The 70,775-nt window shown below is 49.5% G+C and overlaps 2 protein-coding genes across 2 annotated transcripts; one reads left to right on the plus strand and one right to left on the minus strand.

The window, feature by feature from the left end:
- Window positions 1–3,137: 3,137 nt before the first annotated feature.
- Window positions 3,138–27,594, minus strand: FSTL3 (follistatin like 3). The gene is made up of 5 exons (XM_030540731.1): window positions 27,365–27,594; window positions 17,635–17,820; window positions 11,221–11,436; window positions 6,526–6,753; window positions 3,138–5,607 (listed from the first exon to the last, which is right to left on the minus strand). Exons 1-5 carry the CDS (start codon window positions 27,438–27,440, stop codon window positions 5,555–5,557), a joined length of 759 nt encoding a protein of 252 aa, XP_030396591.1. The 5' UTR covers window positions 27,441–27,594; the 3' UTR covers window positions 3,138–5,554.
- A 21,436-nt stretch (window positions 27,595–49,030) lies between these two features.
- RNF126 (ring finger protein 126) lies at window positions 49,031–66,112 on the plus strand. Its single transcript, XM_030540465.1, has 9 exons — window positions 49,031–49,160; window positions 56,653–56,711; window positions 58,876–58,939; window positions 60,095–60,339; window positions 61,101–61,169; window positions 61,260–61,329; window positions 62,416–62,509; window positions 64,562–64,677; window positions 64,911–66,112. The coding sequence occupies exons 1-9, from the start codon at window positions 49,086–49,088 to the stop codon at window positions 65,058–65,060; spliced, it is 942 nt and encodes a 313-aa protein (XP_030396325.1). The 5' UTR covers window positions 49,031–49,085; the 3' UTR covers window positions 65,061–66,112.
- The last annotated feature ends 4,663 nt before the right edge of the window (window positions 66,113–70,775 follow it).

Below are 70,775 nucleotides of genomic sequence, written 5' to 3' on the forward strand. Positions count from 1 at the left end.
GAACATATTTGAGGGTTTGGGTTTTATTTCTTTCTTTCTTCTGCATAGAGAGGAGACTTGGCCAGGCTGGAAAAACCCCAACACAAAGTCGAAACAGATGCTTGCCAGAGGCTTGACTCATTCCAGTCACAACTGTGCAGGAGCAAAGGCAGTGCCACAGTGCATTCTTCACCTGCTAGCCAGAGGGGCCCCTCCAAGCCCACTGGGGCTGGCTGGGGCGCATGAGGATATGTCTGCAGTAGGGGCAGTGTTGATGTTTTAGCCCGATTTATAAGAGAAATCTGAGTGGCCAGATTCCAAGCCGGATGTGTCTTCACTTAAGGAAGAAAGCTCCTTTAAAGGAACACGGGGCACTGTTCTACCCTGGAAGACCAATGTTCTCAGGCACTCACCTGATCAAGCTAATCTGTCTGGAAATCCTTTACTCAGCGTGTAAACATCTGCTCCTGGGGGAAGCGGTGTGGCTTAGTGGCTAGGGAGCGGGACAGGCATCAGCTCAGCCCCAGCCCTGCTGTAGGATGTTGGGCAAGTTGCTCTTTGGGGCATGGACTATGCCTCGGTCGTGTCAGTAATCTCAGTTCTATTGTGTTCCAAACAATAGTAAGAAAAAACACCTGTCACGGAAGTCATTGCTCACCCCTGGGAAGAAGAGGTTTGCCAGTGTGCCCTGCCTCTGCCTCGCTACCGTGTGGGCCAGGCTTTCAAACACCGGCTTCAAAGTTTCTGGGGCAGTTTTGCACCCCCCGTTATTGCAAGGGCATGTTAGGTGTAAGCCACTGGCTGCACCTGCATGTGTTTGATGGGGTGCAAAACCAGAGGCTTGGTTAATGCTGGAATTAAATCTGGCTCTATCCATGTGGCTGATCGTCTCAGCTACTGTAAATGCTTGTGCTGAGCAAGCTTAGAGACGGGGCTTCTCTGCACCTGCCCAGAGCTGTGGGAGTGGCCTGACTGCCGTGGGGTCTGCTCGCACATACGTAAAACAGGCACATACTAACACAGGCACACACCCATGCACTTAACAGAGACTTGTGTGTGGACTCAAAGACTCATAAATGCATAATCAGACACACAAGCACTCTGTACACACATTGTACACACACACTCTCTCAGGGCACACACGCACTTGCAGAGACTTGTGTGTACACACACACACACACCACACACACTCACTCACTCTCTCCTCTCTCTCTTTCTGGCTCAGCCTGCACCAGCCAGACTGATGCCTGTGCAAAGCCGCTAGGAATTTGCTTTTCTGTCCTGCTCTTTTAGCCAGTGTTATGTGCTGTTGTTGTTTTAAGTGAATCTGTGCTCCAATCTCAGCTAGGGGAGCAGAAACTGAGACAGCTTCATGCAGCTTATTTATTCTTTCTCCAAAAGTATCCTTACTTGTAACTGACCCCAGGATCTGGCCCCATACCCTGCTCTCAATCTCACTGAATTCAGCCAGGGGCATGAGAGAAAACCAGAGACAGGATCCAATCTGTCCATAGACGAAGTAAACATGCTCCCCCCACCTCCACAGACCAGCTCAAATATCATTAATGCGGTGATGTTTCCCAGCCATTTTTATGGGGAACTAAAGTGACTGTGGTCCAACTTTGCAGCAATACGGCTTGAATGTATAAAATTGCATTAGGGGCATTTGAACTGCACCGTGGGAAGTTGTGTGCCGTTCAGGGAGCCACCGGAGCGTGCTATCACGCTGGAGATCGCAAAGAGCTCAAAAGTTGGGCAGGTCTCACTATCCCTGTCTAATGGAGAAGGAAACCAAGAGAAAGTGACTTGCCCAAGGTCACACAACATGTCACTAGTGGAGCCAGGAACAGAACCAAGGCCTGGCACCCAGGCCAATGCCCAGTTTACAAATCCATACTGCCTCGAAAATGGGATGTACCAACACAGCCACCTTCAAATATGACCCAGGGGCAGTCGGTGCAGAAAGGACTGTCGGGCTCACCCAGTCTGATCAAATGCGTTTTGCATGATTAACTCCTGTGTAATTTCCCTGAATGGGTCATGCTACCTGCCCCTGAGTATCTGCAGTGATCTCATCTGAAGATCACTTCCTTAAGGACTCTGCCAAAATGCCCTGATTCAGTAACTACCAACTTTAATAAGCGGTGTGCTAACAAAGATAAGTGGACTGGATCGATTGGGAATGGAGTCTGAAATATTTCCACTCCAGGCTCTGATCCTAGTCGCATTAAGGGGGAGGAAGGAAGAAGGGGCCAGTGGTTAGGGTGCTAGCCTGGGACGCTACAGCCATGGATCCAGTTCCCCGTTCTGCGACAGCTCCCCTGCGTGCCCTCGGACTAGTCACCCAGTTGCTCCATGCCTCGGTTACCAATCTGTAAAATGGGCAACAGCACTGCCCCACCTCCCAGCAGTGTCGTGAGGCTAAATACGTTAAAGGCTGACACTGTGGTAATGAGGGCCAGAAAGGCTTCCCCTGATTTCAGTGGGCTCCGTTACAGCGAGAGGAACTCCATTTGGTGTTTAGGGCCGGATATAGCTCTGGTCAAGGATGCCCAGATGGCTTTACCACATGATGGCTGTTTGGCAGCCTATGTGAAATGAGTTTGGCAGGTCTCAATCAGCCCCCCAATCTAGAACAAATGACAAAAAAGCCACACCTCCATTGCTACTAACTGCTCCCCTTTGCTGTCAATCTCAGTGGCGAGGCAATGGTCAGGCTGAGATATATTGCTGGGGAAGTTGGTGCTGTTGCTACCCAGGATGCACCTGTTCTATGGATGACAGAAGACTCTTGTCTCCACTGCTGTCACTCAGACTGGAAAAAAGATGCACATTTTTAATAGCAATTACTCACTGGAATCGTTGAGCATTCGCCATCTTTCAATTAAATTAAATGTCTCTTTCCTAAGCATATACTCCAGCTCGACCACAAATTACCGGTCTTGCTGCAGGAATCACTGGTCGCAATTCTCTGCCCTGTGGTATGCAAGCAGCCAGACTAGACTAGTTCATCAGAATGGCCCCTTCTGGCCTTAGCTCTGTGAATCTGGGCACGGACTCCACTTTAGAAATTACTAAAAGAAAAGAACAACATGGAACTGGTTTTATTCCTTTTAATTATAACCCAAAATGTAACATAGCAGTAAAATGCCCCCAAACAATATGGAATAGGAAACATACATGTTACATGGCATACATAAAGGATGGGGACACAACCATACAAAAATAGACAAGAGGGGATTTTTTAATCTATATAATAATATGAAGGCAACGGTTTCCGAGCCGCGTGGTGTTGGAGACGATACGCTATTTACACAGGTCACAACACACACGATGTCGCCGGGGATGTGAAAAATAAATACCGGGGATGTGATCGGAGGAAGCTGAGCTGAGGATCCAGAGGGTATCAACCTGTTGGAGAGGGGGCAGCTGGGGTGGGTCACAAAGGAGCCAGGCACCACTTCCAGGACACCACAGGCCAACCCAATGTAATAGCAACTAGAGACTCCTGGTGCCATCAGGACCCCTGTGGGCTGACATAGGGGGAGAGAGCGGCAGGAGGCTGGAGGAGAGGCTAACTGACTAGACAGACAACAGAAGAACTACTGCCCCCATTTTTACAGGTGTGGAACGGGCACAGGGACCCCAAAGTCACACACAGAAGCTGTGGCAGGGCTGGGAATTAAACCCAGATCTCCTGAGCCTCAGGGCTTGACCACGCAGCCAACCTTCGTCTCGCAACGTTTCCCTATTTGCCAAGCACTCATCCCCTCTCTTCCCGCCTGCCCTCCTCACTTTCCAGTGAGCGACTGTCTTTGGGATTCCTCCCCCGTTTGGGCCCCAGCACTGGTGCTCAGTGTCAGCAGCCGGGGGAAGGGGGCCAGTCTGGAAACAGAGTTTGCAGTCAACCTGCAGCATGCACTGTAGCTAGCAGTGGCCTTTCAGCATGGGCCTGATGGCGACCGGGGGGTTAACTATCGAGGGATTGATTTGAAAACCCCAGAACGATATTTAAAACCCAAAAGGCACTGGGCCAGGTTCTCTTCTCACTTACCGCTGTCAATCAGAGCGACTCCCCTAAAGCCGGGGCAAAGATGATGTAGGCGGGATCAGGTTTGTAATGATGTTAGGAGAGGTCAGAGTCAGGACCAAAGCTGCCTGCCTGTCTCTTCAACGCACATCCCCTAGGGGCCCTGGTCTCAGATGCCTTGTCTCACAGCCTCTGAATGAGTGCAAAGTGCTGCCATGCATACTTATTTTGCACCGGCATCAGTGGCTCCGCAAAGGCAGGGTGACCAGATGTCTCGATTTTATAGGGATAGTCCCGATTTTGGGGTCTTTTTCTTATATAGGCTCCTATTACCTCCCACCCCGGCCCAATTTTTCACACTTGCTGTCTGGTCGCCCTACGCAAAGGTGCAGGACAATGAAAAAATGAACCCCAGAGGTATTACCAAGATGGGCCTGAACGAAGACCCCAGAGACCAACACCACTGAATTCTGGGTAAATTTGGCTCTGAATCCAGACTGGAGCCCTTTGCGGTTGCAATGATCTGGGCTGGTGTAACCCACTCATGTGGCACATTGTTCCTGTCTAGTAGGGAGCAGTCTGAGCTAGAGGTCAACGAGCCTGCCACAGCACTGGCTACCAGAGCTGATGCTTTTAGCTCCAGAGGTCTCAGGTTCTACTCCTGCTGCCAATGAGCCACCCAGGGGCATGGCGTTATAATGGCAAAAAGTTTGCCCCCCTTGCCCATTGTGTGAAACCCAGCCTTGAGGGCAGTGTGCGAGGTTGCGTTACCTCTGCGTCCTCACTGACATTGCTTATTACATGAGCTGGATTGGACAAGATCAGGAAAACAAAAGATGCAACCACCACAGCTTTGAACTGAGTTTCCTGCCGTCGGGAGCTGTTCATCCCCACAGCTGAGCCCCTAGGACAGAAAGTCTCTCAGGGGAAGGCTCAACCTCAGATTCCTGTGGACAGGTCCAGGAACTTCTGCAGATGGGGGCACCAAGAATTAAAACAAAACAATAAATACATCCGAGAGTGCTGTGGGGCTAGTATACAGCGTGGGCCCAATTCTCAGGGACACTTAGGCCCTCTGGCAGCATAAAGGGGCATTAAGAAAGGTGGAAATGGCCCCCAGAGAATTCTCCTGCATATGGGGGCCTCCCCAGTCAGTGTAGAGCTGCTGTAAAGATTGTACAATAGTCCTGCTCACAGCCCGAGGACAGACTGAAGACATGGTTGGAGTGCCCTGTGCTATGGCTAGTCACTTCCTCCTATGGGGAGCAGAGCATAAGTTAGAGCACCAGGCTGCTCTAACTTACACCAGGCTCTGAACCACCCATGACTATGCGGAGCAGAAAAGTGGTTTAAAGCCACCCTAATCTCCCTCCCGTGCCCCAGACGCAGGAACGGAGTAATGAGAATCAGGCCCTATGCGTCTGCATAACATAAACAGATATAAATAAGAATCTTTCATCTCAATAAATATCAGGTATATGGTTTGTACAATATACACATAATGCCCGTCTCCTGGGTTTGGCCTCTTGGCAAAGAAGGAGTATTTCACACATAGTTTTCTTCGGCATCACCCACATCGAGGGGGAACTTGGCCACAGCTGTAAATGGAGCCATAAAAGAAAATGAGCTGCAGGGAAATATTAAACACTACAGTCTGGAGGGCTCAGGGGACCGGGACTGGGCCATTTCATCTCCAGGTCACTGGTGTAACGTGCCCCATCGCAAGAGTGGTCAAAAGTCACCTCTGCTCTTGGGACAGTTCTCAGACCAATCCCCAGCAGGCAGGTCTCTAGATTGGAGAATCTGAGCACCTGGGATCTAGTCCCAGCTCCTCTCCAGGCTCAGCAGATGACCTTCAGCGAGTTGTTTACACCGCGGCCACACCATCTAAAGTAGCCCGGATAATCTGGGGTGCCTGAGTCTGGGGGTTCCACTTCTAATCCTCCAAAGGTCACACTCCCAAGCACTCAGCATCCAGAAAAAGGGCCAGATTTTTCAGAAGAGCTCACCCTACCCCCCCTTCAGGCCCCAGAACGAGGAATGGATTTTCCCTAATGCTCAGCACCCAACGCCAGGAGCCCATCTGAGAATCCGGCCCCCTTTTCCCAAGGCCTAATTGGGAGCTGAGCTCCCTTGACAATCTTAGGGCCTGAATTCCCAGAGGAGCTGAGCTCAGGCCGCCCCCATTGACCTCAGTTAGCATAGTGTGTGCCCGGTGCCATTGAAATGACGCCCATCTCTTGAAGCTGAGCGGTAACAGTCAGAAGCAGAAATTGGACGCTCACAAATGGAGGCACTAAAATTAGAGGGCACGGGACAGAGTGGACAGAGCTGTCAGCCTGGGGAATCCCTCTCCACTCTCAAAAGCCCCCTACAAGTGTTGTCTGTGTTGTTTCAACACATCTTTACACAAGGTCTGATTGTGTGTGTGGGGGGGACCTACCAGCCAACTCTGAACCACATCCCCGTCCACCATACCCAGGTGAACATTCTCCAGGTCAAGAAGTGAAACATACCTAAGCAGCTTCCGTAGTGCCGGACTCCAATAGATCTGCCCAAGAAGCAGGTTGCCCGCCGTAGATGGCAGGCAGACGGGTAGGTGACGTTGTTGTTGCCGCAGAGAGTGTGGTCCAGGGTGGAGGGATCAGGGCAGGGGGCCGTCCTGCACATCACACAGTGGGCACTGCCTGTCTGGTCCACGACGCAGGTGTGGGTCCCGGGGCACACCACGCTGGAGCAGGACTCTAATGGAAGCAGTCGCAAGCCGGAGAGTGAGCTTGGTCAGAGCACGTGTGTGTGAGGTTCAAACTCCAGCAACAGGAAATTCTAGAGCTGCTTTCCTACAGGGGGCAGCGTTCAAAGGATCATTGTGGACCAAATACTGCTCTCGGTTTCACCAGATTAACTCCGGAATAACCCCACTGGTTTCAGTGAGGTTTCTCCAGCTCTATGTTGAGGTAACGGGGAGCAGGATTTAGCAACAAGTTTCCCTGGAAATTGGGCTTCCCTTCTTTTATTCAGCACAAATCCAGACATTTGGCTACTGGCAAACATTTGCTTCTCTTCACCAGCAGAAGGAAGAAGCCAATGTGGTTTTAGACGGCGCTGTGCATCTGATGGCTACTTGTTTGTGCCTCTGTAGATCTGGGTACAGGAGCAAATCGGATCATAAGTGCAATGAATCTCATGGTCTCATCTGCCCCCGGCATGACACTTGCACACTTCCCCAGCTGATGTAAACCAGTGACCCTTCTTTGGCCCCTCACCACTGCCCAACTGATGGTCTGTGCTCAGAAGAGGGCAGAGGGATATGCAGGCCAGAATTTAGGTGCAACAGCAGAGCTGAGCAACACTGGGACCCCGGCTTAGACCAGCACAGGTGCTGGAAGTCAGAATAGAGGTGCACTGTGTATGGGATGCCCCTGTCTGCACTGTACCTAATGCCAGGGTCCCTTGACCTGGGTACTAATTCACTCCAAATTAAAACAAGAAGCAAATTGTGGCTTTACCATCCTAGGCACCGCCCAGCCAGAACCAAATGGAACTGGCAAACTGCTGGGTTCTTGACTGACTGAGCAGTCACAAGAGTGCTAACCCACACGCTAAGCTAGCCAGAACACATGGAGCAACGGCTGATTTCTGCTCTGACAGCCCGCCTGCGTCCCATCTCTGCTGTGCACACACATACGCTCACATACGCCAGCAGACAGGGCATTCCATGGCAGGCGTGCATCACTTACTGGAGATTATAAACACTCTTTCACAGGGGTTTAAAACTTCAGCTCTTTTTGAAGCTGGATCAGGCAGTGACTCGACAGCCCAGTTCCCCAGATTTGGCTTTTAAGATGATTTCGACAGGAAGGAATTTCAGAGAGGGGCTGGCAAAAATAATAGGCATAATAAAGCTGCCAGACCTTGGCAGGTTTGGGATATTTTTCTGGTCTGTTTTTTTTAAAACAATAGCTGGATGCATCTAAGTGACATGTTATGGGCCGCGGTTCTTTCGTCGGTGATGTATGTAAAACCACCATTAAATCCAGGGCTGTTTAAGCATCAGAAGATGCTACTCCAGTGTAGAATATACAGCGCATTCAATATCGGGCATCGTATTTCAGTGAGTACATAGGGCTTAAAAATCCCATGGGCTTAAAAATCCCTTGTGTAGTTATTGCCGAAGGAGGATCCCTTACGAAGGAGAAGGGCAGTGTTTTATGCTGCTGCGATTGCAAAATCCTTTAGAGTCATACACTTCCTATTGCAATTTGGAGAAAAATTAGGATATACGTTGCTGTGCACTGTTAAACATCTGCCACTTATCACCCAGAGGTGGCTGCATTTCAGTGATGGATAAAGTAACCCCCACAGCAGTAGATAGGTTGCAAATTTCTTTGGGATGGTCAGGTTACCTAATGAATAAAAGTAACACCCTCCATTTATCACCTTCACTCCTCAGCTTCCGTTGAGCCTTGTCAGCTTAGTACATACGGAGAAACATCCACAACTGGTGTAAATTGTCATTGTTCTATTTATGGCAGTTTGCAGCAGCTGAGAATCTGCCCTCTGGTACGTGAGGTTATGCACTTCTCAGAGGGTGTGTCTACACTGCACACTAGCCCAGGCTCTGATCCAGGTTTGAGCCCAAGCCCCACTTCTGTCCACACACAAAGGGTCAGCAAGCACTCAGGACCTGGGTCCCAGGACTCTGGGAGGAGGCTGGGTCAAGCGCTGTCATTTTGCAGTGTGGATGCAGCTGCGTAGTGCAGTATGGTGCATTAGCACAGCTGTGAGACTCTGGTCCAGCAAATGTAAACTCAGGTTTACAATGCAGTGGGACGCTCAAACGCAGACTTGGAAACACCAAGTCCACAAAGCCGGGTCCCCCAGATCCAGGTTTACAATGCAGTGGAGACATACCCAGAACCCTACAACTCTTAGATGCAACAGGGTGAGTTAGACACAGGGGGCCTAACCCTCATCTCACTTACACCAATGTACATCAGAGGAAAACCCAGGGAAGCCAGGGGAATTATACCAGTGTAAACAAGATCAGAAGCAGGAGTGACTTTCAACAGGTTCTTCATCAAAAGCTCAAAGACTTCAGGGTTCGATGCTGCCACCGGTACCCATGCTGAGTGGTACCTTGCTAGACAAGGCCCTCCCCGGGGACTTGCCATGCAAAGAGAGTGGCAGAATCGGGCTATTCAGTATTAGAAGATTCTGGTTCTTACTCATAAATTTGCTACATTTATCCTAGCTGCTGGACACAGGCAGACGCCCTGGTTCGCTGGCTCAGGTACCAGCCAGTGCTACACATTGTCCTCCCTAAGTCCTGGCCCCAACGCAGCTTTGCCCAGGAAAGCAGCCGAAGCAGGATCATAATGCAGACCTGGGGCTGGGGGTTTTACAGTGAGGAGTCTCATCCTGCTCAGGGCTGGCATTGCTGGCATGGATGGCACTGCACCAGGGCTAGACCAAGGGGGAAGAACAGCTGAGGTCTAGCCTCAGGGGACATGGGAGACAGTGTTGCCCAGTGGACAGAGCACTGGACGGGGATTCAGGATTTCTCAGTTCTATTCCGCCAATGACCTTTGGGTGACTGTGGGCAAGTCACTTCACTTCTCCGTGCCTCAGTTCCCTCATGGGTTATCATGACACTGGCCTCCTTTGTAAAGAGTCTGAAGCTCTACTGGCGAAAAGTGCGAGATAGGAGCTTGGTATTGTTATTTAGAAGGATGAAATAATGCAACATCTGCTCTCCTGCGGCATTTCCACTAGGGACAGAAACAGCCGGGAGAAAGACAGCTCTCCCATACTGGGCCCCCGTCACGTTAAAATAATCCATGAAAAGACATACAATAAAACTGGAGCTAGGCCCAAACCAGATAATAGATTGGCCCCACCTTGGCCCTTAGTAGGGTGACCAGATGTGCCAATTTTATAGGGACAGTCCCAATATTTGGGGCTTTGTCTTCTAAAGGTGCTATTAACCCCCCCCCCCCCCGTCCCGATTTTTCACACTTGCTGCCTGGTCACCCTAGCCCTTAGAGAAGCCCAGATTTGAACTCCATCTCTCTGGCCCAGCTCTGCTCCCAGACCCCCAGAGCACCTGATTGGCTGAACAGGTCAGAGGCCCTGCAGGAGACAGGAACCTGTGCTCCCACCACAGCCCTTGGCGTTGGAAACTGGGCTATGGAAAGTGAACGCTGGCCGGGATGCAGGGATGATCCAACGGAGCAGCAGGGATCTGCTGAGTGGGGCCCGCTCAGCCCTGGAACCAGCTGCCACGTCTCAGCCTGGGCATGGCCGAGGGGATTCACGTGTCTCCAGATTGGAAAGGGTTTGGAGATCCCGAGGGATGGATTAACCTCTCTCTCTCAATGGCCCCGGAACATGGTCAGGAGGGGCCTCGACTTAACAGCTCGGCTGGAAGACCATGCCTCAAACAGGGCAACCCCCTTTCGGGCCTTGGCTTGGAGCAGAGTCATGGCAGGGGGCTCTCTCGGACCCTAAAGCTTCTGGCTCAGAGGCAAGAGGTAAGAAGTGGGAGAAGGGCCTGTAGGTCAAACCCAGCTCCAGCCTGCCAGCCCATGTGCCAGTGAACCACACGCTGCCATCCAGAGCTTTCCTCCCAGCTCCACTCTTGCATTGAGGGGGCCAACTCTGACCAGGCATAAATGCGTGCGGCACCATTGGGGGTCATGGGTTTCCACCCACTATCAACCAACTCTAAATAGGACCCTGCCCTTCTACAGCGAATTCCCATTTCTGCTGCAGGCTGCACAGCGGGCATGCCAGGGGAACGGCCCCAGGCTCCTTGCCCGGTATAGAAATCTCCCACGCTAGAGGGATACTCCACGGGTACCTCAATAGGGGAATCGCTGCAAAGTCATCTCCAGGGGGCAGGAGTCTAAAACTGCCTCAGAGAGGCCAGACATGAGGAGCGGGGGAATGCTGGTACCAAGCCTTGAATGTGGTAGGGCTGCAAGTGCCAGCTACTGGGGAAGCTGCACTCGGTGGAAAGGGTGACCCGTGAGAACATCCAGCTTGGCAGCATCGGAGAAGCAAGGACAATTGAGCACCATTTCCTCCAATTACCAAGGGAACTTGAAACACACTCGCTTTGGGGGTTTTTAGGATAGCTCCACTAAAGCTGCCCAACGCGTGCAGGGAGAGGGCCAGGACACGGGAAGAGAAAGGGGGGCCCGACGTACTTTTGCATTTGCCCTGGTACATCACTTCCAGGTCGGGGTGGTCTCTGCACTTAGCTGTCAGCAGCTCACACTCGTCACGGTAGGTGTAGCCATCCGAGCCGCACACTTGCAGCTTCCTGGGCAGGCTGGAGCAATCCGGGGCGCAGGCGCAGTGGGGACGGCCGTGTTTCATCTTGCAGACTTTGCCAGGGCCGCACTCCACCCCCTCGCAGGTCTCTGGGGGGAAAGGAAAGAGGCGTTAGCACAAGAGAGCCCCCACTCGGTTTGCACCGGGGGCGTCCTCTCCCTCTGCAGAGGGATCGAAGGCAGCAAGGGGACCCAGAGACACAGGAGCAGACCAAGAACCAGCTGTGGTTCAAAACTTGCTCACCAGCCCCTTGGCGTGAGGCAAGATGAATTAACCCCTTAACGCCTACAGGGACTGAAATCCTTTCTTTAATCGCAGGACAGGCGCAAGCAGCCGAAGCTTTCCCACGGCACCTCCCGTTACGAGAGTGCTCCACCAACGAGAGCTGGCTGCGCATATCTAACAGAGGGTCCACAGTGACGGTGCCAGTAGGGGGCGCTCCAGACAATGCGGTATTGGTCCTGGGTTCGAACAGACCAATGACACCTCTTGCTGAGCCCTGTCAAAGGCTCCTTCTATGTTGTTCTTTATACGCCAGCTGCTCTTAACAGCCCCCAGCGGGGCCAGAGACTTGGGGGAGAGGATACAGCACCGTGGCCTGCTCAGTCCTTGGACTGCTGGGGCCACCATCGAGAGTGCTCGCTACCGTGCTGGCTTTAGGGCCTGCGGGCCCGTCTCCTAGGAACCACCACCCCCAAGACCCGCCCAGCTCGTTACACAAACGGATGGTAACAGCTACCGGTTCTCTCTGGGGTCAGCCCTGGGGGATTGGATGTGGAGAGCTCCCCGGGCTTTGTCTAGACGAGGGGTTGTTCCCTCCAGCTTGAATGCAATTTGCCCTCCATCCGGACGCAGAACTCCTTGATGAAGTGTTCAGTTTCAGACCATGCCCGGTAGCCTGGGCTTTACCCTGCGTCACCTCAATCCTGCTAGTACCTGTGCAACTACAGGGTAATGACACAAAGTCCTGAGCCACTCAGCCCCATAATGGTCCAGTCCCTGCCCAATGGGAGCCGTGGAGCCGGTGCTTGGGGTTGGGGCAGTGTGCGGAAGCCTCTGGCTGTCTCCACACGTAGGAGCCGGAGGGGGGACATGCTGCTGCTTCCGGGAGCCACACACCCCGTGGTAGACATGGCGCCTGCCTTAGCCCCGCTGTGCCGCCAACCAGACTTTTAACGGCCCAGCCAGCAGTGCTGATTGGAACTGCCAGGGTCTCTTTTCGACCAGGCATTCTGGTCAAAACCCAGACACCTGGCAACCCTAATAGCAGAGCAGACCTGCAGCTAGAAAAGTCGCTCCATTCATCAGCGGAGTCAGACTGGCTTACAGCAGTCAAGGGGCTGGCCCCTGTGTTCAACTGCCAGCTGATTTTTTTTTTGAGACATTTCTTTCTCTCATGCAACAGAGAACCCTGCCCTGTCGTGCACAGCACCCTCCAGAAAGCCCAGCCTGTGCATGCGGCTGTGTGATCAACAAGGTCTCTTTCCCAAACAATACCCAGCCCTGTTTCACTCCAGGCCTCCGTGACTGGAAAACGAGAATGGGCAACAGCGAGGGGGGAAATCTGTCTGGGACGCCTTTTTCCCTACAGGCAGGGGAGGAAGAAACAGATGGCTGCATTGTCGCACTGGGTCGCCTCCTAGCAAAAACAGTCTGCGCGGGTTCAACGGGGCCATTGAACTCATGTGCGGCAAGCTACGGAATTTCCCCTGAACCCGGGAGACATTTGGGGAGTGAGCAGCGCGAGCTGGGGGGGAGACGACATTGGCTCCTATGAGAGGCTAGTTATCACGTCTCCAGAGGTTGGAGGTGTGTGGCGGGGGTGGGTGGGAAATCAGGTTGCTCCAGTGGGAGTGTTTATGCCACGTTCCACAAGGGTGACTCGGACCCATTGCCCCGGCTTTGCAGGACCACTCCCTTCCCCAGTGCCCTCAGCATCTTCTCTAGCCTGTCGGCCGCGGGGTCAGCTTTCCTGCCCCCTTTGCATCAGAGGAACATAGACCCACCAGGGTATTATTTGGCAATGTGTCTCTTTGGACCTAGAGAATCCTCCCCCGTGGAGCTATTCCTTCACTGAAGTGGGAGGCGGGGGGGGGGAATGTTACCCCAGGAGCTCGGGGGGGGGGGGAAGAAGAAGTGACCCCATTCAGTAAGGGGAAGGGATTGACCGTGGGACATGGTGTGGTGCAGTTTCCCTGGAAGATGTAGGATGGAAGGTGGAATTCCCCCAGGAGTTTGTCCCCATTTTGCAGGGGGGAAAACCCCTGGCAGGGGACCAGCTCTTTTCCTGTTCGCCCCTGGAGCTCCATATCCAAGCAGTAGCCATTGACTGGAACAGGGCCTGTCCTGTGAGTCAGAGTCCCTAGATCTGCAGGGGCTGAGTGAATGAGCTACGTGAGGTTAGCTCCTGTGGGGAAGCAGCTCTTTCACATGGACGAGCCTCGGCTGAACTCGCCTGGCGTGGGCCATGCTCCAAACAGGCCATGCCCTTTGGCGAGCCGGGCTGGGCAAGTCCAGCACACGCAGGGCTCTTTCTTGGGCGTTGCAGTGGGGAGGGCTGCTAGACAGATAAAGCATGAGCCTGGAGGGGGGTGGCGGCAGTTGCCACTGCTCCATTCCCAGCAGCCTCGACCCTCACCCAGGTTAGCTCTGTGGTGCCCCGACTGAGGCTCAGTTCAATGGACCCAGAATGCTCCAGACGGAACATAACCTGCCTCTGGCATGGAAACCTGGCACCTTCCTCCATTCGGGAGCCCTGGGGGTGCTGCCAGGACCTTTCTGCCACTCTCCAGCTGACCTGGCTGCAGAGCAGGGGGAGACACGTACTAGGGGCAGAAGACACAGTTTCTCCTGGAGCAGAGCCAGGAGCTGGATCACAGATACAGGTCATCCCTCCTGCCCTTTTCCATGGCCTCCTGCTCATCGGCTAGCTCTGGGGGAGGTTCCTTTCCGGCACGCTGGGGAATGGGCAGGATCAGCCTGGACTTTATGGGGGTTTCTGCAGTGTGGGGTTTGTTCCTCCTCTTGCTTTGGGATCCTCTCGTCTCTGGGATCCTGAGGCTCTGATAAACTCCGCGCAGCAGATCAGTGCCTGACTATAGCAGCAGAGCTAAATGTAAGCAGAAGCTGAGCAGATCAAGGAGCTCTGTTACCTCCTCCTGGACGGGGTGAATGAGGAAGGCTGGTCCTGTGGCTAAGGTCTCAGCCTGTGATGCAGGAGAGCTGGGTTTAATTTCTGGCTCAGCCACTGATTCATCACGTGACCTTTAGCAAGTTGCTTAGAGTTTTCAGAAGGGCTCAGAAGCAGCCAGGTTGTCCAAAGCTCCTGGGCCCCACATCTCTCTGTGCCTCAGTTCCTCCACTGCAAAATTGGGAGAATAATCTTTCCTATGCCTGCCTTGTGCATGTCAATTGTAAGATCTCTGGGGGAAGGGCTGGCTCTTGCTCTGCGGTGTCCCTGGCACAATGGGGTCCCAATCTCAGTCTCGCGGTGTAGGCTGAGGTGCAGTGAACAGTAATCATTGACCTGGAGGCTGACTCTGCAAGGTGCTGACTTCCCTTAATGCCCATTAAATCAGGGCCTCTACCTCCGTTCCCTCCCAGTGCTGCCTGATACTCAGCGACGTCAGACATCAGAAGCAGACCTGATCCTCAGAATCATGAACTGGAGGAAGTTTCAAGTCTGAATCCTGCAGCCTGGTCTCTATAAGGAATCAAGGACCAGGAGGGCAGTTTCAGTTTTGCCTCCAACCTCTCTTACTACCCATCATGTCATTCCCCTTCTGGAGACCTCTCCAAGGCTGAATTAAGGGCAGGGAGGCAGCAGTGTCTGTGTTCAGGCAGGAGAGGGGTGCATAAGGCGGGGGAAGGCTGTTCCTTAATGGCCTTTGTAAAACAAATGACTCAATGAACCACGCGACCTTTCCAACCCACTCCCTTACTACTGCGGTCAGCAGGTCTTCTGGCCTGTCCTCACATGGCCGTGCAAGTGTGACGCGAGGATCCGTGCCTCTGGCTTGCTCCGAAACATCTGGAGGGCTTGGAACGCACAAACTGGAGTGTTTCAATTTTTTGAACTAGCTCGTTCTATAAAGACATTTGGAGATGTTGAAAGGGGAGAGCTGTAAATAAATAAATAAATAAACAGTCCCCCTCGGGGAAATCTGCGGCCGGCAGCTGGAAAGGGAGGATCTGGCAAGAGGAAACTGTTATTTCCCCGGGAATGAGCCACCGCAAGCTGGCTTAGCGCCCTCGGATCTCTGCTCCTCCCTGCCCCAGCAGCGGTGTCCAGGGCTGGAACTGCGTTCCAACAGGACTGGGAGGAATTGCACAGTGTGGGGCGGCAGTCAATTGCCCTACGCTGCCCCCTTGCAAGCCCCCATGCAGGGGGCGGGGCCAGCAGTGGGAGGAGGGGTCTCCGCAGTGCACATCATGGACACGCAAGGCTCCTCTGGAACGGCGGGGCAGCCCAGAGGCAGCTGAACACAGTGCACACCTGGGGTTATTCTGATCGACGTCAGGGGCCGTTCCAGTTCTCGGTGTCACTCAGGATCCTGAAGGGCATGATGCCAACTTCGCCCCCTTGAGCTCTTGCCTCCAGCTGGGGATCTTGCTGATTGTGCCCTGCTACCCGCTCCTGTTGCTCTAGGATTTGGCTGGGAGTGGCGAGGCAGGGAATATCCCCCCGTACCTCCTAATCCTGATGGAACGTATAACCATGGGCCACAACAGGGGGAAGGAACCTCCAGGTGGTCCCTCCCCACATGCAGGAGCCGGGAGAAACAGGTCACACACTTTGGGGCCTAACAGCCCACGTCATCATTTACACCAGTGCAAAGTGGGCACAAATGGCTTCCCCGTTCCATGGGGGTTCCGTTTACACCCCTCTGCGCTGGTGTGAACAACCGCGTGCCAGACATGGCAGTGACTTAGCTCAGAACCAACTCTGCTGGTTCCATGTCAGAGCCCAACCCAAAAAGGGGCCTGTTTGTCTAGGTCCGCTGTGGCCGGTCTCCTGAGCTACCAGGCCAAGATGGTGGAAATGCTGCAAGAACAGACAATGGCTGGAGATTTCTGCTTTGCAGGACCAAACTCCCCCAAGGGCGACGCCGGAGTTGATGCCATTTTAAATGTGAACCCAAAACCTCTGCTCCTAGTGGCTGTTTGTGATCTAGTGGCTATGACAACAGCCTGGGACTCAGGACACCTGTGTTCTTGTCCGAGCTCGGTCTCTGACCTGCCATGTCACTCTGGGCAAATCATTTCCCTTGTTTCACCTCCCATCCTTTACCTGCTCTATTTAAGCGAATATCTTTGGGACAGGGACAGTCTCACTCTCAGGATTGCTGCAGCTAGAGCGCCACAGCACAGACACATCCTATGTTGACGGTAGGGATTTTTCTATCCAGGTAGTTAATCCATCTCTCCAAGAGGCAGTGGCTAGGTCAGGGGTCGGCAACCTCTGGCAATGTGGCTCGCCAGGCTAAGCACCCTGGCGGGCCGGGCCAGTTAATTTACCTGCCGCGTCGGCTGGCTGCGGTTCGCCGTCCCAGGCCAATAGGGGCTGCGGGAAGCGGTGTGGGCCAAGGGATGTGCTGGCTGCGGCTTCCCACTCCCCTCATTGGCCTGGGACAGCGAACCGCGGCCAGTGGGCGCCACCATCGGCCGAACCTGCCGACGCGGCAGGTAAACAAACTGGCCCGGCCCACCAGGGTGCTTAGCCTGGCGAGCAGCGTGCCAGAGGTTGCTGACCCCTGGGCTAGGTTGATGTGAGAATTTGTCCGTCGACTAAGCCACGTCTACACCAGGTGTTACCTTGACCTAACCACACAGCACAAGGCCTGGTGTTTTTCACTGCCCTGAGCCATGTAGCTGGGTTGAGCTAATTTTTAAGTGTAGACCAGGCCTTTGTGGTTATCTCTGCACTGCAAAAAACCCAAACACCCACCCACGTCAGCGGGTCTCTGAGCCTAGGTCAGTTCACTCAGAGCCCAGGACCCAGCGAGGGGAGAGGATCTCAGGGCCCGGGGGGGAATGTTTACACTGCTATTTTTAGCCCTGTAGCACAAGCCCGAGTCAGTTAACCTGGGCTCAAAGACTTGCTGCCACAGGGTGTTTTTTTGCAGTGTAGACGTACTGTGTCTCTAGATGCTCCCATAACACTATGTGGTATTTATAATAAAACAAAACAGGCTTGGGCCTCCAACCCCTAGGCAGGCTTGGCTTCCTCGGGCACTTTGTCAACGTAAGGACAGTGGGGTGGCTGTATTGTCAGCAAGCACATCTACCTTTGCAAGGGTGGCACGGCACCAGCCCAAGGAACCCCAAGAGGCTGATCTTGTTCCCTGGCTGGGTGTAGTTGGACCAAGCGACGTCAACGTTGCTATTGCCGCAGCATTCCTCCCAGGTCACGTCGGCCTTTAGGATCATGGTGCATTTTGCTTCCTTGCCCTGCTGCAGCCAACAGATCCCGCCTGCCAGGAGAAAGCAGACCATGAGAACCACACTTGGGAGGCTGTGTCCTTAAGATGCGTTTATTGGGTAAAGCCACTCCCTGGACAGAGAGCCCGCCCGAAGCCTTTGCACTGCTAAAACAGTGAATAATATGTGAGAAGTAGTTCCCCACCTTCTGGTGCTTCTAGATACTTGAGATTCACAAGCTGGCTGTCGCCCCCCTTCAGAGACACAACAGAACTCAACCTCGGGTGGGAATAAACTAATATTTAGGGCTGGATTTGCAAAATGTGTGTCAGTCTGTTTTGGCATATGCAGTTGCCCAATATGCCTGGGCTTTGCACAGGTGGACACAGATATCTGTGCAGGTGTATGCATTGTGCCTGGCTTGGGAAATGCAGGGGGTCCTGAGTAGCATGGTCTGCAAATGGCAAACGGTCTGCAAATTGCTGTGTTTGAGACAGGCTGTCTCTCTCTTTCCCCTCACCCCCTTCCAGTGCCTTCTCTGAGCCAGACCTGACTGATCTTCCCCTATCTCTGGCATTAGACTCTGGAAAACGGACACGGGGTAGTTGTTAAAGAGAGCAGCACCAAGAACCTAAAGTGGCAGTTCCCAAACCCCTTCATTTTCATCTGTAGGGCTGGATACTCATGAATCTAGTTCTACAGATGGGGCCCAAGCTATAGTCCTGAGCTCCAGACAGCAAAGACCCCAAAATTGAAAGAGATTTGCAGTTCTGTCAACTCCACGCATTCAAAAGTCATGAGTTGGGCCCCAAAATTCCATCAGATGGCTTAAAAACCATGCGACTTTTCAAAAATAGCAACTTTGGGATGCTTTTCATTTGTCTTCCCGTATCATAGCCTCCAGTGGGTCACGTTTTCAAGCTTTTCTCAGTAACCACAAGGCCTAGAATCTTTTTTTTTTTAATGAAAGTAAAGATTATCTCTTATTCACATGAATCCAGGATCTGGGGCTTTAAGCAAGGCACTGAACAGCACGAGGCTTGCAATTCAATCGCAATTAAATCCTAACAGTGGATGTGCAAAAAGAGGTTTCGATCTGGGATTAGATTTCAAACCTCCCTCCAAGTGTCCAGGGACATTTAGCTCTGGAGATTGAGCCCCCCCCTCGTTACTTCCCCCTTTTTTAGGTTTTCACTGTTTACAGCCCCCCATTCAAAAAAAACCAAAAACCACAGAGGATTCAAGCAAGACTAGAACAGGCTGAAAAGACCTTGCACCTTACTGGCAGCACAATGAATTTCCCTGGCCTAAAACACCCCATGGACGCCCTGATGCCATGACCCAGGCTGGGCTAAGCTATGGGAGTACTGCCCTGTGTCCAGTGTGCAGCACTGCAAAACTACCGGCTGCAGCGGTGGAGCAGCCGTGTGGGACCATGAGTGGTTTGGCAATTAGGATCAATCCTTGTAGTATGCAGCCATGTCTTGACCATTGGGCGCTGCAGACAGCCCCTTGGGACACAGCCAGGCCACTGGCATCTGAGCTCACTGAGTCAAAAGCCTGTTTATTTCTTAATCTCATGAGCGAATCGTTTCTTTTTTCTCTCTCTCTTTTGTGAGTGATTTCTTTGCCATTTCCTTCCTTGTAAACCGGCCGCTGCTGACGCTGGTTGGTTTGTTTTCTCATTAGCTTGATTTGGGGTTTGTTAAACGGCTAAAGATGTGGGGGCTAGTTTCCGCCCTCAGATGTGCCGGGGTAAATCTGGAGTGACTCTCCGGTAACCAGTGGAGTTACTTGGGGAGTCACCCCAGTGCACGCTGTGATCAGAGTCTGCTCTGAGCTTCCCCAGCCAGCAATTAACCTGACTTCTGGTTGGGTTGCTGCAGCTCTTTGCCCTGGGCAGTTGGAAGCTCCCGAGGGAAGATTTCTCACTGCAGCCCAGCCTTCTCTGTTCTATTGAGGAGAAGATAATAACAGGCTCTGTGTCTGGACCCTCCCTGATTAAAAGCGCAGGACACCAGGCCCCTAACTGAGGAACAGAAGGTTCCTAGTCTCCCCCTTTCGCCCCTGGTCACTAGTCTAGACGGGTGGGGTGTCTGAGCAGGAACAATGGGAAGAGGGAGCCCGCTGTCTCATTCAGGAGGGTTTCTACCAACCTGGCCTGATGCAGGGTTAATCCTGAACAAACTAACTGAGTTCTGATCATTCTGTGTGACTAACTGCTGGGCCCCACTCCCTTGCTCCCAATCTCACAATGCTGCAGCCAAGTGTAAACCCAGAGATGACCTTGGGGCATCCTAACATTTGGAGTATATCCCCTCCATCCTCACCTCCCCACCCCCATTGGCCATGGACAGGGGCTGTCACTCCTCGTGCCAGCACAGTGTTTCTTTGCATACAAACTTTGGATTTCTGCTCTTAATCTTACCCATGTTAAAGGCATCCCAGAGGGTGTAACCCAGAGCAGGATTCAGCCCCGAACACTGACGTGGTCCTTTGTAAATAGCACTGCACACATATCAATGAGTTAATCCTCACAGCGCCCGCTGGGGGATGAGTGAGGATCACGCCTCTGATGGGAAACTGAGGCATGGAGTGATTTAATGGGTTGTCTACATGGATATAATGCCCCCTGTGGACATTCTTATTCCAGCATGAGTGGCTTTTTTTCAGTTTAGCACAATAAACTAACCCCCAAAAAGGTACTTTATATCTTTGTTTCCACGTGCAGCTATTCTAGAACAACGATTCCTGAGCAACTCCATATGTGGACGCTCTCGTTCAGCGTGTCTTGTTCTGGTTTAGCTTAATCCACTTGTGAATTAAGCTAAACAGGAACATTTTATTCTAGAACAGAGCATCCACACACGGAGTTACTCAGAAATGGCTATTCCACTTTAACTTCGCATCCCACCTTTATCCGAAATAACTTCCAAAACTAGACAAATCCTAGTGGCCATGCAAGGAACTGTAACCACGATACAACTGGTTTCAAATCACACCTTAGCTTATACCATGTAGACAAGCCCTACTACAAAGCTTGCCCAAGGTCAATAACAATGCCATGCCACAGCAGGAAACAGAATCCAGGAGTCCTGACTCCTAGTCCTCTGCTCTAACCTCCAGACCACACTGCCTCCTACAGGCAGGACTAGAAGGCTGAGTCCCAATGTCTGATCTAATCCAGGGTGGGCAAACTTTCTGGCCCGAGGGCCACATCGGGATTGTGCAACTGTATGGAGGGGCGGGCAGGAAAGGCTGTGCCTCCCCAAACAGCCTGGCCCCCACCCCCTGACGGTTCCCCTCAGAACACCCAACCCATCCAACCCTCCCTGCCCCTTGTCCCCTGACCACCCCCTCCCAGGAACCCCTGCCCCTAATGGCCCCCCAGGATTCCCACCCCCTTATCCACCCCCCTGCTTCCTGTCTCCTGACTGCCCTCCTGACCCCTATCCACATCCCTGCCCCCGACAGGCTCCCTGGGACTCCCACTCCCAACCCTCCCTGTTCCCCATCCCCTGACTGCCTCCTCAGAACCTCCGCCCCATACAACTGCCCTCTCCTCCCTGACTGCCCCCAGGATCCCCCGCTCTCCGCCCCCTTACCAGCAGCAGTAGCTCGCAGCCCCAACACCCGTCCCCACGCTGCCCAGCGGGAGTGATGGGCCAGAGTGCGGTCCATGTGGCAGCGTGGCTGTGGGGGAGGGGCCGGGGATTAGGCTCCCAGTCCAGGAGCTCAGGGGCCAGGCTGGATGGTCCCACCGGTCATAGTTTGCCCATGTCTGATCTAACCACTAGACAACACTGCCTCCTCGGAACTGTACATTGCGATGACATGGTTATAAATGAGCCTGGAATTTGGCCTTGAGCTGCTTATTCATCTGTTAATAGTATTAATTGGGCTAGACTCTGCTTTGTTACCTGGAACAAACCCTAGTGACAGCTATTCTAGAGTCACGCCATTTTCACACTGGTATAAGTCAAATCAGCCTCCGAGGGTTTGTCTACACGTAGAGCGCTGCCGGGGCAGCAGCGCTAGTGCAGACACTACCTACAAGAGCTTGTCCCGTCGGCGTAGGAACTCCACCACCCCAAGAGGCGGTAGCTATGTCGACACAGTGCTGTCTACACCAGGGGTTAGGTCAGTATAGCTACATCGCTTTTCCACACCCCCAAAGTCGGTTTGTAGTGTAAACTCACTCATGTAATCTGCATGTCACAACGTTAGCCCAGAGCCAGATCTTTGTCCCCTCTTGATAAAAAATGTTGGGTTTTTTTTAAGCAAACAAACATCCTCTGCAGATTTGCAACCCAAACATTGCAACATTCTGCTGGTGCAACTGACCGGAAATGGTGAAACTGACCAGCCTGTTGTCCTTGTCCAAGTTGAGAGCAATGTAAAAGGTAAACAGAGAGTAACAAGTGCAAGCCAGATCCCACTGTTACTACTGCGTGTAGTAATTACTATCCTGAGCAGTCCCATTGATCCTGAGGACAGGGACCTTGGTCTGAAGTGTTTGCAGGGTCAAATCCTCTACATTAGATTGTTACAATACTTTCAGTATCTGGGACATTATAGGGAGAGGAATGTGTTTGCTTTTAAAGTATGCCGTCAACCGGTGTAAATCCACATCACTGCACTGAATTCAACGGAGTTACAATGATTTATACCAGCTGAGGATCTGGCTCATTTTTTTTTAGCACATGATAAGGGGCTCAGAGCGAAATCCAAGTTCACCCCTCCAGCCCTCAAAAAAGTTGGAAAGTGTTTGGATCCATGATTTTTCACCCATCTCTAAGTCCAGATGCTAATTCTGGGCCTAACCCCAAGAGGTGCTGAGTTCCCATCGAAGTAAATGGGAGTGGCAGGCGCTGAGGCCCAGATCCCCAAAGGTATTTAGGTGCCTTACTCCCATGGGAGTCAGCCACCTAACTACCTTTGAGGATCTGGGCCTCTGCCCTTGTCCGCCATCTCTTCTTTCAGTCCTGTTTGCCAACGCCACAGCCCGTATGATTCCTTATTGTCTGCCGCAGAAACTGTGCTGGGAAATCTCAGTAACTGGCTGGGTACTAAGCTCTGATGCAAAATGTGGGGAGCTTTGGCCCCCCCTCATGGCTCTGCCAAGCCTCCTCATTCCTGACTTGCAGCCTGCCTGGCTGTTCCAGTCCTAGACAACCCACACACAGCTTCGTCGGTCCTCCCCAATCCTGGCCCCAGCAGACCCAACTCCATCAATTCCAATCCTGGCATTCCACACAGCTCTGCTGCAACTCGGCCAGCCGTTCCAGTGCTGGGCTCCCCACACAGTTCCCTGTGGGTCCTCCTCAATCTTAACCTGCAGCTGCCCCACTCCTGCTGCTCCAGTCCTGGGCTCCCCACTCACCTCAATGCACCTCCATCCTGACCCACTCATTTCTCTACAGCATTTCCACTAGTCATATGTATTTAAAGTGACACCGGCACCTTAGAAATAACTTAGGTTAGATCAAGGAAATTAATTTAAATTACCCAAGAACCTCCCAATTTCAGAGCATCTCAGTCCCACGAATGTCTGTTCCCACCACACCACCCCAAAAGCTAGTGAAAAACAGAAGCACAAATATTAGAAGTGGGCCAAACCCCTCCCCAGGAGCCTCCTTAGTGAAGCAAGGTCATCCTTCCAGTAGGATTTAAATTCATTGTAGGCTGGGAGATGACACACAGATATCATTCAAAGTTCTCAGCTACCGTGGAAGGGAGAATTTTGATACAATCCAAACAAGGTTTTCTGGAATCTGGCTATTTTAGAATAGTTTAGTTGACAAAATAATTTGCAAGTGAAGAGGGGGGTCAGTTGTCCTCAGCCTTATGAGAAAAAACAACTGTTTTAAGAGTATCACTAACATTTACCCTGTGTCATTACTTTTAAAAAAACCCGACACATCCATTAATCCCATTGCTACTACATAGAACGACTTGCATTTCTAACTGTGCCTAGGTACCATACCACCTAGTGCCTTTCAACTTGAAGGAACCCCAAAGAACCGTGTAAACTTAACTGTCAGGAGAATTTATACGCAAGTAACACTTCTGCTACTGCTGAAATGCAGCTAGGGAGGAGCACAGAATCTGTTTAACAATGCTGCACACCAGTTCAGGGAAGAAAGAAGCAACTTAGAATCCCATATCCAATTGCATCCTGCAGGGGAGAATTGGAGGGAGACAGGATGCAACTCTCTGAACTGCAATTTGGCCTAGACCTCAGGGCAAACACCTGTTTTCTTGTCCTAGGTTCTTTAACGAGGAGGAGTGGTCACAAGCTTGGTTTTACAATCCCTGGGAAGAAGTTAATTCCCCAGGTTCCTACTCAGGCAACGTTCCTGTTGATTCCTAGGGTGAAAAGCTGAAAACAGGAGTTGTGCCATTGATTTCAATGGAACCAGGATTTCACCCCTTAATGTGTGCCTCAGCAGGGACTGAATCCATCTCTGGTACTTTTCCAGCCTCCACCGCTGGAGAACCTGAGCTCCTTACAAGCTTTGATGCATTTAGGCTCACAGCATCCCTGTGAGGTAGGGGAAGTGCAGTTAAATGGAGGAAAGGGAATTGAATCCAGGTCTCCTAAATCCAGGATCGTGCATAGTCACCGGATCATCCTTCCTCTATGAGAATAAGAACTCATTAGGGACTCCAGGGTTTTGACCCAGGGACTGCCCATGTGGCATTAATCCCCATGATTTAACTGGACCTTGCCTGATATTTGTAACAATTCTTTTGATTTCAGTAAGGGTCCGAATATCCTATACTCCCATTGCCAGTCAGCAACCGTATCTCATACAGTGTGCAAGCTGTAGTAATTTTATTCAGATTAGACCAGGTTCAGAGGTGCACCAAGTATCAGGGAAAACATTGTGGTGCAGGCAATGGCACAGATTTGTCTTGTGGCGAAGGCATGAGGCTGGGATCTAGGTTCAGTTCCCAGCCCTGCCCTGTGGCCCTTGGGTAAATCACATTAAAGTCTGTGTCTGTAAAACAGGAATCCTACCTGCCAAGGATGCTGCAAGCATGAAATCTATTAATAATTGCAGCATGCTAAGATGATGCCATAGCTAAGGTGATTGGAAACATTTCTGAAGTAAGGTTGCCATTGACCTTGCTCTATCACCCAGGGAAGAAGCAAAAACCCACTGCCTGGCAGAATTTGAGCTTTATATACAGGCTGAGCAAAACTGCAGCGGGAACGCGGATGCTTTAAAGTGTTCTCGTAAGATAGGGATTTGTTAGCTAGCTGGCGTCTCTGAGGCAGGTTCGCTGGTAGACAGCCAGTAGTGAAATTCCATAGGCAAACCCCACATTTTGTGTTATTTTATGTTAACAATGTTCTTAACAGAAAGGGGCACAAACAGCAACCTCTGCACCTGGCTTTGGAACGCTCCAGTTAGATGGATCTAGGGTTCAAGAGTGTCCCTTTATAAACCCGAGGGGCCTGATTCTCCATTACCTTCCATCTTCAGCAGCAATTTGCAATGGCGCAACGTGACCATGAAATGCTACCAGAACAGAATGATAGTACCTGGTACTCACTTGGCCCGGGGGTAAATGACTGCATGAGGCAATGGAAAATCAGGCCCATGGGCAGGGCAGTCGGTTCCCAGGCTTGGATTCTGAACGCCCAATGTTTCGACCTGGCATTTGGAAACAATTTCTAGTTTATAAACGGATAAAACTCAGCACTATGGCTCCCCTAGGAAGCATATGCATACTCTTGCTTTTGAAATCCTTAGGGACTGATCCTGAAGGGAGGGGAGCACCTGTGGACTTCAGTGGGAGTAATGGGTACTCAGCACTTTTTAGGAACTGACCCCAGCAGGAGACTTTTATACTAACACCAACTTGGTGAAACAGACCAGCAGCAGTGTACTGAGAAAGCAGGGGGCTTGGCTAACATTTGCCCGTAATCTCTTTGCTTGAGGCTTCCTTCCACAATGAAATCAGTCTTTATGACACTGTAGTCTATATCAGTATGATCATGATAGCGGGACTTCATCCTTATGTCTTCACACAGGACCAAATGGGGCAGGGAGAGAAGCTATGGGGGAGGGCTGAGGATGCTCAGAACCTCAGAGTATTGGGCCCCTTAGCAAGCCTGGTGAGAAGAAATGTCTCTGTGGAACACACCAATAGCTACAAAAACAGCGAGGAATCCGGTGGCACCTTAAAGACTAACAGATTTATTGGGCGTAAGCTTTCGTGGGTAAAAAAACCCACAAAATGATGCAGTTGAATAAGTAGGTTTTTTACCCACGAAAGCTTATGCTCAAATAAATCTGTTAGTCTTTAAGGTGCCACTGGACTCCTCGTTGTTTTTGTGGATACAGACTAACACGGCTACCCCCGATACCTGACACCAATAGCTAGTCTCCAGTAGTGGCCAGGGGTGAATGACCATAATGCTAGAATTATAGTGGTTCTCAACTTTTCCCATACTGGGACGGACGGACGCACGCACACACAGTAGCTCTCTCCCATCTAGCTAGAAAATCCCTTCCCATTTAGCAATCTGAGAAGAGGGAAAGTGATCACAACCTCCCCCGGGAACCCCTGTTTGTGACGATCACTAGGGGGATTGCTCCCCGGAGGTTAAGACACCTGCTGAATTACAACACAGGGAGGTTTCACAGTAGCAGCCGTGTTAGTCTGTATCCACAAAAAGAACAGGAGTCCTTGTGGCACCTTAGAGACTAACAAATTTATTTCAGCATAAGCTTTCGTGTTAGTCTCTAAGGTGCCACAAACACAGGGAGGCGATTTCTTCCTAAGCCCAGCTGGGGAACGGGAAGAAACATGTGGCAGCTAAATGGATAGGTGTTTGTCTGGCAACCCCCCCCTCCCCCTTCTGCCCGAATGCAGTTGTCTAGACGACACCTGATTTGCAACAGCAAATGTCCCTGATCCAAAGTTGCTGCAACCAACCCATCCCAGAGATGATTCGTTTTAAAAGTTAGTAAACTCCGAGTGCAAACGAGCTGCAGAAACACTGAACAGCCTCCCTGGAGCTAGCCCAGCTCTCCAGAGCAGCAGCTGCAGGTCCCTGAGCCAGAGCACTAGACAGACCGCCTGGAGCACAGGTAGCTTTGCAGCCCCCCGGGGAACCCCACTCTGCGGAATGGCCGCGTTAGGGCCGGGCGAGGAGTGCGCGTCTAGGAGGTTCATCCGAAACCAAACCCCAACCAAAGGTGCGCCTTGCATTGGTGCTGATCCGGGGAGGGGGCAGGCTGGGATCCTGATCCGGATTCGTTCCGGGACAAGGTCTGGTCTGAGATCAGAACCGGCTCCGAACTACTGGAGACCTTTTAGCGCTGCAGAGTAGCAAAGCTGAACCTCCAAACGGGAAAGGGTTTATTTTGGAGGGGGAATAATCCTCCCCCCACCCTAACTTCTGCCGGGCGAGGTTTGCCGAGCTCACCTGCAAACAAGCACGCGTCTGCAGCCGCCCGCCCTTCCCTCACGCCGGCCAGTTTGTTTCGGGGCAGCATGGGGTTGTTTGGGGGTCTGGCCGGGGTTGTGCCACGCTTGTTGTTCAGAGCGGCACCTGAGCAGCCTGTGAGAATCACTTACCCTGGACGGAGTCCCCTTCCCCTGCAGTGATGTGACACCAAATCCCAGCCAGGAGCAGCGCCAGCCAGGGCTTCATCCTGAGCCGAGACAAGCGATCAAGAGCCAGCCAGGCAGCCCCCAAACTTGCAAAGCTGGGACCTCAATTGCCCACCCCCGCCGAGTCCCCTCCTTTGCCCCAGGGGCGTGCAGCTCCCGCGGATCTCCGAGGGGCAGAGGCGGGATGAGGCGTGGGCTGCTCCTCCAAGTATCTGCGCCTGGTCCCGGCCTGACCTGTTGCCTTTTGAGTTACAAATCTCAGTTTCACACTGGCTATATACAGATTTTTTTTTTCGTGCAGGGTTGAATCATGCTGCTGGGGTGGGCGGTGCCGGCGCAGCAGCCAGTGAAGTGCCGGGAAGAGCAGTGTGTGTGTGTGTGTTTGTGTGTGTGTCTGGCCGAATGTATATTTTCAGGCTTGATTGTCTGAGGTTACAAATCCCCCCACTGCCCCCCACCCCCACTCTCATCAATAACCTACCCCCAAGTTGACAGGAGGAGGGATGGGGAGAAAACTCTCTCGTGGAGCTGGCTGCCAGCTTCTACTTCTTTTTTCCTTTCCTCCACTCCTTACTCTTTTCCGCCAAAATAATGCTCCCTGCCTGACCCTTTAAACACATGTCTCTGGTATGTGGAGTAGATCTCTCCCTAGTTCTGTTTACTCCTGCCAGCCCCAGCTTAGAATCACTCCAGGTTCCAGGCTGGATGGCAAATGGCTTAAGTTTGTAGCTGTTGCTTAGCTGTTTATACATCACAGTTGGTTCAAAAAAGAAGTAGAAGGGGGGGAAACGCTGCAGGAAACCTGCAGAATGAATATTAGGCTGTTGGGTTTGTTGTTGAAGTTGGTGGTGGAAGGCTGGTTTGTTGGGAGCCCAGACGTCAAGTGGTATCGCTTGGAACTTCACAGAGAGACTCTGTGTGTGTGTGTGTGTGTGTGTCCACGCATCTGTGCGTGCGCACGTGCACAGGTTGTAGGGTAACGAATAATCCAGACCCCGATTTAAACTCTGCCAAAATTCAGCCATGCTTGGGCATGGGATTTTCTTTCAGGTTAAATCTAGCTGTCCAGTGACCTGGGTTTTACAGCACCCTCTTAATCCTGGTGCCAAGTGCCCAGTAATTTCAGATCATATTAATACTACTTTGCTGTTATGCAGTCTTTTTCTTCAAAGCACTTTGTACATCTTAATTAATTAAAGTTCACAGCCTCTCTGGTAGAACAGTGTTATCCACATTTTGTAGAGGGGGAAACTGAGGCACAGACAGGGCATCATAGAGCAATTCAGTGTCAGAGTGAGGGTTAGAAGTCCTGGTCCCCAGTCCTCTGCTTAGACTTCTATGCTTGGTGCCACGTCTGTGAGGCCAAGGAGAGTCTGCAAAGTAAATGTCGTCTGGCTTTCCATAGATATTACACAGGGGTGAGAGGGCCAGAATGGGGAAGGGAAGTGGCTTCCAGAAATTGCCAATCCAGAAAATACAGAGAACGGAAGTTCTAGCTGCTTTGTGATTCTGCCTGGCTCCCTTCCCTCTCTTAGCATCACTCCTCAGAGGCCACTGACTCATCTGCCCAGGCCTGTGCAACACCAGTGCTGGGGTGGCGTGGAAGTTAAGGGAACCTGGAGTGGTATCACTTCCATGTGAATATCATTCTGCATAGCTACAGGGTTCCCCACTCCAACCACACTTGTTCCCAGCTTCCCTGGGGTTGGGTAGAGAGAGACGCATGCTGTATTGTCTCTGCCTCTTCCTGCAGCAGTTTCAGAGGTCTTTTCTAACCCCTGTCACCTTTATTTTTTGTCCCTCTGTACTTCACAACTTCAGGAAACATCAGACCCTTAACACTGGCCTCCGCTGAAGTCACACACTCTGCAAAACTGATCCAGGGTCTTTCAGAAAGGAGGCCCCTTCCAGATGCCACAGGGGACCTCCCTTGCTTCACACTCCCTCTCTCTTAAATTCTGCCTTATGGAGCAGTGATCTTGCCGCACAGAGCACGTCATCTCAGAGCAGCTGATGCTATCTCACAGTTATCCCTGAGTCCTAGTTTGGTGGGGGATTAGTTCAGATCCAGCCAGGGCTAAATGACACGTGGAGGGAGCAACTCTCTCCAGACAGCTAGAATCATAAGAAACAGGAAAGGCCAGCCATGCACAGAACCAGCTTCTCCATTATCCTGCACCGTGTGCAGTCATCACACCCATGCACAGTGCATGTCAAATGCTCCCAAATCAAAATGCTCCAGCTTTTGTGCAGAGACAACCTCATTAAAAATAGCAGCAAAGGGGCAGCAGCCTGGGCAGTGGCAGAGGCTAGTTGCCGGCGTTCAAGCCTGCCTTGTACCTTTCTGTTCCGGTACGTGGACCTTTGCTGTGTTTTCTTTAAGCAATAGCCCACGGAAGGGCAGGGAGTCGTAGAGTTAAATTCTGTGGCTGGATTTAAATCAGCAAGCACAAGGATGCAGCACAACAGAGGGATCATTAATCCACCCGCTTCAAGGCACGAGCTGCTCATTGCAGTGGCCAAGATGGGATTTTCCCTGGTATTGCACAATGGATCAGGTGCATTATGGGGGAGGAGGTTACCCTTCTCGGCATCATCAAGTATTGGCCACCTCTGGAGGCAGGCTGCCAGAACTGCTGGTCAGATGCCCTATGGCATTGTGCTGGGGAGGGAAAAGGTCAAAGCATGGCATATTTTCTTCCTCTCGGAACATAATTCTGGAGTGTCCCTTCAAGGATTGCAAAGTATGGAGGAAGAGGGATACTCAGCTAATATAAATTGTCATAGCTTTGCTACTGTAGTCAATGAAGATATGACACTTTACGCCAGCTGAGGATCTGTCCCTTTCTGAGCACTAATGAATTTAGCTTCAGCATGCCCGGAAGGCAGGGAAGTATCATTATCCCCATTTTACAGCTGGGGAAACTTAGGCCCAGTGAGAGGAAGTGGCTTGCCTAAGGTCACGCTGGGAGGGGGAGAAGTTCTGTAGCGGAGCCAGGAACAGAACTTAACAACCAGTCCTGTGCTGTAATCAACAGATGATCCTTCCTCCCCTTTTCACATTTTCCTGGTGCACTTGTGATTGTCAGCCTAACGTCAAAACAAAAAGGAATGGCTGGCAAATAGGAAGCCATAACAGCAGCACAGGCCAAAGGGGAAAGGGAGAAGCCATGCCGGAAAAACCAAGTACAGTATGTTTTCTGTCTAGTGATAAAAGATCATAGGTGCCTGAGCTTAGGCTGAGCACCCAAGAAACGAAACAGGTCTCTTTGGCGAGGCCAGAATGTTTCTTCTAGATCTGTCCTCCCCAGAGAGGGACATTGTAAGGCTGGCTTTTGCAACAGGCTTTGGTGCCGTTACAGTGTTTGGTGGGCAGGGATAAAGCAATTCTTTACAGACACAATAAATGGTAACCTTGCACTTGACCTTCTCTGTCTGATTCTGTTCCCTTGTTGAAACGACTCGGGTTAGCTGTCTGGGTGCTGGCATTGTTCTGGATCGAGCGGCTTCCAATGGTATTTTGCTCTGTAGTGGTATTTTAAAATTATGTGTACATTAAAGAGGGAAAAAGAAACAATCTTCTTTAATCTCATTCCATAATCCCTGAACCACAGATGACTCTTCAAGAGAATCTTGCTTCTCTCCTTTGTTTGGGCTAATTGCACTCTGCTATATAAATTATGGCTCCAATTTGCAACAAGACATTGAAGTCATTAGTGGCATTGAGCAAAGTGCTTCTTAAAGATCCCACGGCTAGAGCTACACGAGAATGGGGTTTTCATCCCAGCTCGGCAACAGATTTACTGTGGGGCCTCGGGCAAATAATTTAATCTCACTATCAGCTTCAGTTTCCCCACCAGTAAAATGGCATTGATAGCTCCCCACCCCACAGGGATGTAATCCACTAACACTCAAGAGCTGCTCTGATACAACTGATCATCAATGCCATAGAAAAACCTACAAACAAACATGGGACACCAGGCAGCAGGAGCGGGTGGGGTGGGGTGGGGGGAGGACACTTCAGTGTAGGAATTTGCTCTGTGATTAAACAGAGCCCCAACCCATTGACCTTCAGGGTGTAATATAAGAACCATCTATTTACTTAGGCATTTGCCTAGGCAGGGGGGGTGATTACATAGAATACAGAGGTAGCTTTATTCTGGACAGGAAATTTTTTAGGCTGACCTTTGTCAAAAGCATTTTGCACAAGAAATAGCAAGAGGGGCACATTTTGTGTGTCACATAATAGAAAACGACAACTGTGCATTATTGCCGTGTACTTCTTGAACACACGGTTAGGAATCTGACTCAGAGGACCGTGTAAATTGGTGTGGCTAAACTGAAGTCAGTGGAGCTGCCTCGGTTTACATCACCAAAGGATCTGGCACACAATCCAAATGTAAGCCCAGCAATGCCGGGGAACCAAGATATAAGGGCAAAGCTCCATTCTTTACTTGTGCCCAGGGACTTCAGCGTGTATCTTATGTTGTTCTGAGATGTCTTCAGCATTCAGGCACAGTATTAAGGCAGTGTTGCCTAATGGATAAAGCACTAGGAGACCTGGCTTGTATCCCTATTTCTGCCATTAGCCTGGTGGGTGACACTGGGCAAGTCACTACCCTGCTCATTGCCTCAGTTTCCCTATCTGTAAAAAGGGAATAACGATACTGACTTTCTTTATAAAGTACTTTGAGACCTACTGATGAAAAGTGCTGAATAAGAGCTAGGGATAAGGCTGAGGGAACTGGGGCTATTTAGTCCACAGAAGAGAAGAGTGAGGGGGGATTTGATAGCAGCCTTCAACTACCTGAAGGGGGGTTCCAAAGAGGATGGAGCTCAGCTCTTCTAAGGGGTGGCAGATGACAGAACAAGGAGTAATGGTCTCAAATTGCAGTGGGGGAGGTCTCGGTTGGACATTAAGAAAAACTATTTCACTAGGAGGGTGGTGAAGCCCTGGAATGGGTTATTTAGGGGGTAGAATCTCCATTCTTAGAGGTTTTTAAGGCCTGGCTTGATGAAGCCCTGGCTGGGACGATTTAGTTGGGGTTGGTCCTGCTTTGAGCAGGGGGTTGGACTAGATGACCTCCTGAGGTCTCTTCCAACCCTAATATTCTGATTAAGGGAAATGGCCAGATCCTCAGCTAGTATAAACTGGTGCAGCTCCATCAGCTTCAATGGAGCTATGCCCATTTAAATCAACTGGCCCTTTATTCAGAGCGATGCCACTCTAGTGGTTTTGCCTCATGGCTCCATTCCCCCCCATTCACGCTTTCTATGTAGTTTGAATGAGAGAGTTGCTTGTAGACCATGGTCTCATCCATGGAGCTGGGGAGAGATATATACAGACTAGTGGGTCTGAGCCCAGAGCTGGACATCAGGCACTGCTGTGTTCTAATCCCAGCTCTGAGGCTAGCTTCCTCTGTTCCCCTGGAGCCAGCTGCTTCACAGCTCCATGCCTCAGTTTCCCCATCTGTCAAACATAATGTTTCTTGCTCCATCCTATGGTACCTCGCGGGGAAGTTGTTGAGGATTAATTAGTTAATATTCACAAAAGTCTTTGAAGATGAAAACCCCCAAAGAAATGCCAAGAATTACTGAGCTATATTCTGCTACCCAAGAAATCTTTTCATGTCACACTTCCAATCCTGCAAAATGGGGAGAGAGGGTTTCAAATCCTTCAAAGACCAATGCCTCCAAATCTGATTCCCTTGGATGTTTGGTCTTGATCAAGTCAGACTCCCCCTGAATACTCACCCTAGTTTCTTCAAATAAAGCCTCTGCGGGGAATGCAAGATACTAATGATATCACCTTAAAAATACACCTCTACCTCGACATAATGCGACCCGATATAACATGAATTCGGATATAACCCGGTAAAGCAGTGCTCCGGAGGGGCAGGGCTGCACACTCTGGTGGATCAAAGCAAGTTTGATATAACGCAGTAAGATTTATTGGCTTCCAACGACAGCGTTATATCGAGATAGAGGTGTACCTAGTTCCACTACTTGGTCTTTTATCCCAGTGCAGCTGCTTTTCCTGACTGCTGTTTTCCCTCTCCAGCCAAGCCGATGGCTGCACCATGTCCTACTGCACAGCTAATTAATACCCCATTTCCCTCATCTTCCAGACTATTAACAATAAGGGGGTTAAATGACAAAACAGCCTGATGCCCAGTCCTGCAGCAAACCAACTCCCCACCCCGACTTGACACTGTGCCATTTGTTTACTATCCTCCTGCCAGATTTCAGCACATGTGGTAGTGCTTGTATCCCAGGCAATTTGAATGAATTATTTGGGTAAGATTTCACAAGGCGCTGTGTCAAATGCTTAATTAAAGTTCCAATCTATTACGCTGCCTGCATCCCACTCCGTAAACTCAGTCTGTAATTCGATCAGAAAAGCTATTGAGTTTGTCTGGCACAGGTTTGCTCTCTGTGAACCCAGCTGTTTATTGCTCAGGGTCCCATTAACCCCTCGGGGCCTGCAGATCTCTTCTCGGATTATACTCTGCATACATACACGTCTATCAGCTCATTACATCTCCTTGCCTCTGTTCGCTCTAGAAGAACCTGATCCAAAGCCCCCCGAAGTCAGTGGGAGTCTTTCCATTGATTTCAATAGACATTGAATTAGACCCAGATTTTCAAAGCCACCTAGATAGAAAATTTGGCCCTATATTAAGCCACTTGATCCATGTGTGTTCAATCCCATGGCAATAGATCCTGCAGCACACCCAAGACTCTAACTGAATCCAGATGTGGCCCCACGCTGGCTGTTTCCCTGATCCTGACCCCTCTCTCCACTGAAGGTGGCCTGAAAGCTATTCCAGCCCAGAGACATCTTTAGTGCCACAGAGCCGCTTGTGCTTTGTCTCTGCAAGCTTCATCCAACTGAATATTCTTTCCTGATTCTTTCCTTCTCAGTTTCCAGGACATCACCTCCTTAATCCTCAGAGATTTGCATCAGCCCCATTCGAAGCCACATCAGCCTCCTTCTTGCTCCTGGTGGTTCTCTTTTTCCTGGCATTATGGCCTCTTTCTTGTCGGTTATGCTGGGCAGAGTCCAGAGAACCTGACTCGGTTTCTTACTCAGACTGTAAGTTTGCTCCAGCCTTCTTCTGTTCTTGAGGATGCTTCTTCCCCTTGTTTTCTTCCCCTTGCATCCTTTTGGGTATCTTTCTAATCCTGGTGTGCCATCCTATGCTCTTCATCCGGTTCAATGGTTCTCTATCCATTCACCAGTCAATATCACTATGAGCTGGTGGACTAGCCTGGAAGGAGTCCATTCCCCATCTGCAGAATGGGACTAATAATCCTCCCTTTGTCTGTTTTGCCAATTTAGAATGTAATCTCTTTGGGATAGGGATTGTCTCTTACGATGTGTCTGTACGGTGTCTAGCTCAGTGGGGCCAGGATCTTGCTTGGGACCTCTAGGTGCTACCATAATACAGATAGTAACAGGTCAGAAATCAGCCTGTACCCCTTGCCTACAGGAACATTGCTCATCTTCTGCACTTGGCTTGAGAGGCAGAGTGGTCTACGAGCGCTTGCACAAGCCTAAGAGCCTTGGACTTTCTTTGTTCTAATCCAGCTCTGCCACTTATTCTCTCACAAGTCACTTGAGCCTAGATCTTCAATGATATTTAGGTGCCTAACTCCCAAGGACTTCAATGTGTTTCTTCACACAAGGCACAGTCAACCTGTGGAACTCCTTGCCAGAGGATATTGAGAAGACCAAGACTTTAACAGGGTTCAAAAAGGAACTAGAGAAGTTTGTGGAGGACAGGTCCATCAATGGTGATTAGCCAGGATGGGCAGGGATGGTGTCTCTAGCCTCTGTTTGCCAGAAGCTGGGAATGGGCGACGGAAGGAATCACTTGATGATTCTGTTGATTCCCTCCAGGGCACCCGGCACTGGCCACTGTTGGAAGACAGGATACTGGGCTGGATGGACAGCTGGTCTGACCCAATATGTTCAATGGGAGTTAGGCACCTAAATACCGCAGACAGTCAGGGCCTTGACCCCTATGCATCTGAAGAATGTTGACATAATTCTTGGTTACCTTTCAAGAGCACTAAGAGGATTGCTGCAATTAGTTGGTGTTAGTATGCTTTGAAGATACAAAGCAAAATGGGTGATCTTGAAATCCTCCAGTAGCTCTTGTGTGTCCCAGTAAAGACTTCTTGGGTAAAATCTAGCCTTACTATAGTCAATGGCAAACCTCTCCTGATTTCCATAGGGCCAGGATTTGACTTCTGACCTCTAGCGAGGTCCTTTTCTTTCGTTACATGTCAGAACATGGAGGAGCAAATTCAGCCTCGGCATAAGCAGGTGTAATGATGTCAATGTACGTGTGCCCACTTACACCACGGCTGAATTTGACTTGGAGATTTTTAAAACATGTTCGTCAGTACCGAAGCACATTAAAGTTTATGGCCCCAACTGCCTGAAAAGAAAGGCATAAGAAACATGATGAGGGCTGTGAAGTAGAGCTATGGAAAGCAGAGAAATATAGACAGCACCTTGGAGATGGGAAAGTTGTACCGAAGTCGGTAGAGTCACGTTGTTACTACTGAAGAGAAACAGCTAGTCATTGATGAAGCTGTAAAAAGCGACAAAGAGACCCGTGGTACCTTACAGACTAACTGAAGTATTGGAGCATAAGCTTTCGTGGGTGAATACCCACTTCGTCTATAAGGTGCCACAGGACTCTGTTGCTTTTTACAGATCCAGACTAACCTGGCTACCCTTCTGATAACTGATGAAGCTGGTTTCCCATCTGAATGAAGGACCAGATGCCTCTTGTCTATGGTGTTCGCTGGGCTATGTATTTGATTTCTCCAGGCTGTGGATGCACATAGATTTATAGCTGCCTTAATTGGTTCCTTATGAAATGATTGAGTTATGCACGTAATTGTCTGATCATTAGGATAGGGGCTGGGGCACAAGTGCCAGGCTATGTAAGAAAAGGGGAAGGCTGGATGGCAAGATTTTAGCTGTCGCTGAAGAGGTTATGTTTCTAATGACCCAGACTCTCTGCCCAAGTCACTTGCCTGGCTCGAACTGAAAACAGGTGGACACAGCGTTGTGGGGAGGCAATCTGGGGCACAGGAAGAGTCCTGAATGAGCACATCCAGAGGCATCCAGGATTGCTCTGGGCCATGGGGAAAACAGCACCGTGTCCAAAGTCCCTTCTAAGACATGCAAGTCAAAGGAATCATCTTGCCATCAATGTCCTGTTCTAATGGGTGCAAGATGTTTTGATCTGTTTGGTCCAAGAATTTTAATTCAGGAGGAGTGCACAACAAATATTTGCACAAAAGGGTATTGCTCAAATACAGATGGTGCAGTAATAACGCCCAAATAACATGGTGCACAAAGATGTGTGTCTGAAACGTCACGGAAATATTGCATTGCAACACCCCCCATTGATTACACTTCTGTTATGTGGCACCATGTCTGCTCCTCCAGAGCAAACCCAACCCAGGTGCCTTTAATAGAGTTGTACCCTTTATACATCAAGGCACAGTTTAGCCCGTGACGTCTAACAGGACAGAGGAACCGCTGGCACTAGGAACCCACATAGCCTGCTTGTGTGTTGACTCATAACTTTGTCTACACTACATGCCTGCGTGAGTTGCGCAGCAAACTGTGTCATGCATGATGGACCCGGGCCACGTAATTTCACAAAACCACTGGTGTTCCTTGCCGTAAGTTATTGTGGGAATGAGTCTGACTGGGGGATGAGTAAGCTGGAAAAGGGACAAAGACCGTAACAACAGGTGACGGTGGCAGTTAGTGGCACAGAGGATCAATTCAAGAGGGAGCTGTGCCGATGAACACCAGCTGTAGAGCTTGGTTAGAGCTAGGAAACTGACTATGAACAAGGATGTTGGGCCGGAGGATCCTGCTGAGTGCTGCATGCTCAGGTGTGCCTCTGTGGGCGATCTTCCCCTTTTCTGGCAGAAGTGGGTGCTGCCTCCTCCACGGCTTCCCCTTCCCTCCTCATCCTGTGAGGAGGGCACGCTACCGGATGTGGGATCTGCATGTGGGGATGGAGGCGGCAGGGGACTGGGTTGCTTAATGCATTGTCCTGCCCATCCTACATTCATCCTTGCAGGGAATCTGCTCCAAAGTGAGCAACACTCAGAGTCTGTTAGCCTGCTGGGAAGCGCAGAGAAGTGTGAGGAGCAGAGGTTCCCCAAAGCCAGTGTACAAGAAGATGATGTCTGTGCAGATCGTCCTTTCATCTGGCAGATCACCCAAGGTCTATTGGTTCTGGGGGGCCAAAAGTTGTGCACTTTCTGCCAGGCTGATTAGGAAAAGTAGGCTCAGCTGTGGCCATGCCCCAGTCAGGCCCAGCTGGTCCCTGTAAGAAGCAAGGAGACAGGGCCTGGTCAGTCTCTCTCTGTCTTTAGAGGGAGAAGGGTCTGGCTGCTGGGGAGCGTACCCGGGTACCTAAGGTGGAGCTGGGCTGGGGGAAGGCAAGAGGAGCTGGGGAGCTCTGGCCTGGAAAGCCCCAGGCTGCAGGCCTAGGGTAAGGCCAACTGGGTACTGGGGTTGCAAAGGGGCAGCCCACGGGTAGGCAGAGGCAGCAGGTCCAAACCCCTTTACCTGTGACGAATGGCTGTACACTGCAGTCTGCCCCAGGAAACAGGGGCTAAGTGATGACTGGCAGTAGCCAAGACTGAGGCGAAGTGAGGATAGTGGGTGGGGGTTCCCCTGGGAGGGGGAGACCCAGATTGGTGGGGTACCGCCAGGGGGAAGCACCCCAGTTAAAGGGGCACTGGGGTCCAGGGAGGCCAGAGACAGGCAGATCACCGGCCTGCAGAGGGCGCTCTGAAGCTGGAAGTCACCAGCAGGAGGTGCCGCAGGGGTGAGTCCGCACCTCTACACAACCCAACCCTCCCGTCTTCTGGCAGGAGGGGACAATCTGGCCCATCCCAGGGTTCTGTGTCTATTCCCTCTCAATGATGGGTCACAGTTGCTCAATATGCAACTTCAAAACCCGCCTTGCAAGCTGCACCTAGATGGTCTGAAGAGCCAGCTGCATTCGTCCTGCCCCTTGCACGTCATTGCCTGTGACAAAGATCCTGCAAGCAAATGTCAGCTGACACTGTGATGGAGGAGGATGAATGGGGCCGAATGGAATTCAGCTCGCTCTTGCAGAACCATCCTGTCAATGCCGCACTAACCAGAGAAATGAAAGCAAGACAAGCAGCTATTACTCACAGCTTGACACATGGTGGGGAGCAGAGACATTGAGTAAGAAAGTGCTATTTATACTGTCAGCTTTTCCCATGGAAGACCCAATCCTGCTCCCACTGAATCACAGGGAAGAGAAGGAAGCTGCAAAATGGCATCTGAGGCCTTGATGCTGCGAGGTGCTGAGAACACTCTGCTCCCATTGGCTTCAGTGGGTTTTGAGGGTAGTCAGCACCCGGCAGAAGGTGCACAGCATCTCACAGGATCGGGCCCTTAGTTAGAAGTTGGATCAGTACCCTCCTGGCAGGTCTGATGTGACCATAACTTACATAGTTCACTACCGGAAAGAGAGGAATTGTTCAGAGAACCGCAATGACAAAAATTACATTGGCTCAGTGATCTGCTAGCCAGGAGAGAGGGATCTAACTTTGCCAGGCTTACAACCTATTCAGAAATCAGGGTTTGAGATTATTGGTAGCTTGAAGGCTCCACTTCTGATGGGCTTCAGTGAAATGCAAGTCCTGTGCTGCTGCATGGCATGGCACGGCACATTCTTAGCTTCACCCTGTCAGCCTCAGCAGCGGGGCCAGAATGACTTTCAGAGAAGAATCTCGATGCCTTGCCTAGTACAGGCTTCCAGTGAGTATAAAAACAAAACATGTTTTTCACATTAAATTTCCTTTGAAAAACAATGGTTTAAATTAAGGGTAAAAAGGAGAGAGAGAGAAAAAAGAGAGAAAAGAGAAGAAAAAACTTTAGCAAAACTCCAAAAAGTTTAATGAAACTCCAAACTTTTTAAAAATAAGTTCGAGAGGTTTCATGAACCCTAAAAGGCAGGTGGGTTCTCCCACCATGAGCTGCTCCAATAGATCAACCCCTCCAGCAAGGGCTGGGAATATCAGCAGGGCAAAGAGATGAATGAATGATTATTATTGGCCCTCCAGGAGTCCTTAGAAGCCCCACCCCTGGATTGGGGCCCTGTTGGGCTGGGCACTGTATACCGAAAGCCCTAAAGAGCTTATAATTTAAAGAGGACAGACAAACAGTGGAAAAGTAAAGAGACTCGCTCAAGGTCACACAAGCAGATCAGTGGCGGGGCTGGGAACAGAATCCACACCTTCTGTCCCAAGAATTTATCTGGACCCCATCACCGCAGTATTTGAGCACCTCCCAATCTTTAACGGGTTTATCCGCACTCCGCCGTGGGGAACGACAGTGCCATTATCCCTGTGGTGCAGATCACACTCCTCCGACACAGAGTAGGTCTACATTACAGTGGCTAAGTTACGGCGTTGCAGCTGTGCTGCTGTAGCATGGCCACTTCCTACAGCAATGGAAGGGGATTTTCCATCCGTGTAGGGAATCCATCTCTTGGAGAGGCAGTTGCCAGAGTGACAGAAGAGTCCTGGCTGTGTCTATAGCAGGGGTTAGGTCTACCTAGCTATGTCACACAGGGTCTGAGACTTTTCTCAGCCCTGAGCAATGTAGCTAGGTCGACCTAAATTTTAGGTACATACCAGACTTCTGTGACTTGCCCAGAATCACACAAAGGTGTGCCAGTTCGGATAGTGGTTTTAGGCGATGTGCACACAAGTGGGTGGAAAGTGGTTTGAGACCCTCAAACTCAATTCACGCAGGCCACCAAACAGCCACCAGATAACTTTTAGTCACTGCAGCTGGGGCTGGATTTGAACCTGTGAGCCAGAGGTGAAAGGCTCTTTGGGTGGAGGTGGGGATAGAAATGTAACTCTTATGATCTGCCTGTACATACATTCAAAGGGAAACCGATTCAAATCCAACATGACGTGAGTGACTGATTCAATGCTGACAGCCCCTGCAGCGTTTGTAACAAACCTTGCCGCTTTCCTTTGAATGGTCTCCAATTTATGAATTAAAATGTGCAATTCTATCTCATCTAGGGAGAGAATTGCATCTGGCATTCTGGAACTAACCAGCTCTGGGTCTGCACAGCAGAGTTTGGGTCTGAATTGTGGGGCAGTTTGGGAAAGTTTGAAACTGGGATTTCAACTCTGGATATCACTTAAAACAAAGACCCTCATTCTGGGGCGGGGACATCGTTCTAGAAGTAGCTCTCCCCAGGACATGTATGGTTTTGTGAAACAGGATTTAGGGTGATGGAGGAGGTGGCATGCAACAGCTCAGCTTTTATGAATAGGAAATATACAGCGCTTGGGAGCTCCCGGCTTCAACAGCGTGATGTGGATCTGGTGTGTACAGTGGTAGGAACTGTGAAGGAGATGCATTTGGGAACACGTCTGTACAATGCGACATCTACACGGAATAACATCTGAGAGTCTGGGATTTATATAAACACCGCAGAGCTCATGTCAGCAAATCCAGGAGTCGGATGGATTTACTCACAGCTTTGTTACTTTCCACAGGGCATGTCTGGGTAGGGAAGGCCCCGGCTACAGGCTCCTCTGCCTGCTAACCACCTTTGCGTAACGTAAACTAGACCCCACGCAGCTGGCACAGTGCTGGCAAGCTGGGTTTCCGCCAGCACAAAATGGGAGCAAGTGTGTGCCATGAACACACATCACGCATGCATGATGGAGTCCACTGTAGAGCCTCAGAGTCTGAGACGCCTCTCACCCCTCGCCAACAACCTGGCAGAGTGGCATTGTCTGAATGAAGTAATGTCTCGGGACGTGATCTCATGGTTAACGCCCACAGGCCCTTGGATGGAATGCAAGCGGGAGGGTCATGTGAATGGAACAGGAGGTGCCCTGACTCAATTCCTCTGGGCTTCCTGGGCATGCTGCATCTCATGTGCATAAGCCAGACAGAATCACTTGCTTGGGGCTGGGCATGATCCGTAGGCTGCTTCCTGCAGTGAGCTGAACAGAGGAGATTCTAGTGCTTTGCAGTGGTGCTAGATTAAGCTCCCCCTTTTCCTGCAGGTGTGGACAGTTTAGAGTCTAAGCATTGGCCTTGCTACATTTACTCTCCCTGTAATCACAAGTGAGGTCTCCAACCCTTCAGCTTAAAGGAGATATATTCAGCCACTGCAATTTATTCCATGCGCCTCTCAGATGTGTCCTTTCAGGCCTGTCTCTTCCTTGTGGACTGTCTGTGATATTTTCCACTGCCCTTAGCCAAAATTCTCCCTCTTTCATTGCTGCCTTCCCTGAACGGTTATGGTTGCATTCCAGCAATTGCTAGGAAAGCATTTTGGGAATAGAAGGTGCTGTATACGGATAACTTAGTGCTAAGCAACTAATTCACACAGGGGTAACTGATTCAAAACATTTTGCTTCCTGGTCAATCTTCTGCAAACCGACTGCAGTTTCCTCATATTTGCTATCCAAGAGCATTAGCAGAAAATGTTTGTGGCTGGCAGCTCACTTGCAAATATTTAAAAAGGAGTCTGTTTTGATTGGACGCCTATACCACCTGAGAATTTTCTGCCCCCATTGGAGGAGGAGAACTCTTAGAATTGACTTTCAAGTATAAATATGCATCACTCTGAATGTGATAACCACCTTCCATCAACGACCATTGACGTTTGCTTAAAATGTGAGGTTTCTGCAAATGCTCCTGCTGGTGAACCCATGTGCTAGAAATCATGCAGAACAGGGCCGTGTGTTACCCACACACCTCCTCGGTGTGGGGTTCTGCCCCATCTAGTAGCACCAAGACCGCTTAGAGAGAGAAATGAGTCTGTTCTACAGCCTGAGCTAACAGGCAGTTGGTTTTCAACTCATGCAGTAGAGGCTCATGCATTTAGCTCTGGAGGTCCTCAGCTCAATCCTGCCCGCTGACAACCGGGGTCTGTCGGCATTACACATGCACTCAGCAAAGCAGGCTCATTTAAATCATCGGATGTTTGCAGCAAACCTTTCCGGCAATATTCACCCAGCTCCCACTATTAGCCCAGTGGTCTGAGCACTGGGCTGCTAAACCCAGGGTTGAGAGTTCAATCCTTGAGGGGGCCATTTAGGGATGTGGGGCAAAAATCTGTCTAGGGACTGGGCCTGCTTTGAGCAGGGGGTTGGACTAGATGACCTCCTAAGGTCCTGTCCAACCCTGAAATTCTATACATGGCTGGGTTTACTCACAGGGGATAATATTCACCCAAATGAAGACAGTGCATGTGACAACCTCTGCTTGACTTATGCCCCACAAGAGGGAAGAGCTGGGCATCTGTAGTATCAGCTGGTACAACCTCTTCCTTTGTCTCCTGGAGGCCTTCTAAAGATCAGCTGCTTTGGAATGTCCCTCACCACATCTGTTATCCAGGATATGGCCTCTGGTGGGACAGACTGTGCAAAGTGGCTGCCAATACCCTCTACTATCCCAGTGCAGAAATGCAAGACTCAGCCTCTACTAACTACCCATCTATCTATCTCTACCCATCTGTCCACAGGCATTTAGATGCCGACTGCTAGGACTGAAACTTTCCCAGGTTTGTAAATCTGTCCACAAGCGTAGTTTCCTCCCTGGATCAGTCAGATTGCCTCTAAAGGGTCTTTCTTTCCATTGTCCACTCATCTTCTCCCACCTAAGATGAGAAACAGCAGCACTGAAGAATAGAGTTGCTCTTGTGCATCGGCTCATTGACCTCCAGAATCTTAGCACCAACAATAGCTAATACTTGATGCTTCAGAGGACAGTGCAAACCTCTCCAGCTGTGCACTGTGTTTGTATGTTTAGTACAATGGGGTCCTGCTCCATGACTGGGGCTCCCACGCTCTACTGCAATACAAATAAAAAACAAACAACAACGACAGGGGAATGATTTCCTGCTTGCTCCAGGCTATGAGCACCCGAAGCCCTGAAACGTGAGATTTGATCACCCTTACTTCAACCTGCATATGTGAAGATATTATCAATGATTATTAAAATGATACAGCTGCCAGACTCCATCCCTTCCTTTGTCAGGGACATAGAAAGCAAAGGAGTATTTCCTGTTCGTTATAAATGTACAGCCATTCGCTACAGCTTGTTCTCATACCATGGCACAGAGTAAAAAAAGGAGAGAGAGGTCCACATCAAAAAAGTCAGATAAGAACTTTCCTGAAGTTTGAGAGGTGTCAGAATCCAGGATTTGGGTTCAGACTAGTATAGTTGGTGGAAATTTACAAAGTTTTTGGCTCTAGTGTTAGAGCTGAACTGTAACACAGGTCAGGGGATTTCAGATGTGATGTTTTTGTCTAGACTCGTCTCCTATAAAAAGGAGAGACTCACCAGTTACAGGAATAGCTAGCAGAATTGTGAATCTATTACCAACCAATTATAAACATTTCTCAACAAATACTAGAATCATTACTAATGACTCTCCAGTAACTAACTACAGTTACTAATCAACTGTAGAATTTGCTAAGCAATTGTTAGAATTTCTAAGCAATTACTAAGCAATTCTAGAAATAGCTGCTCACTTGCTAATCAGTTGCTATAACAATGTCTAAACCGCTCCAGAAAAAGCCAATCATTTAGTAACCAATGGTGACATTTTGTACCACTTCCCCTCAGCTTATTAATTTTTTTTAAATAACCTGACAATTTCACACAGTTTTACCTCTCTGCTTTTCTGGAGTACAAAAATTCACTGAGCAAAAACACCTCCAGAATTTCATCTCTTCTTCTTAAAAACCTGAGCCAACGACGCCCTCTCGTGGAAACAGATTAAAATTTGATGCTTAGGCATCTGTGCAGCAGCCGCTGTTTTGTGCGGGACCAGATTCTTCTGTTGTATTAACTGTTGGCTTCCGTGGAGTTATCTCAGGGTGAATTAGATCCAGCATGTGCAGATAGGAAGAACATTCTCAAACCACCACATACATACACAAGCTATTCTCTGATATCAGGGGTAGCTGTGTTAGTCCGTAGCCACAAAAACAAAAGCAATCCGGTAGCACCTTAAAGACAACAGATTTATTTGGGTAAAAAGCTTTTGTGGGTAAAAACACACTTCAGATGATTCCATGTATCTGAAGAAGTGGGTTTTTTACCCACGAAAGCTTATGCCCAAATAAATCCATTAGTCTTTAAGGTGCCACCGGACTCCCAATCTATTCTCTGCGTCTCATGTTGATGGGTGAATCTGTGTGTGGTATTGTGGCATTGGCCTCTTCTTATGTATATCACGGTAACATCTAAAAGCCCCACCCATGATCAGGACCCCACTGTGCTAGGCTCTGTACAGACACAGAACATAAAGACAGTCCCTGCCTCATAGATCTTACAATCTAATTAATGTGCCTGGCATAGAGCTGTTTTTACCATCATGTTTTTTCTCCTAAGACTGTGGTTAAAAATAGCCAGCACTTTCTAAAATAAAGCTAGGATCCTGCACATACACACGCATACTTAACTTTGTCTCATATGGGTACTCACGTGTGCAAAATTAAGCAGCTAATTAGTGTTTGCAGGATTGGGGCTTTTAGACTCTTCTGAGGCTTTAGCTTATTGCCTATCAGGGAAACAGATGAAAAGAACTATTTATTTTTCTGCTGTTTAAGCCACCCTCAACTCTCACAAGTGCCAACATCTGAAGTTAAAACCAATTAGCAGAGCTTATCAAAAGTTTTCCACTGAAAAGTTATTTTGACGGTGTTGGGGGTGGGGGTGGTTAGAAATTTGCACTTGAAACACTATCCAAAAAAATGTTTCCCCACCCCAGTTTTTGCTAACCAGCTCCCCCAACCCCACCCCAATTTTGGTTTTCAGAGGAAATTTTTCATTTTCATCAACATCAGGATTTCTCAAACAGAGGTCGCCGCTTGTGTAGGGTAAGCCCCTGGTGGGCCAGACTGGTGTGTTTACCGGCCCTGTCCGCACGTCTGGCAGATTGCAGCTCATACTGGCCACGGATCACTGCTCCAGGCCAATGGGAGCTGCTGGAAGCGGTGGCCAGTAAGTCCCTTAGCCCGTGCCGCTTCCAGCAGCTCCTGTTGGCCTGGAGCAGCGATTCACGGCCAGTGGGAGCCGTGATCAGCCGGACCTGCGGACAGGGCAGGTAAACACACCGGCCCGGCCTGCCAGGGGCTTTCCCTACACAAGTGGCGACCCCAGTTTGAGAAACCCTGATCAACATTATTCACAAGGAGAAAAAAAAATGTACTAGCTAGCTCCACCGATTTGAAAACGGTGCCATCCTTCCACAGATAAGCACATCACCAAACCACCAACACATGCGGTGATAAGACTCACTGGAGAGTACAAGAACTGAATGGGCTATGGAGACGGATTTCCCTTCTCTGCCCTACACAGGGTCACTTCAGGACCCTGTGGAGGCACCCTGGCTGGGTGGAGTTGGAGAAAAGCTTGCTTGGCAAGTTCCCAAGCTGTCCCCATTTTGTGTATTGACAGTCCAGGGGCCTCATGGCCTCTATCCAGAGGTGCTGGAACTAGGGGTGCTGATGCACCCCCTGGTTTAAAGTGATTTCCATCAGATATAAGGTTTACCGTTTGGTTCAATGGCTCTCAGCACACCCACTCTGCAAATTGTTCCAGCACCACTGCCTCTATCTGGCACCTTTCACCGGCAATACACTCGCTGCTAAAAGTTTTTTAAAACAATTATTTTTGTAAAGGTAAGGTGGATCTCTGCATAGGATTTTTTCTTTGTGCACCACCAGCACACTGGGGCCCTATTCTCCATGAGCAATAGCCTAAATCATAATAATCATTGGTGCTATAATTCTGTAACAACTGGCTGCTGCATCCCAGTACCATGCCTTGGACTCATATATAGTCTCTGCACCCTCATCAGTCAGAGACTTCCTTTCACAATGCCATCCTGATCGATATCTTGGGCCAGATTCTATGCTGCACCTCTTAGCGGGTGCAGATCAGAAGGCCCAACACAGAGGGAGCAAAAGTAGATTCATGCCTCCCTAGGGGTAGAGGGGATAACCCTAGGAGCTGTCTGGCAACCCAGAATAGTTGGAACATAGAGTGCTCCTTCCTGCCACGACCATGTCCGTGGGTCTGCCCTACATTATAACCCTTTGTCAGAGGCTGTGAATGGAGACACCATAAGACCTTATGCTGCATAGGAACCCACCTGCAAGGGGGGGAATTTCTGGCTGGTGGATCTGCCAAGGTTCTAGCCCCTTTAAGCTGCTGGAGCAATATTAAGGCCCAGAATTGGGGCCCTTGTCTATGCATGGAGAGATTAGATTAATTCATAAAACCAAATTTATATCCGAGAACCAGTCATCCAATGGGCCAAATCCCGAGATCTGTCCTTAGAGCCAAAACCTCACATGTGTATGCAGGAGTCTTCAATTCTTCCTTAGCTACTAAGGGGAACGGTGTTCCAAAAATTTCTCTTTTAAAAAAAAATGAAATTTTGTTTGTTATATATATACATATTCAAAATAAATACACTGTACTTGTTTTCGTCAACCAGCACTAACTGGTCCCAACTGCCAGCCACAGCTGAAATTGGCAACAGATCGTTTCATCCCTGACCACCAGCTAGCATTTCCATGGAAACAGAAATGGTAAAAATGGGGGAATTTGCTTTAACTGTTTCTCAGCTATCTAACATGCCAGGCACAAGGGAGAGATGAACCCCAGTGCCATCAGAAGTACTAGGAACATGAGCACACAGCATTGGAATTTGAATGCCATAGCAAAAAAATACTCTTTGACAGCACAGGTGCTGGAGTGGCAGCATCAGCACGCCACAGCCAGTTTTTCTCTAGTACAGATACTGGGTCAAATCCATCTTCAGTGAAGTGTCATCCCCTGGAAACATATCTGTCCCTTGAAGGAGGGGGATGTACTGGCTGCAGTGGCTAGCAAACTTTGCTCAGCTGAAGCCTGCCTTCATAACCCACTGTATGCCAAGTACCTCTCCTAACTGACCCACATTGGGCTAGACTGAGAAGACACAGAGGTGCAGCCTATGAATACTGCAGGTCCCAGCATGCAATGCTCTTATTGATTTCAGACCAGAAGCATGCTGGACTATGTAGTCTCCATGGAAATACCTATGTATTAATGAAGAGACCAGACATTAGCTAAATTATGGAACTCTGTGGGCATCAGCGAGCCCAACGACACAAACTGATAGTAACGCCATGAGTAAGCTCTCCTATCAGTCAGAACATTGTTCTTCCACAGTGTAAGTTATAAAATATGTATTATGCAGAATGCAGTTGAAATATTACTCCATCCAGTTACCAATACTCCTTCAATTTCTGTCCCTCACCAACATACAGCTTTGCCGTGGGGTTGTCAACTGCTGCACTCCACCCCAGAGGTGGCTGCATTTCAGTGGCAGATGAAGTCAGTTTTGTCCTTGCAAGCATACGTTTACAGAGAAAAACTCATCCACAGATGTGAGGGGAGTGCTGGTGCTAAGCAGCCACCTCGAGATGAGCATCACATTCGCCAGTCAAAGGAACTGCTCCCACCGCTGTGTGTCAGCACCGGGCTCTTCTAGGTGTTGAGGCTTAGCGGCAGTGGGAGACACTGTCGTGGGGGGCGTCTTTTGTATCTGAGACCAACAAGCAGACAGGCCTCTGTGCAGACCCCACAGAGCCCAACAGCCACAGGTAGAGGGATACCCCACCCCTGTGCAGTCCCCTATGCCCTCATGCAGCCGCTTACACCCCATGCCCCTGCACAGTCCCCTACGTCCCTGTGCAGCCCCCTACACAATACACCCCATACAGTCCCCTATGCCCTCATGGAGCCCCCTACACCCCATACCCCTGCGCAGTCCCCTACGTCCCTGTGCAGCCCCCTACACAGTACACCCCATACCCCATGCAGTCCCTATGCCCCCATGCAGCCCCCTACACCCCATACCCCTGTGCAGTTCCCTACACCCCTGTGCAGTCCCCTACGTCCCCATGCAGCCCCTATCCCCCATACCCCTGTTCAGTTCCCTATACCCCCATGCAGCCCCCTACACCCCATGGCCCTGTGCAGTCCCCAACGCCCCCATGCAAACCCCTGTTCCTTCATGCTGCCCCCTACACCCCATACCCCTGTGCAGTCCCCTACGTCCCTGTGCAGCCCCCTACACAGTACACCCCGTACCCCATGCAGTCCCCTATGCCCCCATGCAGCCCCCTACACCCCATGCCCCTGTGCAGTGAGGGGACACAGACTATACATGGGGACTTCTCCCCCCAGTGCTCCTGCTCTTCCCCCTCTCCTCAATTAACTCCTCCTCCCAAAATGGTTTTAGCCCCTCCCACTTCCCCAGGAGCCCCCAGTGGGCGTGGCTATGCCCTGCAGTGGTTTCCCCCTGCCCAACCTCAACCCTCCCCTGAGGAGACTCAACGCCCCATCCCGCAAAGCAAAGAGGCCCCGCCCCCCCGTGGGCTCCCAGAGGCCCCGCCCCCAAGGCCCTCAGCAGCCCCGCCCTTCACTCCCGCCCCCGAGCCGCAGAGGCTCCTCCCCATCTCGATCCGCGTTTCCGCCAGTCCCATCGCGAGCCCCTTTTCGTGCCTGCTCGGCCGCCGTAGCCGCGCCGTGCGTCGCCCCCGGGGAAAGATGGCGGAGGCTTCCCCGCAGCCGGGGCGGTATTTCTGCCACTGCTGCGCGGCCGAGATCGCTCCGCGCCTGCCGGTGAGGGGGGCGGCCGGGCAGTTGGTGAGGGGCCCGGGCGAGCTGGGGGGGGTGAGTGATAAGACTGGGGGAGCGGGGGCAGGAAGGGGCCGGGATCGGGGGGTGGGGGAGGGGTGTAAATGGATCCCCGAGGCGGGAGGGGAGGGGAGGCTGTACTGGGCGGGGTGTGGGGAAGCCAGTCTGGGAGGCTGATGGGCTCTGTCCTGGGCAAGGCGAGGAGTTTCTAGCCTACTGGGCACCCCCTGGCTCTTCCTGGGTGGGAAGATAGCAAAGGGCCCTGGGGGCTCTTGGGTGGGGAGCAGGAGGTCGAAGGGGACCCCCCCCCCACGTTCTGGGGTGGTGGGGAAGAGTGGGATTCTGCTGACTGTTAAACTGCGAGGCGGTGGCTGTCCCCACACACCTTTCCCCCCAGGCTTTCGAACTGGGACAACTCGACTGGGAGGGTGACTTAGGCTGCAAAACGTTTGATTAAAAGATGCACCCACCCCAACGCTCCCTACACCAGACACCCAGAGGGGCTGTCTCCTGGCACCTATCCATGCCTCTGGGTTTTTCTTGCCCCACTGCCTTCATTTTGGTGGAGGGAGAGGTTCTGATTGACATTCTTCCAAATTAAAGGTGTGTGCTTTCTGCATTATGTGCACCAGAAAAACCCCAAACAAAAACCTAGGGGGTGTGAGAGAGTTCCACCAAATATCGGGAAGATTTTCTATTAACAGTCAGTGGAGAAAAGCGGAGTGTAACCCCTAGAGAAAGTAATGCTTTGGATGTAGGAACGGGCAATCGTGAGGCAAACACAATAATTTCACTGTCCAGCACAGGACTGTTTCTTACACTTGCTCTAGTGCTTTAACAGTGTGCTTTAATCTCCAACTAAAATGCCCATGCATCTTTACTTCTTAGGAGATAAACACCCTCCCCCCATACTGGTGAGAATAAAGTGCTGATTATTGTCATGAAAGTGACTTTGATAAAGTAACACGTTTGACCATGACTTGTAGGAAACCCAGCCAAGATGTGTTCTGTTAATGAGTTGCCAAATGTCATCAGCCCATCAAGTTTGTTTTTGAAGTTAATGAGCTTTTCCCTTGATGCTGAGCCTTTATTTGTCCTGAAACTCTTAACATCATGCCAGGAAATTAATTGCAATAGAATTTCTGTCTTTATTGAAATTCATTTGCTGATCTGGTGTACAATGAAAACTCAAGTTGTGCCATGAACTTGGTAGTAAGTGAGTTCCAGATATAATACTTGACATTTTAGTAGAGTGGTTAGAGCTGAACATCTCAGGGTCCTTTAGACACGTTGCTAAATATTACTCCTGTATTACTGGGGAAATTGAGCCCTCAAACAGATTAAGAAATTTACCCAAGGTCATAAAAACACCGTTGCCAAGGTTGGAAATAGAACCCACTTCCCTACTCTAGCCATTAGACCATGAGGCTTCTCAGTGTTGTATTTGTTTCTAGGGAAGTCTTTTTAAATTGTGTACAACAATAATCCAGTTTAATTCATATTTAAAAATCATCCCAGAGCTTCACTGTGTATTGTAAATGTGTGTTGCTGTCAACCGGTCTCTTTACTAGAGTAATTCACAGGGCTGTGAATGGTTGGTTGGTTGTGCTGGACTACTTTTCAAATCTTCTTTCTGCGTGTTCAAATCTATAGCATTTTATATAGTGATAAAGAGCACTTTTACCATGCTCTTTGGCTGGGGTTTTGGAAGGAGCAAAAGGAAGTTAGGTGTTCAGTTCTTATCAATTCAGTGGGAACTGGGTGCCTAACTCCCTTGGGTCTCTTTGAAACTCCCAGCTGTAAAGTCTGAGTTGCAGAATCCTACCAAAAATCTATCTTCTGTTAGGCTATATCTACGCTACCACATCTGTCGGTACAGTGTAACTTGTGTGATTCAGGAGTGTGGAAAAAACCACCCCTCTGAGCGACGTAAGTTTCACCAACAGAAGCGCTGGTGTGGACAGTGCTATGTCCGCCTAAGAGCTTCTTTCGCCGACATAACTACCACCTCTCTTTGGGGGTTGTTTAATTACGCTGATAGGAGAGCTATGTCCCATCTGCATAGAGCGGCTACACAAGAGTTCTTACAGCGGTGCAGCTGCATTGGTACAGTCCCGTGCTCTAAGCTTTCTAGTGTATATATAGCCTTGGTGAAGTGTACAAGATTTTGAGATACACAAGTCTCTTTTTCTGCCTCAGACCTGATGAAGAGCTCTGTGTAGCCTGAAAGCATGTAGTCTCCACCAACGGAACCTGGTCCCATAAAAGATATTCCCTCACTCACCTTGTCCCTCTCCTATCAGCTACAACACCACTGCAAACGATCTTTTCGTGTCAGACTTTACTCCTAGTGCCAGTAGATTGTGCAGAGGAGTGTTTCTGAAAATGAATTAGAGGAAAGTTTACAAGTTTTTTTTATATTTTGAGGGTGTGTTGATTAGTCTAGTAATTGTAACAGGCTGCTGAGAAGGCTGTCAAATCATTTTTAACTATAAAGCAAAAGTCTCCTTTAAATCAGTTGCTGTTCAGCTGCTGCTGAAACCTTCCAGTGCGCACTGATGCTTGATTCTCCGTGTGTGTGTGTGTGTGTGTGTGTGTGTGTGTGTGTGTGTGAGAGAGAGAGAGAGAGAGAGAGAGAGAATATACCTGGTTAACCCTTTATATGGAGAAGATTTTTTTAGGTGTGACTATCAAACACTAATTTTATTTTCTAGTCTGATTTATGTTGTAACGGACATTTTTAACCACAGCTTCAGACTCACTAACTGGATGTCATTTTCTATCACGTGTGACAGCAGGGATTCCCCTGATATTTCGACAAACTACTGTTGAACTGGGAGGTTAACATTTTTGTTAGAGCACGTTTAGCCTGCCGACTTTAATTTGAGCATCCCGCTTTCCAGATAGCCACTGCACTGAGGAGTTATTTGGTGAAAACTTTGCTGGCTGTTATTTTCAAATCAGGAAAGAGAATGTTTATAGCAAGATTTTCTAGATACGCCACCTTGGACTTATGTCAGGCACTGGTTCATAAACTAACCAAGGACAGGCTGGTTGTTGCTTGAATGGAAGACCTTGAGGAAATCCAGCGTGGTGATGCAGCTGGTGGCACTCATCTTTCTGAGTCAGCAACTGAAAGTGCTGTTTCTGAAATTCATAAAACTGAGGCCTTTAATCTTTGGTCCCATTAGAGATTCCATAATGCTTTTCAAAACGTGCTGAAGATAGATTTCTTGACCAGATTCCAGCTTAGGTAATTAGTCCACCTACCTACAGTTCTTCCTACAATGTTATGTGGCTGCGTTCTTTTAAACACCTGCTGTTTCACTTCGGGGATACCTTCACTTGAGCAGTGGGTGAAATGAACCCTTTGTAGAGCTGATCAGTTTTTCACCGGGTTGAAACAATTGGATTTATATTTTACATTTATATACAATTTAAGAGCTAAAAGGCTGATATGCTTCTGCTAACTACTCTTGAGCTTTTAGAGGTTTGGACAGGAAATTTGTTGGTTGTCACCCCTCCCTCCCCCACAAAATATTTCCTCCCAGACATATTGGTCACTCGCCTTGTGTAATATGCAGAGTTGGGCTTCCTATAACAACTGGAGCAATCCTTTTGGTGGTGAACGCAACAGTTGTCGTCTCCTAACATACCTCAATGCTGAAAATCCAGGCCCAGTTGATTGATGCTCAAGAAACTAATTGTTTCAGAGGTCCAAATCAGGTAGGTCACTTTTATTGACAGCAAATGAAGTTGCCAGAGTGGAACTGGTGCTGCGTGTGCTACAAAAGGAAAGAGTCTAACAGTTTGAGGAGCCACAAACTTTGGCAATTGTGCTGTTCCAGCTGCAAAAGAATTTGCTGATTGCTGTATTCAGAACTGCCTGTTGGCAGAATTATATCCCTCTAATAGGAAAGCTGAGAAGAGCAAATCACTTGCTTCTCTTGATCAGGCTCACGGTACTGAGCATGGAAAGCAAGAGATGGGTTTTGTAAATTCTTATGAGTGAGGCATTGATGGAAACTGAGGACATTGGCTGAAGTTTATTTCAAAGGGAGAGAGACTGATCCAGTTTTTTGTACACTTCTGACCCTGTGAGGCATTTGGGTTAGGTAGGAACACATCTGAAATACAAGTTGCGGGTAGTTTGTAGAAACATGACTGCAAATCTAAAGAGAGTTCCGTGGGGGAGAGGAGGCAGCTGCATCTGTTAATTGGTATTCAGGGGCAGTACCTACAGATGGATGGTATCTTGCTGTTTCCTTATTCTCTTGAATAGAGACAAGATCAAATGGATTTCGGGTGTTGCTGAGCACAGTTAGGGCCTTGCAATGTTTTTTTCCCCCATGGCTTGGGGAGGAATCACAAACTTCTTAACAGGTGAACACATGCCACTTGCGTCCTGTTCCTTTTGGGAATTGGGTAGCTCGGCTCCTAATGGAATATCTTTGGGCTTGACTACACTGCCCCACAGTTTGGACTAAAGGGCTGTGAATAGCAGAGTGCACCAAAGTGCTGTGCTGTAACTGCCCCCGTGTGGGCGCTTTAGGTGCAAGTGTAAAGATCCTGAGTTCACACTAATTTAGTTCTCTTGGACTTGGGACCTTTAAATTCATGCCTGCAGTGTCCACAGCACTTTGGTACTCACTGCTATTCACACCACCGTAGTTCAAGCTGCAGGTTAATGTAGACGTGCCCCATGTTCTAGTGCAGGGGTAGGCTACCTATGGCACCTGTGCCGAAGGTAGCACATGAGCTGATTTCCAGTGGCACTCACACTGCCCGGGTCCTGGCCACCGGTCCAGGGGGCTCTGCATTTTAATTTAATTTTAAATGAAGCTTCTGAAACATGTTACAAACCTTCTTTACTTTACATACAACAGTAGTTTAGTTCTATATTATAGACTTATAGAAAGAGACCTTCTAAAAACGTTCACATGTATGACTGGCACGCGAAACCTTAAATCAGAGTGAATAAGTGAAGACTTGGCCCAGCACTTCTGAAGGTTGTTGACCCCTGTTCTAGTGAGTGTGACAATCCTGAAAGTAAAAGTGGTAGGGGAAGCAGCATCTGCATTTTTTTTAAAAGATAAACTCAGATAAGCCAGCTACCAATATTAGTGAAATTAGCAAATTCCACTTAGGGTAGGCAAAATATAAATGACCAAAGTGTCCTGTTGGGTTCAAACTGGTCATGGTACACTTTGCTTCCTCTCTTCAGCTGCATTGTATTATATATGCATTGTTGTGTGCAGTGATTTGTGGGGGCTCATTTTAGTGACAAGTGATTCCTTCATATAAATTAAGCCCTTTGAGTTTCTTCTGTCTCAAAGAGGCAATCGAATCATCAATAGTCAGTAAACATAAACGCTTCACTAAAGCTGGAACTAAATAAGAAAAGCCAGTGTAGAAGACCCTTCCTCTGAGAAGGACTCCTGATTCTGAACATGCAGTCTGTTTGAGCTTTATAAAAATTCCAGGCTTTAATTTGGAGCGATAGAGGTAGATGGAACGAGCTTTCTCTAATGAGCATGCAGAGTGGGAGGTTATTTTAGTGTTTGTGTTGCAGAATGACCCCCTTATGTCTCCTTGAAGCCTCCATTGGAATAGCTACACTGGAATTATAAACCCATGGCAGGCCCATGCCAGCTGGCTGGGGCTGTGAGGCTTCTAAACTGTGGTGTAGACATCTGGGTTCTGGCTGGAGCCCGGGCTCTAGGACCCTGCAAGGTGGGAAGGTCCCAGAGCTCAGGGCTGCAGCCAGAGACCCAACGTCTACACCACAGTTAAACAGCCTCTTAGCCCCAGCCCCACATGCCTGAGTCAGCTGGGTTGTCTAATTGCAGTGTCGACATACCCTGGGTGGTGAAAAATCCCAGCTCGTTAGTAATTGTTTTCCTCTTAGTTTTTCCTGACATGAGGATTGGCAGTAACTGTAACTCCACATTGTTTCTCTTTCATTCTGACAGTTCGTCCTCTAGAAGCCATTTGAAAATCAACACGTACGCATGCTGCCTTGCCAGGAAATCCAGTGGTTTTGCTTTCACTTTACCTGTGACTACATCAAGATCTGTCTTTTTTCTAATGCTCTGTCTGCGCTGGGGGTTAACCAGCGTTATCTGAACCATTTTTAAACCATGCTCCAAACAGTTTCAGGCTTAAGTTTGTCTGACCAGTGTGTGATGAAAGCCCAAGTTCCTTCTATGCTGTGTCTCCACATGGCTGCGCAGCAGGCTATCAAGGGCTGCTGCGGCAAGAGAGGGCTGGGGGGAGTCCCCTCTCCCCCCTCGGGGCAGCCTGCACCCCAAACCCCTCATCCCCAGCCCCACCCCAGAGCCCACACCCCCAGTCTAAGCTCTTACCCCCTGCAACCCAACCCTCTGCCCCAACCCTGAGCCCCCTCCCACACGCCAAACCCCTTGGCCCCACCCCCACCACACATCACTTCCATATTGGTGCACATAACCAAATTCATTTCACACATGGATGTAAAAAATTAGAGGGAACATTGGCATACATTAATGGTTTTAAAACTGTTGTAAAGGGTGCTTGACTTTCTGTGGTCTATAGTCTAATCTCTGCATAACAGAATGCTTTCAAACATGATTTGATAACAGTTGTGCCCTGTTCCTACTGACTAGGGAAACTGTTATGCCAGAAATGGTTTTATGCAGCATTTAAAACTGGTTCGTGTAATACAGTGTGGATAGAGAAGGAGGTAGCCATGTGTCTGTATCCCATGAGTCTGTTAAGTAGAGATTCTTTTTACAGAAAGGTGAGAAACAAGCGTGGAATTCTGGGATTTGTAGCCTTCCGTCATAAATGGCACAAAATAAGTCCAGCCAGAATTCCTGAAACCTTCCCAGTTGCTATTGGAAACTAAAGAATGCTCCAGAAAGTGTGAGGTAGAAAGGCTGTCTATTATATTTGTAGTTACTATCCTTCCCCAAGTAGAGCAGGATTAAGAGTGAGGTTATGAAGTTTGGAATTTTCTCTGGAATTGTTAACTTCACGTATTGTTACATGTTGGTCTTCATTGTGAAAGTTGGTGTGGCCTGCACGATGAAGACCAATTTCTAGTTAGTCCCCTTAAATAGGAATAATTTGAGCCCTGTGTTGCATGGGGCTGCGGTGCTATATGTCCTACCATATCTAATCCGTAAAGATGGCTTCCTCCTTCTCCAGGACTCAGAGCTCCTGCTTGTCACCAGGTGGCTCAAAACAGTGAATTCTTTGGTACTTAAATCATGGTGGACTTTGGGGAGTGGCGCACTGCCTGACTTCACCTCTTAGTTTATAGAGTATTATTCTGAGTGCACAGTCAGGTTTTTTGTGCCTTATGCCTGTTGGCTCGCTGTAACATCCATCCTTGAGACTGGAACGCAGGGTTTTTCTCCATTTCTCCATATGGAAGATACTATCTGTAACTATTTTCTAGCACCCGCATTTCTCATGTAGTTTTTCTCTTCTGTAGGATTATATTTGCCCAAGGTGTGAATCTGGTTTTATTGAAGAACTTCCGGAGGAGCCCAGGTAATGTGCTGTTCCTGAAGGATATCGTGAACGTTAACTTGGAATCTTCTCTGTTCTGTTTCCTTTTCCTGGGGTGGGAGGTGTTACAAAATAAAGGGACCAGTTGGACAGCCTGTAACGATATTTGTTTTTTCTCAGTGAAAACTTGCTTGGTTTTTTCAAAGCTGTAACATACTTAACCCACACACAGTCTGTGTCCACAGCCATGTTTCCCAACCATGATGGTTGGAAGCCTGACATCCTGGCTAGTGACCTGTGGACATTCAGAGAACTTTCTGCAGTTTTGCTGGGACTTTCTCTGTCCTGTGCTGATGGGCTGCTTGCTCCAAACCTCTCTCTTCCCCACTTCATCTTAGCTTCACTCCATACCTTCACCTCTCATCCCCTTGCACTTTTCTTTCCTTTTAACTGATCCACTGCTAACTAACTCCCCCACCCCCCAAAAAAACATCCACCATGCAATTTAAAATCCCATTTGCTGCCGTCACGTTGTTTACTCTGCTTGTATGTTCTACCTCTTCCCCCACCCTGCGTCTGTCTTGTCTAGTTAGGTTGTAAGCTCTTCAGGGTAGGACCGTGTACTGTTCTGTGTTGCAGGGTGCCCAGCATAATCGTGCCCTGATCTTGGTTGGTCCTTAGGCATGAACAAAATACACATATTAATTTAAAAGAAATAATAAGCATGACAGTAGCTGATTTCTGACCGTTTTTCTGCTATGTAGACAATAGCACCTAGCAGTGAGTTAATCGGGGGTAGCTCCCCCCACCCCCCTCAATCTGAGAGAGCATATGATGTCCCAGAGGCCACTGTGAAGAAACACCCACTATTCCAGGAGTTCTTAAACTGGGGGTCGGGACCCCTCAGGGGGTCGTGAGATTATTACATGGGGGATTGCAAGCTGTCAGCCTTTACCCCAAACCCTGCTTTGTCTCCAGATTTATGTGCTGTTAAATGTATTAAAAAGTGTTTTTCATTTATAAGGGGGGTCACACTCAGAGGCTTGCTATGTGAAAGGGGTCACCAGTACAAAAATTAGAGAACCACTGTACTGTCCCATACACACAGCAGGAAGCAGTGATACAGTTATACAGAATGTGATCAGGATGTGGTTTTTGCCTTGTAAAAAATCCTTTAATGTGTGGACACGCTGACCTGTTTTGGCTGTAATGGTGCGTTTGCCAGTGCAGGTTACACATAATGTGATTCTTGGTCTTGACTTGCAGAGAGAGTAGCCTTGAGATTTAAACAATGCAAGGTGACAGGATGTGAAAGAAGTTCACTTGTTTGTTCTTAAACGTATAAGTAAGTCTCTGCCTATGTCAACTGTATCAAGTGTGCGTTAGTTATACCTTTGGATTGCAGTAGGTTTTCTAAGGCCATGCAGAGGCATCGCTCCATGCTGAAAGGCAGCATTGTCTGGTAGATGGAGCTAGAAATCGTGCCTAGCTAATCCTGGCTCTGAGAGTGACTTGCTGTGGCCTTGGTAGAGTCAGTCAGGCACTCTGAACCTCAGTTTACTCTGCTGTAAAACCAGGATAACATTTAGCACACGCGTGAGCCACGAGGAGTAACGTTCATACAGCTCTTTGAAAGCATAGCGCTATGTATTGTTAATAGTTCTCTTGTAATCATTTGCTAACTCATATTATCTGACTGGTCATGTGATTTTGCAGTGCAGAAAAGAGGACTGGTGAGTGGGTTTGCAACAGCAGCATTAAGCGTGTTTGCATTGTTGTGATGTTGGCATCCTAAATCTTACCCTTGTGGTGCTCTGGAGAATGTAGCTGAGTTGCCTAGGGGTGGAGTGGGTAGAGGAATGCTTGGCTGATGTAACAAGTGGGTCTTCCCTAGCAAAGTTACTGTTCTGCAGCTTCATGAGATGTGCACAAGGCAATCAACAAGAGGGGGGAAAGATCTGAATATTCAGGGAAGTAAGGAACAGCAAGAAAAAAAAATACATGAGCAATTGTGGAAAACAGCAGCTGCTGAGAAAATCATGTATTACCTGTGAAATGGTTTTGCACAACTCGTAAACTGGTGTGCTGTCTGCCCCTCCCGAGAGCCCATCCTTTGCTTCCCTCTGCTGCAAAAGGCTTTCCATCGACCCCATGCTGTCACAAGTCAGCATATCTGAGGCTAACCGATGCTGTTCGCTCTTCTCAGGAATGCTGAGAATGGTTCCAGCTCTTCTGCATCAACCAGTGATCAGAGCAGGCATCCATTTGAGGTGAGTAATAGTAGCTGCCCATCCTCTGTTAGATTTCCTTTTTTCTTGCCATTGCATCTGAAAGTTTTCCACAGGCAGATCATTTGATGATGTCCCCTGGATTTTGTCAAAGTTTGGGGGCAAATATCATCCAAGCGCTGCTTCTAGAACTCTCTAAATATGCCATTCTTCTCGGTGGATAGCTGAGTCTCCCCATGTCCCGCTTTTGTTAGGGGGAGCCAGGCTGTGGTATATTGAACTGTTTATCTGGGCATGTTGTGGTCACCGTTTAAAGCAGGGGTGGGCAAACTCTTTGGCCCAAGGGCCACATTGGGGTTGCAAAACTGTATGGAATGCTGGGTAAGGAAGTCTGTGCCTCTCCAAACAGCCTGGCCCCCACCCCCCATCCGACACCTCACAGTTTCCACCCCCCTCAGACCCTCCAACCCATCCACATACACACCCCCACTCCTTGTCCCCTGATCGACCCCACCCCCTATCCAACTCCCCTGCTCCCAGTCCCCTGACTGCGCTGACCCCTATCCACACTCCCGTTCCCTGACAGGCCCCCTAGGACTCCCACACTTATCCACCCCCCCGTCCGCCCCCTAGAACCTCCTCCCCATCTAACCAGCCCTGCTCCCTATCTCCTGACTGCCCCCCAGAACCTCCCACCCCTTTTCCATGCTGCTCAGAACAGCATGTCTGGCAGCCGCGCCGCCCGGCTGAAGCTAGACATACTGCCTCTCTGCTCGGCAGGACCGTGCAACCCCACCGCCCAGAGGGCTTCCCGTGTGGTAGCTTGGCTGTGGGGGAGGGGGACAGCGAGGGAGGGGTCAGGGGCTAGCGTCCCTGCCTGGGAGCTCAAGGGCCAGGCAGGACAGTCCCATGGGCCATAGTTTGCCCACCTCTGTTTAAAGAGTCAGCAGTTATCCTCAGTGCCACACAGTGGTATCAGAAAAATAATAATTATTTCCTAAATATAATCTCAGCCGATGCTGTCTGCTCATTGCAGTGCTGCTTCTCCACACCGAGCCCTCAGCTGTGATGCTGGAGGCGGTCTGCAGAGTCTGGCTTTATCTCATCACAGAGGCCTTTGTTGGAACCTGAATATTGTTGTTAGAAGTAAAAGCTCACTCCTTGTGACCAATCTGCCTTGAATTCTCTTCACTACAGAACGTAGATCAGCACTTATTTACCTTGCCGCAAGGCTATGGCCAGTTCGCCTTTGGGATTTTTGATGACAGCTTTGAGTTTCCTGCCTTTGGGTCCAGTGGCCAATCTGAAGACAACAGGGACTCCGAGAACCGGCGGGAGAGAGAACACCAGTCTCGGCACAGATATGGCGCAAGGCAGCCCCGAGCCCGTCTCACTGCACGGCGTGCCACTGGCAGGCACGAGGGAGTCCCAACGCTGGAAGGGTGAGAAGTGCTTTCTAGTGCTCTGCTCAGTGGCCAGGGCTTGATTTTCTTTTTAACGTGGTTTAGCTGAGAACCATAACATTTGTATTATCCATTCACGAGGACTAGTCCCTCACTAAAAACTTCCTGGCTCGAGTTCTTCTCCTTCACAGATGTCTTACTTTCCATGCAAACAGCTGCTTTTGGGAGATTAAATTTCAGCCTGATGAGAACCCTCATCAAGCCTGTATCTTGAGTGAAATTGACTTGCTGGCTGTGGTTTACCTGTACTCTACAATAGGTCATACCACAAAGAAGGGAATACACCTGTGAGCTTTTAACTAAAAGATGCCCTGGACTGAGTAAGCATCTGTCTGCCGTGATTCTTTTCTTTCTGGGCAAAGCAGCATGAAACCCAGCTGATGTGTCCGATCGCTGGTGAATTTCTCTGCTCCTTGCCATCGGCAGTTGGAAATGCTGCTGCCTCCCAGGCCTATGCTAGAGAGTAGGATTGATTTTTCTCTACGTACATCCCAGAGACACTGTCCACTTCCTACCTTTGTGTAGGAAAATGTTCCTCTCTAAATAAAATCCTTCGACTTGCCCTGTGGTGAGAAATAAGTAGTCACTAGGATGCAGTTGCATCTTAAGCCGGATACTGTGTCTTACCTTTCGTTCCCCTGCTGTACCACAGTATTTCCTAGCCACACTGGGCTTCTGGGCTGTTTGTGGGATTTAGTGGATCCTAATAGTACTTTGATCTTGATTTTGCTGTCTTTCAGAATTATACAGCAGCTGGTTAATGGCATTATTGCGCCTACAACAATACCAAACCTAGGACTAGGCCCTTGGTGAGTTGGAGTTACGGGTTCCTCTACCTAAAGGTCTGGTTGCGTGCAGTCCCAGTGGAGACTAAAACTCTGTTGTCTTTATTCTTAAAGGGGAGTCTTGCATTCGAATCCAATGGACTATGCCTGGGGTGCCAATGGCTTGGATGCAATTATTACACAGGTAAAACTGGCACCTGTTCTGTGTGTATGCCACTGGGGGATGCTCATGTGCAGTGGTTGGTACTGGAATGGAGCCAGATCGGCAGGCAGTGATCGATCTATCGGGGATCAATCTAGACACGATACATTGATCACCGAACGCACTCCCCATCGACTCCGGAACTCCACCAAGGTGAGAGGCGGCGTCGACGGGGGAGTGGCGGCCGTCGATCCCGCGCCGCAAGGATGCGAAGTAAGTCAGTCTAAGTTGATCTAAGATTCATCTACTTCAGCTCCGCTATTCTCGTAGCTGAAGTTGCGTATCTTAGATCGATTTCTCTCCCCCCGCCCTCTGTAGTGTAGACCAGGCCTAAGAATCTACCCTTCTCCCTTCCCATCATGCTATCTGATAACAAAGGCACCCATTAAATTTGTGGCAGGAACAATGTTTTAAATTTAAAAACATTAAGAGGAAATAATTCCTGTAGCATGTGTTCGGCAAGTGGAATTCAGTGCTGGAGAGTTCTAAGACGAATTGTCATGACTGGGGCATGGGCGGTTAGACCCAGTGGTTGGAGCAGGAGTCAGGAATTAGGAAGCAGTCCAAAACAGGGAGATCCCAGTTGCATGCACAACTTCCTGTTCCTGTGCTGGGTTTATATAGAAGTTGTGAACCAGTCAGGACCTCCAGCATTCTGCCAATCAGATTCCAGGACTGGAGTCCTCTGCCGGGAGGCTTCTATTCCGGCAACTGCTAGCAGGTCCCTGGGTGGCAGGTTGGAGCTTACTAGCTCCTAAGAGCCCTGTGGACCAGGGTTTAAGACTCTTGGTCCCACCGTCTATATGCATGTTAAATCTCATGCTGAGGGTTGTCAGCTGGTCCATTCGGAGGTCAGGATGGAATTTTTCTCCTCGGTGCGGCTCTGCAAAGGTACACAGCTCCGTGGCGGGGAATTAATATTTGAAGCATCAGGAGTTAGCCAGCAGTAAAAGCGGGTTACAGGTGACAGGACACTGTGTTACATGTCTCGGTACCTTGACCTAACAAATCCTATGTACCATCCAACCGGTGTGGTTTTCCTGTACCATGTGGCGTTTTGTCTTTCAGTTATTAAATCAATTTGAAAACACTGGCCCCCCTCCAGCAGACAAAGAAAAGATCCAAGCACTCCCCACCGTTCAGATAACAGAGGAACACGTAGGTACGTCCCCTGCCTCCTCAGCGAGTCGTCCAACAAAGAGCTTTGCAAAGCTTTCATGTGGTTTTTCCCTTGGGATTTTCATGTTGGCTACTAATCTGTCATAGGGCTAAAGAATTCCAGAGGCAGGACTAGGCACAGCTATCTCTCATGCTCCTGCCTGAACGGAAGCAGTGTAAAGTTGATATGTTTGCAGTAGGCAGTTAACTGACCCATCTTTAGCAGCTAATGTATCTAGATGCATATAAACATTGGAGCCCGCATAGAAGTTGGGGGACTGACTCCGTCTCCCAGGTCTACAGCCTGTCTTGGAAAGGAGAGGTCTTTACTATCTCCTGGGCACTGTCGCTTTTTAGGGGAATCTCACACTGCTGTAGTGCCACTGGTAGGAGTGGTGGTGTAGCACAGCCAGCAGCATGCTTCTCACTGCATAGAGATCTGCTCAGGCCGAACCTGTTGTGTTGTTTTCATACCTGACCCAAACCTGATGCTTGTAGTTGGGTGGTCCCATCGGTTTTGTTTCAAGTAGCAAGGCTCTCGCGTACACTGTGCCAGACTCTGGGCCAGGAGCCCTACGCCATCTGGTCTCCAACCCCCACACTCCACTCACCCCCCAGGAGGTTCTGTCCGTGCCACTGCTGGGTGCAAATGGTACATGACACATCACACTCTGCCGGAGCTCCTTCCTACAGGACAGGGGAGTCCAGTCTGAGGCATGCCCCTGCCGGGAGCTCAGCTGCCTGGCAGCAGCTTCAGACAGCCCTAGCGCCCTTGGCTGCAGAGTTTCCTGGCAGGCAGGCAGGAGGGGAAGGAATCCAGCCCACCAGCCTGGCTAAGCCAGCATCGTCCCACGCCTGCTGTGATATCTGTATCCCACCCCTACCTGCACAGCAGCACAGCGTGGGCTCCTGGTGCACTCCAAGCCTGCTCTCTGCATCCTGGTGCTGCCCGCCTTTCTGTTTGGGAGAAGTGCCCCTTCCATGGCAGAGCTGGGCCGCTGTCCGCCGACTCCTTCAGCCACCTGCTGCCACCTCCACAGCTCTGGAGACAGGGAACCGGATCATTCCCTTGCTTCCTCAGAGTCCAAACTCGAGTGTGAAAGCGTCAAGTTCTTTCATGCCTGATCTGACACCTGCAGTCAGGCTCTGGTCAGGTTGCAAGCCTCTGCCACTGGCTCTTCTGGAAGGGCTATAAGCAGCATTAGATGAGACAGCCATAAAAATGCACCCGGTGGGGCTGCGGCTGTGTGAAATTCTCCTGAAATGGTCAGCGCTGGTGCAGCCACTGCGTGTAAACATCTCTTGGGAGCAGTGAATAGTGTTTGCTGGCTGGCAGACTTTGATTTTAGTTTTTATACTATATTTTTAAGCATTTTTTTTTTCAGTTTTTATTGAGTTCAGTTTTCACAATGGTGGGGAACGATGGAGGGATTGGACAATACTTATTTAATGACAGTATTAATTGAGAATCACAAAGTTAGTTTTATAATTGTTAAAATACAAATTGTCGACCTCCCATGTCAAAAATATACCAGGTACGTTTCCTTAACTCAAATTCTAATAGGTTCTCAAACAGCCTTTTTCTTTCTTTCCCGGTGTGTAAATTTTGATGGTGGTTGATGGAAATATTTTCTCGTGGGTTTGTGTGTACAGTGACATTGACATTTAAAAATAAAAATCGAATCTTTCCAAGCCTGCACATGAAACACTGGCAGCAGTATTTTGCGGAAGGGGGTAAGAGAGAAAATATAGGTAAGGAAGGAGAGGAATTTGGGAATAAGGTGGAGAGATGCAGGCAGCTATCCCAAGTGGCAGAAGCTGTGGAGGCAGTAGCTTTCTCCCCACTGCTAGGGAGACTGAGTTGCCAGATGACCTAAGTCAGGAATAAAGAGAGTCAGTTAGGTTAGCTGGAGCATGTCCGTGGCGAGTTTTCAAAGCTGGGCAGCTCTGACCGGATTTCTGAAATGGCAGCGCTCATTCTGCTCCCAAGTGGTGAATGAATGATACCCTGATCAGCCCTCTTGATTCTTAGCGTTGTGTTTTTTGTGACTTGCAGGTTCCGGGCTCGAGTGTCCTGTATGTAAAGAGGATTACACACTCGGTGAAAACGTCCGGCAATTACCCTGCAATCATCTATTCCACAATGGCTGTATAGTCCCTTGGCTGGAACAGGTTAGTTATACCAGCATGCGGATCCCTTTGATGCAAGGGGAATATTATACTCTGGACGCGTTCCATTATACGGTTCTCATTGGGAAATATTTCTATATCCTGATGATGCCTGAGCGTGAGCAGCCTTTTGCCTCTGAAGAAGGAGGCAGTCAGCAGTGGGACTGGCTGTTACTTGCACTGTTCCCGTGTCCTATGTCTAATCCTTCTCTCTCGATTTTTTTTAATCTCGAAAGCACGACACATGCCCCGTGTGCCGGAAAAGTTTAAGTGGACAAAACACAGCCACGAATCCCCCAGGACTCACGGGGATGAATTTCTCCTCCTCCTCGTCTTCCTCTTCCTCCAGCTCACCAAGTAATGAAAACTCGTCAAACAACTCATGAATCCTAGCCCAGCCCCTGTCCCGCGTTCCCTGTCCATAGCCCTTCCTCCCTAGCCAACATAAGAAACTAAGGGCCTTCTGGAGCGGAGCAATGGGGGGAACTGAAACCCAGAAATTCCCTCATGAGGCCCCTGGTTCTTCAGAGACGAGACACCTCAGGCTCTCCAGTGGGGGGGAAGTTCTCTGAATTCATCGCGTCACCACGTGGACTCTTAAAACTGCCATGAAAGGCCATTAAGCTTCACAAATTGGAAACCCAAGGTGCTGAGCGATTGGCTGCGACTCCAGCTGGGGGATGGTGGTTGTATGGTTTTGAGATTCCGCTCTTTATATTGTGCCCCCACCCGCTCCTCCCTCCCTTATGCTTTGAAGTTTGAACCTTTAAAATGACAATGTAACAAAATCTGGGTTTGCGCCGAGGATTCCCAGGTGGGGAGGGCGAGTGAGGGTCAGGGAGTTGCCAGAGAAAATGTGAACTCCCTCCCTGCCACTGTCCCTTTGTTTTCTTTATAACTTCACCCTTCTCATAGTCAACACCGAAAGGGTTTTTATAATTTTAAATTATTACTGCTGTTAAATAAATGGACACTTCAGCTCAACAAGAAGTTATGGATGATTTGTGGATAAATACAGGGTAAGCTCGTCTGAGTACTGTACTGTACCTTCCCAGTGGCAGGGCAGCCTGCCCTGAGATCATTGGCCCTCGTTCCCTCCCCTGTGTGCCACAGGCTGGTACACGGTGACTTCTTGGCACTGGGTTCCTACTGACCAACGCCCGTGTACATTGCCAGCCTGCAAATCGTCAAGCGCTGTCTGCTGCGGGATAGAAACTGCAGCATCCTTGTTCGGTTTTTGTATTTCTACCCCCCTGCCAACCCCTGCAGTCCTGCCCTTCTCTCACCCTGGATGCGGAGTGTTGGCTGCAGGACTGGAATTGTACCAGAGTGAGGACCAGCCAAACACCATCGTGATCAGTTAAAATACAGAGCAAGGGACGCTTTTGAGAAAAATGTATTTCAAGCTACTTCAAAATACAGCTGCTTTAAAAATTCCCAGGAGCTTGTGAATCGGTTTCCTTGCAAGAGTTGGTTTGCTGGGGGGAGGGTGGTGGTGGAAACTCTGTCCTGCTGATCTGGGGGCGGGGGGATTGATTTGGTATTAGGTTTTTTAATCTGATCCATTCTGGAGGGAGGAAGTCAGAGCAAGTATGCTCAAAGTTACATTCTCATGGGTTGCGGGGCAGGGACATATTCCATTTACTGTTCTGATCACTTTAAAACTTCAGCTTCAGTGGCGGATGGTGTGATTCTGAAGGCATCTGTAGTAGGAACCTGTGTAGATGGGGGTTTTCCAGGCTGCCTGTGGGATAGAGGGACCTGCCCCATGTAAAGGGAAGGCTGTGACACAAGCTGTAGCTGGAGGATTAAGTGAAGCAACTGATCTCATAGTGCTTCTTTGGGGTCTTCCATGGGTGTGTGGATCTAATGAGCTCAGGCTGCACAGTCAGCAGGGAGAGCCAGGTGGGAAATCTAGCTGTCAAACCACAGAAATGCTGATGATGTGTCTTCAGGGTGAGAGGTAGAAGCTTATTTCTGGAGTTAAGTGGTGGATTCTTGAAAAAAATATCTGCTCTGAGAGCTGGCTACACTGACATGGTCTGGTCTTAGAAGGAATCCTGGAGTGTTAGCCAAGATCAATGGATGTGTGATATGCAATGTGTGTTAAAGGCCTTCACAGGGGGGAAGGAAGATGGGTAAGGAGTTCGTTGCAGAAAGAGACTTTTTCTCCAAGGTGGGACCGTGTGGCAAGGCACATGAGCATTCTGTCATCTCCAAGGCCAGGTCAACAGTTTTACCAATGTAGCTATGTCAGGAGTGGGGAAAAAATCACCCCCCCCTAACTCATGGCTTTGCCAGCAACACGCTTTATGTAGACACATCTTACACTGCAAGAGAGACTTTCTGGTATAGCTAATGTCATTCGGGGAGATGGTTTAACAGAAGAACTCCTTTTTTTGGTATAACCTGCATCTCCCCTTGGGGACTTCGCCCAAAGCCTTTGTAATGTGGACTAGCCCCAAGTAATGAGAGGTTTTTAACAGGAAGATCTGTCATACCCTGCAAACTCTCAGTTGCAGTTGTGTGTGTTGCCAGCAGGTGGAGCACAGTCCCAGAGGTTTCAAACAATCTGGTTGTGGCAAAGCTAAAACGTCCTAAGAGCTGAAAAGATGATTGGGGGAATAAACGTCTGTCATCCTTTCCCTGGGAAGTGGTGCTCTGGATTACACGTTACAACCGCAAGCTGTCTCCTGTTCCTCTCCCAGGTGTCTAGTGGCAGTCAGCCAGCTCACGTACTGACCCAACTAACCTAGTTTTCATGGGAAATGAAAACTCTGGGGCAAGGAGGCCTGGCTTATACCTTTAGTTAAGATCTGTGGCTCAGCGTGCAAATTTAGGACTTCATACTCTCCTCGCTCCACAGCGGAGCCACCACTGTGCTCAAGGGGAGATTTGCACAAAGGTCAAGGGAAGGATCTGGCCTTTATGTTAAAACACCAAGGAATCTGGTGGCATTTTAAAGACTAACAGATGCATCTGGAAAAGTGGGTTTTTACCCACAAAAGCTTCTGCCCAATGCTTCTGTTAGTCTTTAAGGTGCCACCAGATTCCTCATTGTTTCTGTGGCTACAGACTAACACAGCTCCCCCTGATGCCTTATGTTGTAACTAAACTTTTATTCAGTCCTTGCCATTGTGCTAAGGGAAATATGCTCCTGGTTAAGACTGGTTGGCATTCTTCCTCTTCCAGCCACCTTTCTCCATCTCCTCCCGTCTGTCCTGTCCCTCTTCTCCCTCCCTTGCCGTAACTTCCAGTCCCCCACCAGTGGATCCAGCTCCCATTTCCCTTTCCCCTCCTCCCATCTGCTAAAACCAGAAATAATTTACCCTGCCATCTAAAGTGTCATTGGTCATATGCGTTATCGCCCCACTCAGGTTAATGGTAAGCGAGGAAGTACGTACCTCTCTTTGTTTCAGGGCTTGCTGCAGACTCAGGCAGACACCGCTGTCTCAGTTCCACTTGGTGCATGTTTGGAACGGTTATCTTCATAACCGGGGGGGCTAGAAACCTTTTTATAAAATGAAAGTTTAAACTCCACGTGGGCCACACATGTACCATGCTGGCTAGGGGCTGTATGTTTGACACCATTGCTATAGTATGTGTAATGACAAAGGCCCAACATGCAAGTCATCCCATTGTGATTAGGGTGATCCATATAAAAGTGACTGCCTTCCATATATCCCCGCCATAGTGTATTAACCATTGGGGCAAATGCAGCGAGAACCAAAACCTATCTGCGCTCTGAGTCTTTGGATCTCCTGGCAAAATCAGCCTATGGACCCTTCCCTAACTTCTCCAGCTTAGCTCCACTGCTCCTCTACCCAGACTGTTGGGGTATGTTCTGCTTCATACTAAATCTGGAGTTGCCCTGTGTCCCACCGGTTCCCCATTGCTTAATGTTGCCAGACTACGGTGCTGGTGACTCATCTAAATTGACTTGTTGTCCTAAGGCCCCATTGCTGTTGGCTTTTAGGGCAGTCTCTGTTTGTTAGGATTCAACAGCAGAAACTCAGCTGTGCCCTGAAAGGGTGAGAATGCAACCAGGAAACCAGGTACATTGTGGAAACGGGGAGGAGCTGGTAGACTGGCTGCTGGCCCCTCGTTGACAGTCCAGTTTGTGAAGTGGGGCCATGGGAGAGGCTGGTAGGACAAATTGAGCAATCCTGCCGCTGTACTTTCTGTTCCAGTGACGCTTCATAAAACAAACTGGCTGTTGCACGCCAGCTGGGTCACTTGGATTGCCACACACTTCAAACCCTCTCGTCTCGCTTCTCAGTTGCCTTATGCGTTGAAAATATTTTGACCTGTTTCATGTTAACTTGACAGCTCTGGGTGGGAAAGGAGGGATGGGGACTCCAGTATCTTCCTTTAGAAGGTCCACTCCGACATCTCTACAACTTTCAAAATCTTTCTTGAGATGCTCACAGAGGTGCCTTGTGCACCATATGTTGCCTTTTATAGATCTGCTAAAGATGCATTACGGCAAGATGGTTCTAGCCCTGCTTTGTGGAAGATGAGCAACTTCAAGGTTGTTCCTGACATAAAGGAGCATGAAACCCAGGGTGTGTTTAAACCGCAGTGGGTGATGGCTGTGGTAGCACCCAAAGCCTCAAATCAGGAGTGGGGACCTCGTGTCCTCCAGAGAGTTAGATCATGACATCACCCCTTCCCATTAAGGGACAAGGTTTTCACAAGAATTCTGCTCCCATCTAGGTAAGTGGTCAGATGTTCTCAATGGGATGCTGCTCAGTGCTGAGTCCTTAAGAAATCAGTGCTGAAAATCCATCCAGAGGGTATTCGTTTCCCTCCAGTTCTTTACGCTCTGTCATGTGCAGGGCATTGGTCCATCCTAGTTCAGCTGTGCTGGGAGTCTAAGGAAACCCTTAAGCACAGGTCTGTGTCTTAAGATCATCCAAAGGAGGATGCATGTTTGTCTAGCGCCTCTTCTTAAACTGTTTCAGAAGAAAACTAGACCATTTTGTTAGAGGACGGAGCTGCTAAAATATCTGGAGAAAAAGCCCAACTGTGAGTGCAGCGTATGGCCATCGAGAGCATGCCTGGGATTCCCAGCAGGGTCTAATCCAGCGAAGTCCAGAGGAGCTACACCTGAGCGGCAGTGCTGGAATGTTTCTCTCATTGCACTTGCCAAATGGACAAGGGTCTTTGGGAAGTTCTTTTGCTCTTTCAAAAGGCTGGTATCTTCGGGACGTGGCATCAGGGTCGGTGGTTTGTTTGGAACATCCTGAGCTGGCTAGTGAGGCAGGAATTTTGTCACCAGGGCTGCCTTGCTTGATGGCCAGTGTGCTCATAGCCCATTGACCTTGCTTCTGAGGATGAGTGGGTTTAGACCCACGATGGACAGGAGGAAGCATTTACCTCATCATTAAAACACAGGCCTGGGAGACAGAGGTAGGTTCTATACCCAACTCTGCCATCGACTGAGACCTCGGACACCTTTGCTGTTTCTTCTCACTTGTAAAATAGGGATGTTACCTACTCCACACAGGTACAGGGCAGCTTAATTCATTCATGTTTGTAAAACACACAGTCTCACAAACTGCCAGAAAGCTCCCAAGGGTTTCCTCTCCAGTCCCTTGTGGCTAACTGTGCTGGTGTGAGACCTGATTCTCTTTAGCAAGAGGCACCATGGGGTTAATGCGGGAGCTTTTCCCCTGAGCACAGACCAGTTCTAAATCTGGTTTGGTGACTAAGCAAACAAGTCTGGTGGTTTCTGCGCAATTTTGATTCTCCAGAACCTGGCTTAACAAGGGTGTTGCAGAACTGTGCCTGGCCAGAGCCCCGTGTGGGACACTTCCGGGCTTGCGCTAGGTCTGGTTCCAGACAGCGTCGAGATCGCTACAGTCACCCGGTTGTTTTCTTCAAAGGAAACGAGTCAGCGCTGTAGCTGGTGCCCCTTTAAGGACTGAGCTGCCTTCAGACACACGAAGCATGACTCAGTGGCTAAAATACTAGCCTTAAACTCTGGATACCTGGGTTTGATTCCCTGCTGTGCCACATGCCTTAGGCTCAGATCCTTAAAGGTTTGGGATCTGGGCCCTGAGTTCTCTGCCTCTGTAAGCTGGGGGTAATAGCACTGT

Source organism: Gopherus evgoodei, chromosome 22 (genome assembly GCF_007399415.2).
Source record: "Gopherus evgoodei ecotype Sinaloan lineage chromosome 22, rGopEvg1_v1.p, whole genome shotgun sequence".
Lineage (NCBI taxonomy): Eukaryota > Metazoa > Chordata > Testudines > Testudinidae > Gopherus > Gopherus evgoodei.

Bases quoted from the DNA above. Each gene is read 5' to 3' on its own strand.
- RNF126 (XM_030540465.1), top strand. From the start codon at position 49,086: ATGGCGGAGGCTTCCCCGCAGCCGGGGCGGTATTTCTGCCACTGCTGC. The intron at 49,161-56,652 runs GTGAGGGGGGCG...TCTCTTCTGTAG, and splicing joins AGATCGCTCCGCGCCTGCCG to GATTATATTTGCCCAAGGTG. The intron at 60,340-61,100 runs GTGAGAAGTGCT...GCTGTCTTTCAG, and splicing joins GGAGTCCCAACGCTGGAAGG to AATTATACAGCAGCTGGTTA.
- FSTL3 (XM_030540731.1), bottom strand. From the start codon at position 27,440: ATGAAGCCCTGGCTGGCGCTGCTCCTGGCTGGGATTTGGTGTCACATC. The intron at 17,821-27,364 runs GTAAGTGATTCT...TTCTCCTGGCAG, and splicing joins GGAAGGGGACTCCGTCCAGG to GCGGGATCTGTTGGCTGCAG. The intron at 6,754-11,220 runs GTACGTCGGGCC...TGCTTCCATTAG, and splicing joins GTACCAGGGCAAATGCAAAA to AGTCCTGCTCCAGCGTGGTG.